This window comes from Prionailurus bengalensis, chromosome X (genome assembly GCF_016509475.1).
Source record: "Prionailurus bengalensis isolate Pbe53 chromosome X, Fcat_Pben_1.1_paternal_pri, whole genome shotgun sequence".
NCBI classification, from domain to species: domain Eukaryota; kingdom Metazoa; phylum Chordata; class Mammalia; order Carnivora; family Felidae; genus Prionailurus; species Prionailurus bengalensis.
Window position 1 is genome coordinate 45,346,709 of NC_057361.1, and position 72,089 is coordinate 45,418,797.

Here is a 72,089-nt window from a genome sequence, read left to right on the forward strand (position 1 = left end):
CTTCAATACTACTACCATTCTTCCCTTTCATTCATCCATTCAATAATGTATTCAACATCAAACAAGTCTTTATTGAGCACCCTCTAGGAGATAAGGTATATTTCAGGTTTTCAGTATCCACCAATCAATGGGATAGCCATAGTTCCTACACTGTCTCTTCTACCTATTATTTTGTAACAGTATAGTGCTAGTAGTTGTTTGTGTTTATTTCCCCAACAGTTTCTAAGGCCTTGAAATCCAGGATTGTGTCTTATTCTTCCTCAGATGGGCACTATCAGGAACAGAACCTTACACTGAATGGTTGTTCAGAATCTGCTGGTTGAATGAGAAATTTGAGTTAAAATGTTGAAATGAACTATAAAAAATACCAGCAAAAGTAAGGACCTGTTTGCCGCTGATCACATTTTGGTTATTTATTCATTCAACAAACATTGATAATCACCTATTTTACGGTAGGTTCTTTCTTATGTTTAAAATGTCACCTTTAGCCCTTACACTGTGGGTTCCTACTGTAATGTCAGTGGGTGTACCATAGTATTTGGGACATGGTGGATGCTCACTATATAATTGTGGATTGACTGAAAATAACCACAAAAGAGGAGAACTGGAGTACAGGTTTGGGGCCCAGAAGAGATTTCTGGAGGTAGTGGCAATAGGTGATTCAACATTGAACTTAAAAAAAAATATATGTTTATTTTTGAGAGACAGAGAGAGACAGAGCATGAGCAGGGGAGGGGCGGAGGGGGGAGTCTATGCAGAATCTGAAGCAGGCTCCAGGCTCTGAGCTGTCAGCACAGAGCCCGACTTGGGGCTTGAACTCAGGAACTGTGAGATCATGACCTGAGCGGAAGTCAGATGCTCAACTGGCTGAGCCACCCAGGAGCCCTGAGAACTTTTAACCAGAGTGAGGATTATTTTATTACTGAAACTTTTTGTCAGTTGTCATTTTCTTCGTTTTCTTGGGGTGGTGGTGTATAAGCATACAAGAATTCTTTCTAAATGAGTTTACCTTTATTTGTTTTGAAATTTGAATACAGCATGTAACTCTTTGGATACAATTCCGAGACAAAAATGATTCATATTTAAGATTTTTTTAATCTTGAAATCAAAGTATGCCACTAATAAAAATAAACTTTTTTTTTCAACATGGTATGCCAGAAAAACAGTAAACCAGTATAGCAAATATGTAACTATTGACATGCAAGAGTTAAGGGACTAAGGGTTAGGAATGCGAGATGACAAATTGGATAAGTGGGGTTTGACTGAAATACTGCAGTTCCTGGGATGACTAGAACTAGGATTTGTAAAAAGTTACCTAGTCCCCTCCCAGCCGGTTTACAATACTACCCAGTTTCTGATTTGACAAGAGAGCCATAGCGATAAAGTATTCCAAGAACTTGCTAGAGAGGCACGGGAAGTTGCTTGAGTAAAGGGGGCGTGGTGTCGGAAGTTAAATCTTCAGCTCAACGAAAGAAAATAACACTTCCGGTCACGCCGTCGTTGCGTCGCGGTTTTCTTCACCAAGGTGAGTGTAAAGAAAGACTGATAATTTTCGCAAGTGAATCCTTAAACACCCCGGGGAAGCTTTCCTCCTTCCTACAACATGGGATGGAACGAAGAATTCATCCCGAGTACATTCTGTGAAAGATGTTTCTGACGAGTATGGCGCTGCTCGCCAATCTTTTCTCCCTTACTCCGAAGATGGCCGGCTGTCATCCCCTCCCCTTTCTGACTCTTGTAGTCCTTTTTTCCCTGGTCATTCTTCACCTCTCTTCATTATTCCAGATCGTCTTCCTGATTTTTCTGAGCCTGAGTCATTCCCTCTACCACAGATTCTTATCCTACCTCTTACTGCCACCTTCTTCCCCGCCCCCCTTTAGCCTCAAAACTTTTGCAACCCAGTTCTCCCACTCTTAATCTACATTCTTCCTTTTCCTTCATCCCCAGTACTTTACTCCCCTCCTTGCTGCACAAGGCTTCTGATCCATTCTGTCTCCCTTCTGCAGAGGCCATTAAACTATATACTTTCCAAAACCAGGTGTGGCTTCAGTTTCAAGGTCAACGCTGTTTTTGTTCTTAAAAATAAACAGTGGCAGAAATTTTAGAGTCTTAAGAGACATAGGGTCTTGTTCAAATTATTATTATTGTGTTTATTTTTACTCTAAACAAAATTACACATCAGATACTGCACTGATTTTTAACCGTCTATTCGTGACATTAAAAAAAATTTTGGCATAGAACTGAATCCCCACATTTTTGTCATCTCTTGAGGGTGGAAGCTTTTCCATCTCCTTTAGAACTTGTCATAGATCAGAAATCATTGAAACATATGACATCCAATCACAAATTTATTTTTTCATTTGAGTTATGCTTATTATGCAAATCCTTTCCGTCTCTGATAGCAACATTGAACAGCGAACTGGCAGATTTTTCAGTTTTCCTGGGAACTTTGCAAGTATTATCTATTTGGTGCAAGGTCAAATGTATTTTTCTGTTACATTTATCGTGTTTGTCTTGGGAGAACATTAGTTAATCACAATCTATTATTTCAATTTTTTTACCCGAGAGAGGGGGAATGATCATTAAACTTATAATGAGGGTCAAGGTTTTTCAGGCTCTAAAGAGGAATTTAACCAAGGATCTCCTTGAACAAGTAATTTATTCCTCCCTTCTCCTGTAGCTACTGTGTTACACTTGCCAAAATAAGTGTAAGAATAAGTAATTCTTTTTTCTAGGCCAGGAATAGTTTTCAGTTCTTTTATAAAAAGATGAGGCAGAGATGTTGTGATACCAAAACACTTAGGAACTTTTGGGAAGGGTATTGCTGATGTCTCTATATTCTCTATTCAAATCATAATTACACAGCATTTAAATGTCACATGGCTTCAACCCACTGTGCAACCATTATTCATGCAAGACTTTTTTATTGAATAACTTTTATGTGTCAGACAGTGTTAAACACTGAGAATACAAGTGGAAAATAAAAAGTTTTAAAAACTATAATTGAGAGACGATAAATGATTAAAATAAATATGAATAGGTTGTGATAGGGAGGGGATGTACTATTTTAAATTGGATGGTTAGGAAGACCTCCCTGGTAAGGCAGCATTTTGACTACAAACCTAAAGGAGGTGCGAGCACAAACTATATAGATATTAGTGGGAAAAACAGGATGTATCTATGTCAGTGTCTGCATTTGTTGTTCATTTGGCTCCCCCCCCACACACTTTGTGGTCACTTTTCTGCACAGCTTTAATGCAGCACTCTGCACACTCAAATGACCTAATCCAGTCACATAAATTTCTTGTTCTTTTTCTCCTGGCTAGCTTCTTGCTATCCAGTTAGGTATATTGTCAGTTACCAGCCCCTCTAGGAAGATATCTCTATATCTATCCTCACATCTTCCTCAATCTGTTTGTTTGTGGTGCACTGTGTGGTATCCTACAGCATATTTGCTTACCTTTCTCAGTGCTCTTATTGCTGTGTGTTCATGATATTTTACCCACAAATGTTTGATATGTTAAATTGGAATGAATTTAATACTTGTCTGTCTGTACAGGCAAACTTTTCAATATAGTTGGCCCCCAAATTTCAGAACCACCCTATAAGGTCAGTACTATCATTGTCATTTTACTGTTGATAAAACCAAGACTCAGAGGTGGATAGTAACCTGCTATTGGTGGTGGAATTCATGGAGGTAAGGTCTGTGAGACACTCAGTCCTGGCCTGGTTTTCTTTGTCTTTTGTTTGTGTCTCTTTAGCTGTTTATTAATGAGAAGTACAAAATATATGGACTATTTTATTATTTTATAAGACATAATCTGGGTATAGAAATTTCATTTTAAAAAATTTCCTTTAATAAATCAGATTATATCAGGAGCTTGAATTACTTCATAACTATAAATATTAAGAGCTGAGAGGTGTAGTGACTCTTTTTACTTGAACATTTTTTAATTAATTTAAACAAGCATAAATTGAAAGAAGAGTACAATGAATACTTTTATACTCTAAACCTAGATTCAATAGTTGTTAACTTTTGCCATATTAGCTCACTTGTTCACTCACTTGCTCACTCTTAACCATCCATTCATCCATTTATTTAAAAAAAATTTTTTTTTGCATTTATTTATTTTTGAGAGACAGAGACAGCATGAGCAGGGGAGGAGCAGAGAGAGAGGGAGACACAGAATCAGAAGCAGGCTCCAGGCTCTAAGCTGTCAGCACAGAGCCCAATGTGGGGCTCCAACCCACGAACCGTGAGATCATGACCTGAGCTGAAGTTGGCTACTTAACCGACTGAGCCACCCAGGCGCCCCTCCATCCATTCATTTTTAAAATTAAAGCATAATTGTTTATCTATTTTCTGATCTATGTATTTTGGTTGAACCATTTGAGATTTGCAGGCTTTATTATTTTTTATTTATTATTTTTTAATTTACATCCAAGTTAGTTAGCATATAGTGCAACCATGATTTCAGGAGTAGATTTCTTAATGCCCCTTACCCATTTAGCCCATCCCCCCTCCCACAACCCCTCCAGCAACCCTCTGTTCTCTGTATTTAAGACTATTATGTTTTGTCTCCCTCCCTGTTTTTATGTTATTTTTGCTTCCCTTCCCTTATATTCATCTGTTTTGTATCTTAAATTCCTCATAGGAGTGCAGACTTTATTTTTAAATAAACTTAAATATACACAAAAAGGTGCATGTATCAAAAGTGTATGGCTCAAGGCATTTTCAATGTAAACACACATGTGTAACCAGCATCCAAATTAAGAAATAGAACATGATTAGCATCTGAAGCCCCTTGAATGTATTCCCTTCCAGTCACATCTAAACTCCCAATTAGCCACAATCCTTGCTTCTATCACTGTATAATAATTTTGCCTGTTTTTGAACTTTATAAAAATATGGTAGTAAATCATTATTTTTTTGATGCCTGACCTCTTTGGCTTAAGATTTTGTTTTTGAGATTCATCCATATTATTGGGTGCAGTAGTATGTTTTTGAGATGCATTCATATTATTGGGTATAGTGGTAATTCCTTCATTCTCATTGCTATGTATTCCATTGTTTGAACGTATCATAATAGATGGACATTTTGTATATTTATATTTTTGGCTTGTAAACATTTGTGGACATTATAGTATATGACTTTTGGTGATATATGTACATATTTCTGTTGAGCATATACCTAAGAGAAGAATTGCTGAATTAAGTTATGTATATGATTAGCTTTAGTAGAGACTGTCAACTAATTTTCCACAATGGTTGTACAGGCATACCTTGTTTTATTGCATTTTGCTTTATTGCACTTTGCAGATACTGTTTTTTACAAATTGAAAGTTTGTGGCAATCCTGAGTCAAACAAGTCTTTCGGCATCATTTTTTAACAACATTTGCTCACTTCATGTCTCTGTGTTACATTTTGGTAATTCTTGAAATATTTCAAACTTTTTCATTATTATTATATTTGTTAAAGGTGATTTGTGATTAGTGATTATGACTTTCTGAAAGTCAGATGATGGTTAGCATTTTTTAGCAATAAAGTATTTTTTCATTACAGTATATACGTTTTTAGACATAATGTTATTACATACTTAATAGACTAAAGTGTAGTGTAAACATAACTTTTATATGCACTGGCAAACCAAAACGTTCATTTTACTTGCTTTATTGTGATATTCACTTTATTGTGGTGGTCTAGAACCGAATCTACAAGTTCTCTGAGGTATGCCTGTACTATAAAACTCTCAGTACAAATCTTTAAGAGTTCCACTTTCTCTAGAATATTGTCAACACTTGTCATTGTCTTTACTTTTTAAGGAAAAAAGTAGCCATTATAGTGGTTATGAATGGTATCTTATTAGTTTAATTTGCAGATCTGATGATAAATTTACATCTGTCCATGTTTGTTGGCCTGGATATCTTTTTATGAGATACCTTTTCAATCTTTGACCACTTTTTCTCCTGGACTATCTTACTGATTTGTCGAAATCTTTTTAATTAAGGATGTTAATATTTTGTTATATTCATTGCAGATCTCAGTTGCTTGCATTTTCAGTTTCTTAATGGTGTCTTTTGATGAACTCTCCCAATTTTAGTATTGTTGTTCAATTTCATAATGTTCCCATTTATGGCTAGTGCTTGTTTTGTTAAAAAGTCTTTGCCTTTTTCAAGGCCATGAAGACATTTTTCTGTGTTGTGTTATTGTTTAATCTCTCATTTGTATTCACAATTTATTTTTAATTGATTTTTGTGTATGTTTTCGGTATAAGTTATGGGTATGAGTAAAGGTCCCCTCCCTTTTTTGTATGTCAAAATGGACATCCAATCAACCCAGTATCACTTACTGAAAAGATCATTCTTTCCCTTCTATAGCATCATATTTTTGATAAATCAAATGGTTAGGTTATATATGTGGGTTTGTTTCTGAATTCTGTTCTGTTTGGGTTACTTCTCTATAATTGTATAAGTACCACTGTCATAATTAATGTCATTTTATAATATACCTTATATACAGTCATTTAGTTCTACAGTTTTGTTCTTTTTCTTCAATAATGCCAAATTGGTTTTTTGAATTTCCATTTGCATTTTAGAATCAGCTTGTCAGTTTCCACAAAAATTCTTCTTGGCATTTTGATTGAGATACCACTTAATATCATGGCATTTTACACCTAAATATCTCAGCGTTCATCTCCTAATATTAGGGACACAATAATTTCCTAATATCACCTAACACTTAATCCATTTTCAAATTTCTTTTTTTCCTCAATGACCCTTTTATAGCTGGTATTTCTTTAAAAAATACACAAGCAGTGTTTACTGAGGTTCTGTTTTTTATCAGGCAATATATACATATTATTTAATTTAATCAAAACCAGAAAAAGAGTAATGATATACATATTCTTTCATTTTACAGGAAAGGAAAGGAATCATACTTGGTTAAGAAACTTGTTCAATCATAAAGCTTCAAAGACCATTCACATTCAAATGCATAGTTCTATAATATGAAATCCCTTGCTCTTATCACTGTATCATATCAAATACAAAAGAATAAAAGTAAAACTCAAATCATAAAGAGATAGGGAGAGGAAGAAATTCTGCTGAGGGATCTATTAATTATAAAATGCAGAATATAGTTCTTATGGCTGGTATTCAAAAGCATCACCCAACCTAGATTAATGTATATTTATAGTTTTTGAGATTTTTTTGTTGTCATTTTCCCTGTTTTGTTGAACTTGTGGATATTTTTATATTTGGTACTTTTCAATCCATTGCAGTCATTATTTCTTCTGTTGCTCAAACTTTCCAGTTTAGAATGAACCAGTTGGAGCCTCTGATATTGGTTTCTTTTTTCCTTTATTACTGAAATTTTCAAATATATTTAAAGTAGGATATAGCATGTATCCATTCTCAGCTTCAACAATTAATACCATTTTGCTGATTTTGTTTGATCTTTTCTCCTCACCCACTTTTTCACTGGGGTATTTAAAAAATTTTTTTAAGTTTATTTTGAGAGAGAGACAGCATGAGTGGGGGAGGGGGAGAGAAGGAGGGAGAGAGGAAGAGAGAGAGAGAATCCCAAGCAGGCTCCACACTGTCAGGGAGCCCAACGCAGGACTCGAACTCACAAAACTGTGAGATCATGACCTGAGCTGAAACCGAGCGTGGGACACTTAACTGACTGAGCCACCCAGGCGCCCCTTCACTGGAGTATTTTAAAGCAATCCCAGACATTATGTCATTACACAGGTAAATAATTCACTATACATCTCTAACTCTTAAGTGCATTATATTAGTAACCAATAAGCCATTACACTTAATAAGATTAACAGTAATTCTCATACTATGTAATACCCAGTTCATATTCAAATTTCTATGATTTTCTTAAAGATGTCTTTGTATAGTTTCTTTGTTAAATCTATATCTAAACAAGGGCCACAAGATATTTTTGTCTTCAGTCTGTTTTCCTGTTAAAACCTTGTATAGCCAACCCCTCCTCCACATTTTAAAGACCATTGGTTTGTTAGAGAAACTAAGTCATTTATTGTGTCGACAAATGGATTTAGATGATTGCTTCCTTCAGGTGGTATTCATTTTGTTTTCCCATCTGCATGTTTCTGTTCACTGGCATTTAGAACTAGAAGATTTATTAGGTTCACTTTCAATTATTATATTTTGTATTTTGTTTTGCTTTAAAAAAAATTTTTTTTAGTTTTTTATTCTCATGTTAGTTAACATACAGTGTAGTCTTGGCTTCAGGAATAGAACCCAGTGATTCATCTCTTACATATGGCACCCAGTGCTCATCCTGAAAAGTACCCTCCTTAATGCCTAGCACCCATTTAACCCATCCCCCCACCCCTATCAACCCTCAGTTTGTTCTGTGTATTTAAGAGTCTGTTTTTATCTTATTTTTCCTTCCCTTACCCTATGTTCATCTGTTGTTTCTCAAATTCCACATAAGAGTGAAATCATATGATATCCATCTTTCTCTGACTGACTTATTTTTTAAGGGAAAAAATCATTTCAAGTAGTGATATGCACTTTCTATTGCATTTTATCATATCTGGTTTAAATTTTTAACTGATTCTGGGGTTCATTTGTGTTTTCAGGTGTTGTCAGCCTGATCTCCATTTTTTTTTAATTTTTAAAAATGTTTATTTATTTTTGAGAGAGAGCACACGTGTGCACACGCACGCACTCATGAGCCGGGCAAGGGCAGAGAGAGAGAGATACATAATTCGAAGCAGGCTCCAGGCTCCAAGCTGTCAGCATGGAGCCCAAAGCAGGGCTCAAACTCACAAACTGAGGTCATGACCTGATCCAAAGTCAGATGCTTAATCTGATGCAGCCACCCAGGCATCCCAACTCCATTGTAGCATCTCCTACCAACCTTTCTCCTGTTTAGCAGCCATTGAAGATAATTGTCTAAATTCATTATTTTACTAATAGTTTAAAAAGAGTGGTCTAATTTTATCAATCCTTCTGCATTTATTAGCTGGAATTATTTCAGAAAAAAGACCTCTTTATCAGCTTTTTTTGGGGGGGGTCCCCAAATGTATTCTATAAAAAGAAAGTCAGGATAAATGCTTTTTTTTTTTTCATTTATCAGAGTAATGGGTTCGTTCCCTAGAGAATTTCATTGTTTTCTTTAATATTATTAGGAATTCATGGATTTTTATGTATTTTAGGTACCCATTGTGGTTTATTTTTGATGCCCAAACTGTGTCATTTTAGAAATTAGGAGACTTTTCCTATATTCTTTACATGATCTCATTAGATCTTGGCTTCCTTGTTTTCTGACATAAGATATTTTAGGCTCATTCCCTGCCCCAGTCTTGACATCAGCCATTTTGCAAGGAGCCATGTATTCCTTCAATAGGGATTGGTACTTAGAAACCAAGATGTGAGTGCTCAGGGGATTATTACTATTTTTTTAGTAATGCTATGTGGCCTTTTGTTGTGACCGTTTTCCTTACTATTTTGAATATAAGTGAATGATTCCACCAGCATTAAATTGATAATTAGCTAAGCATGGCTTTCATTTGTTTATGTAGGCATTCATTCAGTAAAAATTTATAGACCACACTACCATGTATTTGATCTTATGCTGGGTACAGGGGATGTAAAGGTAAATCTGACATGTTTCCTGTCCTTGATGAAGATTCATTATAGTGGGGGTACGAGTAAATGAACAGACAGTGTCTAAAGAGTATGATAAGTACTGTAGTGGGCATAGTACACAGTGGGGGCAAGTGATAAGCTGTGGGGTAGCACAGAAGGGGCATCTGAAAATGCTTTGGAAAGGAAAATAATGCTTGATACTGGGTGAATAGAGGAAGTATGAAGGTAGAAGCGCTATGAAGGGTATTCCAGTCAGAGGAAACTGGAAAGAGGTGGGGGAGATCTTGATATATTCAGAGAAAAGCATATGTGTGGTTGGTTATAACTGGAATGTAAGTTTCATGTAGAGGAAGAAAAATGAAACTAGAGACATAGATAAGGGCCAGGATGTTGAGCGCCCCAAAAGTCAAGTCAGAGAACGAGGATTTCACTCTGAAGCCTGTGAGGAAGAAGCAATAAAATTGTCTTAAGCAGATGAGATACACAGTTCTTTTTGTAATGTACTGATGATGCACTGGGTGAATGGGTGGAAGTGAGACAGTAGGAGACTGATAAGGGGGGGGGAGAGGTGTAGTGGTCCAGGAGAGAGATAATGTCATGTTACACTGCATTCTGCACTCTGTGTGTGTGTGTAGTGTATGGGAAAGTCATGTGTGTATGTATTACATATACTATAATCTATTATAATCCATAATATACATATACACACATTTGTGGGGTGCAGTGTAACATGACATTTTTTGTATATGATAATATAATATAGGCGACATATATGTATATAAAATAGATCTGTGCATACACATGTACATAGCTATATGTGCATATATATCCAGGGGCTGTCCCATTACAACAGGTCTAAAAGAGAGTATATTTCAGTGAAGAAGTATTGCCCAAGGACAACTGAAAAGTGGAAAAGGGCTAATAAGCACTCCCTCCTTGACCAAATGTGAGTCATGCCCCTCGGAGCCCTCTTTTCAACTAGATCTCATCCTTGGGCATTGTCTTTGGCCTGTCTGGTCTAGTTTTAGAAAGTATCCTGCTGAATAAATTTAATGAGACTCCCCCCCCCAACATTTGATATGTGATCATCCTGGTTTGCCTTCAGCAAGAATTCTCAGTCTGTTTAGCAAGAATTCCCCTATCCTTATGTCTCCTCTTAATTTTCTGTCTACTGACCTCCTGCCCCCTCCAAATCTATTCCTTGGCTATAGATTTCCAGGTGTCCTTACTTAATTCAAAGTAGAGTCTATTTTCTCTTCCCTTTTACAATAGTCTTGATACTTCTCAAAATAGTTCTTATAATCTTACCATTTTAACAAGTGTCAGGATAATTTTTTTTTCTTTTAACAGGCCACATGAGAATTTTGTTTATTGTGGTCTTCCTCTTCAAAGCTCCACTAGTTGGCACTGCGTCCCAGTTGTGTATCCTTGAGTAATCTGAGAATTCTACTTCCTCCTCTTCTTCCTGGGATTTAAGGGTATGAGGAGGAGATGATTGCTCAGTTTCTCCCAGAGGTTGGAATGTAGCCCTAACAGTTATCTCTGGCGGAGTGGAATGGTAATGAAGATACTCATCTCCTTTTATGTGTTTCTGTGTGCCAAGCACTGTTGTATACTAATGAACATGTATTGCGTTTGTCTTTTAAGACTACTATCTTTGGGGCGCCTGGGTGGCGCAGTCGGTTAAGCGTCCGACTTCAGCCAGGTCACGATCTCGCGGTCCGTGAGTTCGAGCCCCGCGTCGGGCTCTGGGCTGATGGCTCAGAGCCTGGAGCCTGTTTCCGATTCTGTGTCTCCCTCTCTCTCTGCCCCTCCCCCGTTCATGCTCTGTCTCTCTCTGTCCCAAAAATAAATAAACGTTGAAAAAAAAAATTAAAAAAAAAAAGACTACTATCTTAAACCTTTTTTAATATAAAACATGAAATTTCTTTACATGGTTATATAAGGTGTAGATTCAGAGGTTTCTGTTAGATTAGGGATTTAGGGGAAATGAGGGCAGTGAGTATGTATGGATTAGAGTTAGTGAAGGCTAATGTGCAGAGGACTAATAATGTAAATGGTGAAAGTGTTGATCAAATGAGTGTAGACTTTGGTGTCAAAGATCCTGTCTATGAAAAATATAATAAATAAGAGGTGGTACATGTATATTTTTAAGATGAGAGATTTGAACAGGTTTATATGTTCTACAGGGGAGGAGCTGATAAAACCAGAGGTTAGAAATAATATGAGAGAGAGGGGATAACTGGAGAAGCAAAATGTGGAAAAGATGTGTTGAGAACATGTGAAGTACCAGTCATGAACATGAGAAGGGACATCACTTCTGACTTTGGAGTTACAGAGAATCAGAAGGGGATGTTTTTGAAGTTTTGGAAAGGCAAGAAACAGGAGGAGTTTCTTTCTTGGTGTCCCTATATTCTCTGTGAATAAGGTAGCGAGGGCATTCTGGAGTGTGAGAGGGGATGGCCAGGGCCAGAGGAAAGAGGAGAAGGTTACAACCTTCTTTACTGAATGAAAAAAGATTGATGGGCAATAATGAATACCTATCTAGGTTGGAAATTAAGTGTGTTTAGTTTAGTTTTTTTTTTCCAGATATATTCAGCTGCCAAGAAGTAGGAGCAAGGAAGGCAAACATTGGGCTTGATTTTAGACTTGTAAATGTGCTGGTGATAACTGAGGGGCTAAATAAGTAAGTTGTTGAGGTTACTGATGAGATTTGTTCAGGTTATAGGCCATGGGATCTAATCTCATCAGGGAAGAGTATATTCTCAGGAAGATTCATTCTGTGGATCCAGAGAAAGAGAAGCTGTGTGAATATATGGTTGGGTGTGGGAGAAGTTGTATAGAAATTTCAAAGCTCAAAGAGTAGAAGTTAACAAGGTGATATGGCAGACAAGAAATTGTGGTCAAAGTAGGTTATTGGAGCTTAAGATTTCAGAGGAAAGGTAGTTCTGGATGATGACAAGGTTTAGTGGGTGGGTGAGTTGGAATAGAAGAGGTCAAAGAACTGTGAAGCTGGAGTGATGGACAGGTTAGCCATGAGATCATCAAAGATACTGGGGAAGAAAAAGTTTAAGGGTTGAGAGGAAGACAAGGGAGATGCTATATTTTGTGGAAGGGGTGAGTATAGATGAGAGACAGATGTCATGGTAATCAAAGGAACAGAGATTTTCACAGCAGGGAGGAAGATTTAGGGAATGCGAGCAGCAATGGCTAGCATGAGTTGTTGCCCTTAACCAGTTTAGCAATAGATCCCTTGGATGGCCCTGGCTTTATTTGTTACATTTTTGTCTTTGTCTCTGCCTTTTTATGGGGGGGGGAGGGGGCAATTACCAGGGTTAGATGCCAGGAAAGGACTGGTAGTAAAATCTTGAATGTAAGGGGAGCGAAGATATCCCTCCATATTGATTTCTATTCTTGGAGGGACTTGAACAACTGCCCTTAGCAACTTTAAGGGAAATAATACTGCTGGTAGGACCCTGGCTTGCCCAGGTGTGTGTTTCCAAAAATCCCATTGCAAGTGAATATGGATAGCCAATTCCATAGCTTTTACAGAAAGAGGTGGATGCTTTTTATATAATATTCCTCATGTCAGAAAGGTTGAGAACATATGCTTTAAAGGAGTTCCATAGGAAGGCCCTGGATTCTTCCTTTTAAAAAAATATTTCTTGGGGTGCCTGGGTGGCTCAGTTGGTTGAGCGTCTGACTTCAGCTCAGGTCGTGATCTCACAGTCGGTGAGTTCAAGCCCCACGTCGGGCTCTGTGCTGACAGCTCAGAGCCTGGAGCCTGCTTCAGATTCTCTCTCTCTCTCTCTCTCTCTCTCTCTCTCTCTCTCTCTGCCCCTCCCCCACTCGTGTTCTATCTCTATCTCTCAAAAATAAATAAACGTTAAAAAATATTTCTTAAATTGTGCAGTATAACAAAAATACTGAAAGTTGCATAAACTGTAAATGTACGCTAAAGTGAATAATTATAGGGGCACCTGGGTGACTCAGTCAGTTGAACATCCAACTTCAGCATAGTTCATGGTCTCACGGTTTGTGGGTTCGAGCCCCACACTGAGCTCGCTGCTGTCAGCCTGTCAATGCAGACCCCACTTTGGTTCTTCTGTCCCTCTCTCTCTGCCCCTCTCTTACTTGTGCTCTCTCAAAAATAAATAAACATTTAAAAAATAACAAAGTGAATAAATATAAACACCGATAAAAGAACCTTCCAAAACCAAAATAGAACATTGCAGGTTATCCAGAAGCCTCCATTCTTAATTCTGTCTCTCTCCCAGAGGTAACCATTTATCCTGACTTGACTTTTATGGTAATCACTTCTTTGCCTGCTTTGCCTGTGTGTATAGACATGTGTGCACATAAATACCTATTTATACATTTTACTGTTTATGAAAATTTGGATTGCCTTCTTTTTTTGGTTGTTGTGAATAGTGTTGCTAAGAACATTTTTGTACACATCTGTTGCACATGTACATGTGTTTCTCTAAGATATATATCTGGCAGACAGATTACTTGGTAATAGTTTGTGCATCCCTTCAACTTCATTAGATAATGGAAAACTGATTTCCAAAAGGATTGCACCAGTTCTGACTTTGAGATATATGTGGATTTATACTTTGGTATTTTCTCCCCCACAGTTTTGAGGCCAGAAAACTGTGGCTTGGAGTTGATCAGGGTAGCCAGGACCTGTGATTTACTGTGGATATGGGGGACTTGGTTACTGTTTCACATTTCTCCTGGAACAGTTACACTTAGCTGCATCAGAGGGCTTCCATAGGAGAACCTTGGTTTGGTCTTATCTTTCCCAGGATCTTAAGGGCCAAGAATTGGGCCCCAGAATTGAGTGTGTTTGCCCAGCCTCTGAGGCCATTTGAGAATGAAGGAGGCTTGATTATTATCCTGCAATGCTCCTCCTTCTTGGGAGGTCCAAACAGTTGATCTTAGCAATTAGCCAAGGGTTGTGTAGGGGGACTCTGAGTCAGTTGCCTCTTCTTCAGACTCCAGAGTCAAGAATCAAAACCAGGAAGTTATTAGAGATAACCAGCATCTGTGGATGGCAGAATATAAAGACTGGTTTAGTGGCTTAGATGACCCTGTGTCTTTGGAGGGTCCTTGAACAACTATCTTTAGCCATTTAGCCAACTCCCTCCTTGTTCTTTTTGTCTCAGAGTCTATCTGTTAGGGAGCCTTTTCCTTAGGGAGGGCCCTGGCTTGTTTATTTCCTTCCCAGAGTTTCACGGTTTGGTAGAAGTGCTTGTAGTGATTAAAAATTATGAGTTTATCAACTTTCAGAAAACTGACAAAATGTTCTATGTGAAGATGTGAAATATTATATGTATGTATTATTGATTTTTTTATTTTGAAATAAATAATGGAATAACAAATAATTCTAAACTTTAATTACAATTAGTATTTAATGTACTTCTTGGGCCTGACTGTATTTTTTAGTTATTTCACAAAAAATAACATATTAGCATATTTACCATTAGGAGATGCTTATTTTATATTTTATTTCACTGTTTCTTTACTTTTTACTACTGTTATTATTTTTGCTTTCTTCATGTTGAGAATTTGAATTTTCAAGATAATGTCATTGAAAACAGTGGCATGTTTGTTGTAGCTCTTCACTTGATATCCTTTCATCCTTTGGCTGCTATTTGTGTCAAGTGGTTTAATGCCTTGACTACAGTCCCTCACATATTCGCAAGGGAAATATATTCTAGAAAACATGTCATCTTTTTTTATTATTATCATCAGTTGGGCACTATACAAGCCTTATTACCTTTTACATGTTGTGCTCTGCTCTGTATCACATGGCAGCCTACCTGAGGATGTCCATCTCACAGATACTGCTTAAATAGTGTGTTACTAACAAGTTTGGAATACTAGTGTGCTGTGGTTTACCAGTTGGGAATGTTGACACCAGGGGTGTGGGAGAATCAGCAGGCTTATGAGAGCACTATCTCATCTATGGCTAGGTGAAGGGGGTGTTCTAAAAATCACTGAAGGATATAGGTAAGCTTCTTTTTCAAGGAGAGAGATTCTACAGGTCACAAAGGAAGGATTCCAGGTGGGAAGGAGAACAGGAAGCGATCGCTTCCAGGGGAAATAGGCATAGCTCACTACTTTTCATGCCTTCTGTTTGCCTTCTTGGCTATCAGGAAAATATTTTTCCAGGGCCTTGGTAGACAAGAAGTGTGCATGAATAAAGGGGGATGTCATATAAAGTGAGAGGGGAAAGGTACACAGTCTGAGAATGTCAGAAGTGCTAGGACACTAGTGGGAAATATAGAGTAGCCTTAAAAAAATAGATACACCATTAATTAATTAATCAATTAAGTAAGCAAAAATGTAGTGATCTAGACTCTCCTGGATACTGAGGACATAGTTAAATTAGATGTATTTTCTACTGAATCTAGTGGGTGAGATAGGCACAGACATTGCAACAGGGAGTGCTATGATGGAGGGGAGACCAGGATGTGGTACTTTCAGTAGAAACATGAAGGAGGAGGGTCCTCCAATGCATTTTAGAGGCTGGGAGAAGGTCTCCTGGAAGGCACCAGGTTAAGAAATTAATTTTGCATGCAAGTAGCCATTAATCTGGCAGTGGATGAGAATCGTCTGAGTGTGGGGACCAGAGAGCAAGTGGTCATTAGACTATGTATAGTAGCTGCCTGGGTATGCCATCTAGCCTTGAGCTTGGGAAGTACCTGAAGAAATGGGCCGTTGAGAGGCCACTCTGATATAATAGAGCTAAGGAAAAGACTTCAAGTAGGAATGAATATTTTCACAAATGGTTACATTTAGATGTAATATTGATAACCTTAACCCTCAGGAAAGAGCAGTCTCTTCCACTTTCCTCAGTATGCCATGAAATTATCATTTTCTACATATGCCATGTTTTCACCTTGTTTAAGGAATTCTTTCTTACCTTGATTTCCTAAAGGTATTCTAGTATATTCCCCTGTAAAACTTTTATAATTTGGTTTTCACAATTTTATGATCCACTTGGAATTTTATTTTTGTATATTGTATGATAAGGAGAACGCACTTAAATTTTTTTTCTGAATAATTTATCAGTGGTTTCAGGATTATTTACTTAAATTTATTCTTTCTCCACATATTTACAATGCTGTGTCTGACATATACCAAATTGTAATAGATGTATGGGTGTGCTTTTAGGCTTTCCATTCTGTTTCATCGGTCTATTTGTCTATATTTATACTAGTTCTACACTGTTAATTACTATAGCTTTGCAATGCATGTTAATATGTGATAGGGAAAGACCCTTTTCCTTATTCCTCTTCCTCAAAACTATACTTTTTGCTCTTTACTTCTCCATATGACTTTTAAGGTAAGCTTAACATGGTCTTTAAGAAACATGGAAATTTTTATAAGAACTTCTTTCTATATATCGATATGTAGATTTGGTTGCATCTTTACAACAATGAAGGTGGTTCATCTCCTTTTATCTAGGTATTTTTAATGTCTTTGAAAGAAAGTTTTATAGTTTTCTCGATAAGGGTCTCATGCATATTTTGTTAGACATATTTCTGTGTCCCTGATAAGCTTTTGTTCCTCTCACTGATATTTTTAAATTACATTTTGTAATTGATTGTGACTGGTGTATGGGAGTGCTTGATTCTGGTGTATCGTTCTTAGATCCATTGTGCTTACCTCTTTCTCAGGTCCAATTGTTGTTTATAGGTTTTGTTGAGTTTTTATATAAATTTTATATAAAATATACTTAAAAGTATGTAAATCATAAGTGTACAGCTCAATGAATTATCACAAAGTGGTTTTGGCTTGTTAATGTGATTTGTGAATAATTGTAATTTTTCCCCCTTTCAATCCTTGTATCTCCAAAGATTGATATCATTATGTATAAAATAAAATAGAATTTCTTTTCTGAAACAGTTTTTACTGAAGCATCTCTGAGGATTCATACTCTAAATAGTGGTGTTTTATGTATAAATACTGTTGAAGTTATCAAAGAAAGGAAATTACCTTTATTTGGAAATTCCAACAGAACTTAATAGAAGAGCCTTTAGGGTGGTGATATTTCAGTTAATTAACTGCAGTTCAGGATTTGGTGAAATGCTGAAATGAAACTTGGTGATAGACAAATATATACAAATTAATGTACTGAGACTAAAATAGATATAGAAAGAAAAATACACCCATCCTACACTAATACATACTTTCTAGTGACCAGAACACTCAGGTCCTCTCTCCAGGGCATGTCAGTTCCAATATTAGGATACTTGGGAAGTCAAACTAAGAAAACAGCTTGTTGCTTACTACGAACATTGAATTAAAGCAAAGAAGGCAGAGAATCTCGCAAACATGGGGTCTTTGTGTCACTGTGGATCATTTGAGGAATACATTTGAATGCGTTGCCCTCTCCATCACACTCCAAGGAGTTTGAGGGACAGCAAGATGTAGTGGAAAAATATTGGATTTTGTTGACATTGAGAGGGACTTGAATCCTAGGTCTTTACACATTATTCTTAGGTAAGTTACTTCTCAGAGTTTCATTTTTCTCACTGGTGAAACAGAAGTCATGACACTGTTAATTTAAAAGAAATATATTCTTTCAAATTATTTGTTATATAGTGAGTCCTGCAGAGTTGGGGGTTTATATTTGTTTATCCATGTCTGTGGGTGAAGAAGAAAGTGCCATTGATCCTTTCTAATTTGTCAGAATGATCTTAGCAGTATTAATCTGTTTCCAAATATAGAGATTGCAATTACAACTTTATCACCAGGTAATATTAGCTTCCTATTGCTGCTGTCATAAATTGCGACAAACATAAATAGTAAACAAATTTACTATCTTAACAGTTCTGGAGGTCAGTAGACCTAAAATCAAGGTTGTTGGCAAGGTTGAGCTCCCTCAAGTGGCTTTCAGGGAGAATATATTTCCTTGCTTTTTTCAGCTTCTAGAGGCCACCTGAGTTCCTTTCTTCATGGTCCTTTTCTCTCTCTTCAGATCCAACAGTATAGCATCTTCAACTTCTCTGACTTTGACTTTCTACTTCCACTATTCTGTCTCTTTCTCTGACTTTGATCCTCCTGCTTCTTGTAAAGACTCTTATACTTACGTTGAACCCACCAGAATAATCTAGGATAACTTTTCCTCTTAAGATCCTTGATCACTTAATGCAAAGTCCCATTTGCCATATAAGGTAGAATATTCATAGGGTCAGAACATCTTGGAAAGGCTGCTATTCTGTCTACTACACCTGGTCAATGAGTTAACAAGTAAGATACCTAGTTAAAATTACACATTTCTTTTGTGGGTTATTTTCATTGAACAAAGCATTCATTTCTAAAGTTGTGGGAGTCCTACAAAATGTCTTTAAATAGTACTTCCACAGAATATTTGTATTAACAGAGAATATAACTAGTTGGTAGCAGTTATGATTATTCAAAAGTCTCCATATTGTAAAAGAGAGCTAGATTAACATTCTTGTTAAAATTCTCAATTTAATCTCTTTTAAATTTAGATTATTTGAAATAAGTGTGAAGCAAGATGGTTTCCACCCCTCCACACCTCCAGGAAAGAGAGTACAGAGCCTTCATGTCTCTTTGAGTTTCCTTTTGGTGATTGCAAAGATTTGTATTTGTAAAGTTAGGCTCTGGAATTCCATTAACTAATTTTAAGTCAAAAGCAGATCTGGAGCCCAATTTTGCTTGTGAGAGTAGAGAAAGGGCTGAAAAAAATTTATTTGTTTTCAATGAAATTGTATGTTTTGTGCCTTATAAAGTAATTAAGATTCAGTGTGATCACTTTCACAAGTCCCTGACACCTATTTAGTGAATGAGAGCAGTTTGAGTCTTTAATACTCTTTTCTGTACCTTTTTCTCATTTTGTACTGTAATAATTTTCACAAATTATTTTCTTAATCTGTTGAGTAAAGCTATTCCTTGGGTTTTTCATTTGACGCACTGTGTTTTTCTTCAAAAAGTTTGATTAGTTTTAATTGTGATATACCACTTGTTATAGTTTCCTGATGTTTGGAAATATTTTCAAGTTTGTTATTTACTTCTTTGTAGGAAAATAGGTATCTTATAGTTTGTGTTTGCTAACCCCAGTGTTTAAGTTTTTTCTATCATCAGTTCATCTTGCTGTTTGGCTTCTTTATCAAATTCAAGGCTCAAGGATCCCCAGGGCAAGTCATGTAATTTAGTCTAAGCTTCAAAATGACCTGCTTCCATTCATCCACCCCTTGGGAACGTAGGCCTTTTGAGGATCCCGCTTATTGTAGGAAGAGTCTCCTGTTAGTTTTCTTCTCTGTGTAGTTCTGGACTTTAATCTGTCTCCTTTGTCTTTGAAACAACTAAAATGAAAGTTAAATTTTTTTTGAAATGGAAAAATGCCTTCAGGACAGAAATTGCCTCCCTGCATATCTATTTCTCTAGATTCCCCTTTCCCTCTGCTGTTGTCCTGATGTTTCCATATTTTTATTGCCCTGTATTTTTATTGTTTTTAAGTAGATGTTGGTTTTTCATTAATATTTTGTTTTGTTTTGTTTTCAGCTTGAGGGTTTGTCCAAACTACCTCATGGGCAATTACCAGAATTAGGAAAATTTCCTACAACTTTTTCCTACATTTTCTTTGAGATTAGGTTTAGGCTCAGAACTTCTCGTTAGCTTGTGGGTTTTCTTTTCTTTATTTTGTAGAGGAAACATCCAGTACTCAGAAAAGTAAAGATACTTGCCTAAGGTCACATAGCAAGTAAGTAGTAATATTGGAATATGAGCCCAGCTCTGTTCAACCCTGAAGCCTGTGTGCTTGACCCATTCAATGTACTGCATCCTTTGGATTCCATTGTTTTGTTCCTGGAATATGGGACATTTTTCTTCTAGGAGGAGAGTAAATGTCTCAGTGTGTTTTTCTTACTCGTTTTTTAATCCCTCAAGATCAGCACCCTCTCTCTTGCTCCTGGGGAACACTGCATTTCTATGTCTTTTTCAGAGATCCATGCCTATTTCTGAGACATCCTAATATATAAGAGACCCTCTTCTACCACCTACCCTGTGCCTTTCAGAACTGAATTTAGGGACAGTCAGTACCCCAGCTTTAACCACAAAGTTTTATTTCCTTTTCAACTGTGGGATTTTCCACAGTTGATCAAAATGCATTCCCAGCTGAATTTGGAAAGAGCTAAGGAAAAAGGGATCCAGGAAGAAATTCTCTTAGGTGAGCAAAGAAGGGAGAATGAGACAGGTACAAGCTTCAGAACTTATAGTTTTGTTAGATAGTGTTAGGGTAGTTTTGGAATTTTGGTTGGTTGAATGCCCACAAGACACCTTGACATGGCAGAAAACACAGGAGCTTTGGAGTCAGACACACTTGAATTGACACTCAGTTCCCCTATTTAGTAACTCTAAAATATTGGGTAAGTCAGTTCTCCTCTTTGACATCAGTTTCTTCATGTATACAATTTGAATAATAATACTTACCTCTGTCTCAAGGTTTCCATGTGAAATATAGGTAATATATTTTGGTGAAGTGTATGTAGTTGGTATGTACTTGGTAGATAGTTGCAGTAATTATTATCATTATTGTTGTAACTGTAGGGGCAGAAAAGTGTCCCTTTTTTTCTAGGTGGGCTATTTCATGTATTTATTATCTTTTTGCATTTTTTTTGTGAATGGTTCACTCATGTTCTTTGCTTATTTCTGTATATGAGCCTATCTATCATTTAGTTGATGAGATTTTGATGAAGAATAGTATGTAGTTCAAAGAGGGAAATTTCAGAAAAAGTTGAAATTCTTGGATGGAACTGGAAGATATTATGCTGAGTGAAATGTCAGAGGACAGATATTATATGTTTTCACTCATATGTGGATCTTGAGAAACTTAACAGAAGACCACGGGGGAAGGGAAGGGGAAGAAAACAGTTACAGAGAGGGAGGGAGGCAAACCACAAGAGACTCTTAAATACAGAGAACAAACTGAGGGGGGATGGGGGGTGGGGGGTGGGGGAGAGGGGAAAATGGGTAATGGGAATTGAGGAGGGTACTTGTTGGGATGAGCACTGGGTGTTGTATGTAAGCCAATTTGACAATAAATTATATTCATAAAAATTTTAAATCAAACAGCAAAAAAAGAGAAAGAAAGAAAGAAAGAAATCCTAAAGAATGTTATAGATCCAGAATCCAAGGCCAGTTCGTCAGTCTCTTCTGTGGAGATTTGGCATGTGATGACATAGGCTGCAAGAAAGTTTGGCAGGCAAGAACAGAACATATTCATTTTTTTTCTGGGGAAATATGTTGCGGGTACAGTACTGCCACTTATAAAAGTAATCCTACCGAAGAGAAAGACTTTGAGTGCATTGACTGAGGAAAGACTGAGCTAGGTGTTTCTATATGAGGAAAACCCCTGGGAGAAAGATCATAGAGGTATGGTTTATAGGACCACAACTGCAAAGGTTTTAGAATTTGTGAGACACTGGAAACTTTCCAATGGGGAGAAGCCCTACGGGTATGATTAATGTCTAAAAGCCTTTTTGTCAGTGTTCAAGGTCAATGCCTCAGAGTGCCCATAGTAGAGAGAAACCCTGTGAAGGTAATGAGTATAGACATTTTTTGTCATGATGTCAAGCTTATTTGACATATGAGGATTCACACCTGAGAATTTATTCATATGGCTATGAAAACATGAGGAGACGACCTTCAGGCATGATTTAATTCTCTTTCAACACCAGAGATTTCGTAGGGTAGGAAGACTTTCCCAATGTGAGAGAAATGGCAGTGGGTAATAAGGTGTTTTCAATTATATGAAAGTGCATAGTGGAGAGAAACCCTGTGAATGTAATGACTATAGGAAAGACTTTAGGACAAGCTCAGACTTTTTTAAACCTAGGAGAGTTCATAGGGGAGAAGAACTTTATGCTTGCAATGCCTGTGGGAAGGCTTGGAGATCAAGGTCAGACCTTACAAAGCATAAAAGAATGGACAGTGCAAAGAAACCTTATGGTATGTAATGAATGTAGGAAAAAGATTTTGGTGATATCAGTGCTTATTGAACATCAGAAAATTTGTAATGGAGGTGGAAGGAGACCTTTGTTTATCACTGTAAATTCATAGTAAAGAGAAACTATATTGTAATGAATAAGTCTTCAATTAGAGGGTAAGTCTTAGCTATTGTCAAATGATTGATAAAGGCAAGATCTCCTGTGTACATTAAAAATGTGAGTATGCTTTCAGTATGATTTAATCTTATTTGACATCAGTGGGTCCATAGTGAATAAGAATCTTTCAGGTGCAGTGAATGTAGAAAGGCCTTCAGTTTGAACTGTAATCTTACTCAGCGTTAGACAGTACAGGCTTCTTAGTAATGTAATGATGTGGGAAGGTCTTTGTGAGAAAATCAGATCATGCTAAAAATAAAGAAAAGATTCATAATAAAAGTTGACTAAAATACTTTACGCTTATTCCATATAATTATACACCTACCATGTTCCAAGCAGTATAAGAACTTTATGTAGTTTGTTTCATCATTTAACTCTTGCAACTGTCATGTAACGTAGGGACTCTCATCCTTGTTTTACATGTGAAGAAACTGAAGAAATGAAATGGAAGAATTTTCCCAAGGTCACATAGCTATCGCTGGAAGAACCAGGATTTGAATCCTAGATAATTTAATTGTTCTAGGTTTATAATGATAATGGCAATGTGTAAATCTTCAGAGATGTGTTAGCCTTTATTCATCATTAAGGAATTCATTCCAGAAATTGGAATTAACTCTTCAGTGCAATGAGTTTTGGAAGCCTCTAGTCAGTTTTGGAATCTGATAGATACTCCCAGAAACTCCACATTGGGCTCCATAAAATGGAGTAAAGATTATAAAGAGTTTATCCTGTAACTCCCTTTGAATAGGGATTACCGCTAATCTTGGAAGATTTTATTAATAACAAAATTATGCTCTCAGATGCCCATCCTAACCATTTCTTATGGCTTAGGCAATTTGGTGTAGTATAGAGAACACAGAGTCTGGGGTTGGCTAGGACAGTTCATCATCAGGAAGTAAGGAAGAGCGGTCTAATTCTAAAAATGACTGAGTAGGAATGGAAGACAGACAGATGTGCTGACAGCCTTAGAAACAGAGCCAGATCATTTTAGTTATTGTAACTAGACAAGCCAAAATAAACAGACTCTAGTCCACAAGAAGTAGAGACTAGGGTATATGCTATGATTTTCTCCTTGGATGGGTATAGATACAGGTTGCTTGTCTATCACCCAGTATTCAGAAGAACTGCTACTTGAAATTGCCACAGGAATAGTCATTGTCCTAGCATTCAAAGATTGGTGTGACTTCCAGAAACTCAAGGTACAAAAAATGATAGCAAATTGATTTTTATATCCTCTCACTCTGAGGAGGCAGCATGGTACAGCAGAAAGTATCCAGGTTCTAGAACCAGATATACCTAGGTTTAATTCCCAACTTGACCACTTTCAGCTGTGTGGCCCAGGTTACATTAATAATCTCTCTGAGTCTCAGGTTGTTTATTTTTTAGGTCAGGATATTAATACCACATGAAGTTGTAAAGATTCAAAGGATTATAAGGGATATAAAGTGTCTAGTACATTGTCTGCCACATAGCACACACTTAGTGAATGTTTGCTATTATTTTTGTTAGTTCTGCCAGGGCTTCAACCCTCTACAATACAGACCTCCCTCACCCCAGTGCTTTACAGCTGTGTTGAAATATTAATCACTTTGGACCATGGGGCTTCTGCTAACTTATGTGGTACCTTTGTGTAAATTGGAAGATGGTACCACTTTTTAAAAACACTTTATTACTACCTGTTAGAAAAAAACGTCATAATCAATACAAGTATCTATTGATGTGTGTAGTGTGAATGATATTCTGCAGAATCATATGATGCAACATTAGCACAATCTGCATTTGGTATGCTAAATAATGGACCTCCAAAAATGTCTGCCTCTTAATCCCCAGAGCCTGAATATGAACCTGATGTATCTGATGTGTACCTGAAATGGTAAAAGGGACTTTGCAGATAGATTAAGTGAAGGATTTTGTGATGCAGAGATTATTCTGGATTGTTAGGGTGGCCCAATGCAATCACAAGGATCCTTATAAGAAAGAGGCAAGAGGGTCAGGGTTCTAGAGAGAAGATGTGATGAGGACAGAAGCAGAGGTGAGAGAGGAAGGAAGATGCTAAGTTGCTGGCTTTGATGATGAAGAAAGGGGCCATGAACCAAGAAATGTAGACACTTGCTAGAAATTAGGAAAAGCAAGGAAATGGATTCTTCTTTAGAGCTACCAGAAGGAATCTAGCTTTGTGAACCCATTTTAGACTTCTGACTTCAAGAACTGTAATAAAGTAAGTTCATACTGCTTTAAGCCACTAAGTTTGTGGTAATTTGTTGTGGGAATAAGAAACGAATTCACTGCGCAGGCAGCCCAGTTTGCCTGGAACTTCCAGGCAAGTTATTTCTGGTCATGAACAATCTTATGCAGTATACCCCATGTGCTCTATACAAATAATCATTGTATTTATATATTATGGATTTTGGTACTTGGAAAAGTGCCCCTGATAGATTGTTTTTCATTTGAGAAAGAGGTTTTTAGTCTCTTCTATACTTTCCTGGAGGGTCTGGATGCAGAAGGAATGAAGACGATAAATTGATCCATTGTTTCTCCCAAGTGTGATAGGCCTGTTACCTGGTTTCGCAGATGTAGCACTTTGCTTATTAGGTTTCTGATCCATAAAGATGAATATTTTCTGAATGAGTTGATAAAACTGAAGTATTAATCAGAATACCAATATGTGGGGTGTTTGTCTCCTCTTATGACACAATGTCTCTTCAGTGGACATTGCTGGATGCACATGGACAGAATTTACCTCCCAATACCAATTTTTGCTACAACATTCCTTTGTTATTTGTGCCATTGCTATAGTTATACTGTTCCGAAGGTTGTTTAGAAGATACTGTACCTAATCCCATGTTAATTCTCTTAGATCAAGTCTGATTATTATTGAGGCATGCCATTGTGGCAGCTTACACTCCAGCAAGAGAAATAAATTTTATATCTGTGCCAATTCCAGCACATTGAAGTAGGTTTTCATAGTATGCTGTCTTGAGAATGATTCTGAGGTGCAGGGGGACAATACTGTGGTTGATTACTAATGTCTGCCATAGATGTGAGAATGACGTCAGACTAGCCTCATACATTACATCCTCATGATGACTCTTAGTCATCAGAAACATTTATTTGTTAAGCATCTTCTCTATACGAGGCACTGTAATAGATATTTTGAATAGAGATATGAATAAGACATGCTTCTGGTCCCAAAGGAGCTGATATTAGTAGAAGAGACATGTAAACAAATTATATTACACGTTTGATAAAAAAAAAAAAAAACAAAACAAAACAAATAGAATGTGTTAGAGACACAAAGGAGGAAACAGTTAATTCCAGTGAGGGAGAATGCTCCAGAAAGAAATTAATGCTTAGGTTAAATATTGAAAGGTGTGTTCATGTTGTCCATTTTACCTGCTGGGGTTGAGGAATAGAAGAGAGTCAGTCATTCCAAGCAATGATGGTAGGAGCAAAGAAACATTATATGAAACAACTCTGTTGTTTACAGTATGTTTACGGTATGTTTAAGAAGCTAAGTATAGTTGGAACATAGAAAGTGAGAGAGGATGTAATGAAAAGGAGCTCATGGTTAGATCAGGGAGATCCTTGAATGCTATACTAAGAACAGTGGGGAGATATTTGGAGATTTTAATCAAGGGATTAACAGGATCAGATTTGCATTTTAGAAATATCCAGTGGAGGGGCGCCTGGGTGGCTCAGTTGGTTAAGCGTCCGACTTCGGCTCAGGTCATGATTTCATGGTTCATGAGTTCGGGCCCCGCGTTGGCTCTGTGTTGACAGCTCAGAGCCTAGAGCCTGCATTGGAACCTGTGACTTCTTTCTCTCCCCTCTCCTGTTCACACTCTGTCTTTCTCTGTCTCTCAAAAAATAAATAAATGTTAAAAAAATTTTAAACAAACAAAAAAGAAATATCCAGTGGATGAGAATGTAATGGATAGACTGGAAAAGACAGAACTGGGTACAGGGAGACTAAATCAGAGGCTATTACAGAAGAGGAGAGGTGTTGAAGCCTGAATTAAGGCAATGTGTATACATATGAGAAATTAAGAACTCAGGATATAGAGGGGTCAGTGGAGAAGAAGGAATCTAGGATGATCCTAAATTTTCTTTCTACCTTAGTTGAGAAGATGTAAAAGCCATTCCATGAGCTGGAGAACTTAGAATGAGGAGCAGATTTGGGGGGCAGAAGGTGGGATGATGAGCTTAATTTTGAACACACAAAGTCTCGAGCACCTTCAATGTGTCCATGAGGAATTATCCAGTAGGCAGTCAGAAATTTATTCTACTGCTGTGTGGCAAGTGAGATTACAGACAGACTTGGAGGTCATCAAGCATAGAGGTGGTAGTTTTAAGGTATGAATGAGATTGCTTCAGGGAAGTTTGTGGAGTGAGGGGAAAAAAGGAGAAGGAGGGTGGGGGAGTAGTGCAGAATCCCAGAAACAGGCATTTTAAGGGAGTGTAATCCTAGCTGAAAAAGATGTGGGAAAGGTAGGAGGGGAACCAGAGAAACTATTGCATTCTAGTGTGCCCTCTTGTGGTGGTCTGAGGTTTTTTTTCCCCCAGAATAAATATCCCCTTTGCTCTCTTCAGTTTCCAGTCTTCCCTGTCCCTGACTAATTTGGATTCATAATTCCCAGCCTTACTCTACCTGTAAAACTGGGGCTACCAGGTTCTCTGGCAGTCACTTCCAAAGTGTAAAACACCCCATTAACTGCTACAATGTAAGAGCGATTTGGAACACCCCCCTGCAAAAGAGCAAACATTGGAGGGTTCCTCAGTTTCTACATTTATATGATACCCACCTCTTTTGTCTGTTCTACTGGCCATATTAATTTCAGTAAATCCAAGTTCTCATTACATCCCCTTCCTTTACAATTAAATAGCTCCCTTTATAACTAAAATGTATTTATTTTATTATTTTTAGTATAGAAGGTATATATTCTATATTATAGTAAGACCTATATATGGTTTAAAAACCAAATAGTAACAAAAAATTATAGTGTTCAGCTTCACCTTTTCCCACCAGCCAGGCTCAAATACCTGAAGTAGCCAGTTTTGAAATATATTAGCTATTTATTTTTCTTTTTTTAAATCTCAATAATGCTAAACAATATGGCTATACCGGCATGGCTTGGAGATACTGAGGGTTCAGTTCCAGACAACTGCGACACAGTGAATATTTTAATAAAGTGAGTCAAATGAATTTTTTTTTGTTTTCCCAATGCATGTAAAAGTTATGTTTACACTATACTGTAGTCCATTAAGTGTACAATAACATGTCTACAAAAACAATGTACAGACCTTAATTGAAAAATACTTTATTGCTAAAAATGCGGACCATCATCTGAGCTTTGAGTGAGTTGTAATCACAGATCACCACAATAAATATAATAATAATAAAGTTTGAAATACTGTGAGAATTACCAAAATGTAACACAGAGACACACAGCAAATGCTGTTGGAAAAATGGTGCCAACAGAATTGATCGATGCAGAGTTGCCACAATTCTTCAGCTTGTAAAAAATGCAACTCTCTGTGAAACTCAATAAAGCAAAGTGCAGTAAAACAAAATATGCTATATAGTGTTTATTGAGTTATTTCAGATATTAGCTGTTGATTTCCCATTATGATAGATGAAGATTAAACTCTCACTCTTTCTCTTCCACTTCTCTTTTTCATCCTTCTAATATAGTTATAGCATGTATTTTGGTTAATGATAATGTTTATATTGTGATTGTGCAAACACTGTACACTAAAGAGACAAGTAGTTAATTGTGGTTACATTTCTCTTGTACACTTTTTCGTCATTTCTAGAGATAATAACTGCTTTTCACTTCCATATTTTAATATATTCCTATCTTTTCCATCATATCTATCATGTCTGGGTTTTTTTTTTTTTTCAACATGCTCAAGTAAGTTAGCTTATCTAAAAAATGCTTTTCTGGAAATCCCCTTTTTAGAGCTTTATGTTCTGCTCCAATCTTCTGGACTATTTCCATTCCTGGTTCCTAGAAGCTTTTAGGCTTTCCACTTTATCATCGATATTCTGAAATTTCATAGTGATGTGCAGACTTTGTATCCTATTGTGCTGGACACACAGTAGACTCTCAGGCTCTAGAAATTTTTATTATTTCTTTTTATAATTTCTGAGCTCCATAAGGACAGTGATTTTTATCTATTTTATTTATTTCCGTGTCCCCAGCACCTGAATAATAACAATGCCTGATTCATGATAGGCACATATAATTTTTTGAGTTAATTAATTGCTATTTACATTTAAAATAATATAAAGTAATACCAATAAATCCCCTAGCCAGGGCAAGTAATAGAATATTAGTGGTACCTTAGTGCCCCCCTCCCCAGCATATGCCTTTCTCCAGTCATACACCTATCTGCCTCCACCTAGAGGTAGCAACTACTCTGGCTGTTGTATTAATAACCCTCTTGGTTTTCTTGTAGTTTTATCACCTATATGTGTTATAGATGATATTATAAATTACATATTGTTCAGTTTTTAGAAATTGAAAAGCAAGCACAAATCTAGTTGCATGAGGAAAAGATAATATTGCCCCTATTAAAGTCTTCCAGGAAAACAGGTTTTGGGTCAAAAACTGACTTCAGCTTCTCTGAGAATTTAATAAAGCCATTTCTGGGAAAATGAGTGAATTATATCATGAAGTTTGGTGTTACTGATGAAAATCCTATGGTCCATCTAATTTACTTTTTCTGTTGTAAGTAATTTTTTCTTTCTATCTGTTAGTTTGTAAAATGCTTTCTTTATTCTTTATTTAGTTCAGGAATTTGATCAGGGTATGCCTAAGTGTTTCTTAGAATATAAGCTCCGTGAAGGTAGGGATTTTTGTCTGTTTTGTTCACTGATATATCTAAAATGCCTAGAACAGTGCCAGACACATAAATAATAGATCCTTGTTAAATGTATTGATTAAATTAATATGTGGAAGCATAAATTAATAGATGTATGGGTGAATGGATAAATAAATCAATCTTGTCTGCAATTCAGAGGGCCCTTTCTTTAGCTTAGGGAAATTTTCTTCTCTCATTTTCTTAATATGACTTCTCTTCCCAAGTCTTTTTTCTCACTCCACAATCCACCCACCCATATTCACATGGTAGGTCCCTAAATATCTTGTCCCTCATTGACTCTGTTCCTTTATTATTATTATTATTATTATTATTATTATTATTTTATCATTATTTCAGTGATTTGGTATAAATCTTGCATTTAATTTTCTAGTCCAATAATTCAGAGCTCATTAGTGACCCATCATTTTTCATTTTATTATTTATTTAAAACATTTAAAAATTTTTTTTTCTTTTTTCAACGTTTTATTTATTTTTGGGACAGAGAGAGACAGAGCATGAACGGGGGAGGGGCAGAGAGAGAGGGAGACACAGAGTCGGAAACAGGCTCCAGGCTCTGAGCCATCAGCCCAGAGCCCGACGCGGGGCTCGAACTCACAGACCGCGAGATCGTGACCCGGCTGAAGTCGGACGCTTAACTGACTGCGCCACCCAGGCGCCCCTATTTAAAACATTTTAAAACTTTGAGCTTTCAGAAAGTTTTTGATATGTGTGTGCCGTACTTGACTTTCTTTAGGTGGTTTTTATTACCCTTTAGTCAGGTCTTCACATATCTTGTCTAATAGTTTTATTTCCCTTTGACTGCTAAGATATAATTTTGTTTATATGTTTGTTTTTATGAATGATAACTTTGTAAGCCCTGATGTAGATTGAAAAAGGCGTATTTAGGTCAGTACCGCTAGAACACCAACTGTATGTAAGTATGAAAAGTGTTCTATACAAAAGATATCACATATGAATTTTAAACCTCACACCATTGTATTTCCAGAGAACAGTTGGCATTTCTTTACAACACTGATTGTCCCAGTGTAGAACTGAAAATTCCAAGATTTGGGCCTAGTCACCTTGGACACAAATTGTACTCTGAAATGCTGTTCTTTAACTGAGAGCAGACAAGCACAATATTTAAGTTTGTATGCAAGGGCTCAAAAGCTAGCGCAAAGCTAACAAGCAAAAAAGAAAGAATTGAAATGACTGTTAGATCTAAATTTTCAGAGAACCTGTTAACATGAGTATCCTATCAAACTAAATTCCAGTTTTTTATTAAAAGATTTTTAACCCCGGGGCACATGGGTGGCTCAGTTGGTTGAGCATCTGACTCTTGATGTAGGCTGAGGTCATGATCTTATAGTTCATGGGTTTGAGCCCTGTGTTGGGCTTTGCGCTGTCAGCACAGAGCCTGCTTGGTATTCTCTGTCTCCCTCTCTTTCTGCCCCTGTCTTGCTAGCTCCCCCTCTCTCAAAAATAAATAAACATTTAAAAAAATAAAAGGTTTTTTACGCCTTAAGAAATGGTTCACATTGATCTTTCTTTAATAAGGCTTCCATACATCTGGATGAATATCTAAATCCCGATATTCCATATAAAGATTTGCTGTCCCATCCCATGACAGAGCTCTTGGCTTCACCCTCCTAGGACTTAACAGTATGGCCAAGGAAGATAAGTCCAGTTGGTGCCTGTTCCCCACCATCCTGATTAATTAGGTAGCACCTACTGTACAATGGTAACTACTTCACATTCTGGACTCCCTAATCCAGAGGAATTGGGAGCCTCCAGGTGGTGGACATACAGTTTCCTTGCTTAGACCTAATCTTAATTGCTGCCAAGTGTTTGTCTAAGTGCTAATCAAAAACAAACTTCACTTGGAAACTCCTCTGTGTTAAAACCTGGATAAAGCCAGTAAAGAGAATTTCCATGATTTCAATGGTCCACATTGTGTGGGAATTATAAAGGACCAATAAAAAAACACTTGTCTTCCCTTCCTAGGTTCAGAACCAATTGAAATATAAATTTAAGAATCAGATAGATGGAGACCGAAGTATCATCTTCATTACTAATAAAGATGGTTGGAGAAGATGGTTTTAGTGTGGACTCTCTAATGCTGGACTCCAGAATTAGGCAGACTTACCTAGGCAATTACAAGCAATGCTGAAAAACAGAGACTCCAGGCCAAAAGTAGGCCCCTTATTGCATGGCAAGGAGCTGATCAGAATGCATGTTCTCTATAGGCATTCAGACTCCTGGGAGAAAAGCAGAGAGCAAGGGCCTGAGCCAAGTACATTCAGATATTTCTCTCAAACATACTAATCTTACAACTCATTCTTCCTCACTTGGGCAGAAAAGAAGGAGTGCTAATCTACTTGAAGTTCTTCCACATGGAAACATGAGAAGTAAAGATTAAGTGTTCCCTCTAACACAGCTCAGTGATAAATTCAGTATTGCCATTTGCTTGAAGCTGTCTGTCTCTTCAGGACCAAAAATATCACAATTTTGCTATAACAAAAAAAGCTATTAGGATATTTTAGGAAGACTTAAGTACAGTGCAGAGAGCTTAATTGCATAGATCATAATTAAAGATACATCAGCGAAGTATTTAAAAAAGCCTCATCTAAATGCTGTAACAAAATATGAATAAATTCTGCTTAAAGGCAAATGTACCAAAAAGAATCCATTCACAACTATTTGCCAAGTAGGAATACTAAATATTGTACCTTTTGAGCATGATATGTGCCTCTACTTACTAGAGTTCTGAAATGAGGCTTCAGGTTAGAAATTTCTCTATATTATCTGAGTTCATGTAATATCCACATGTTGGGGACAATGGAAGGGAGAAAAGAGAAAATGAGGAGTTTTCAGGGATGGGCACAATGTGTAAAATTGTAGATGATCTGGGCCATGTGTTTGATGCAGAGATAGGGAGAGTATTGAATGACAGTGGGATAGTGGGAGTGATGTGAGCAAGGTATGTGTGATAGTCATGGCATTGGGGACAGTGTGAATAATGGGGGAGAATAGTATGAAGTCACTTTGAAAATGAAAGGGGAGCAATGTGAATAATAGTGACAGGACAAGATCAGAATGTATGTGATAATGGGTAGTTATGGTCACAGTGTTGTGTGTCATACTGTGGAAGATGAGAATTGTGTGTGTGTGTGTGTGTGTGTGTGTATGTGTGTGTGTGTGCTTGTGTGAGAATGTGAGGAGGGAGAGAGAATAGTGGGAAAGGACACAATGAGAGAGTGGGATTATTGTGTTTAAAAATTGATGGGGTATTTCAGGTAGTAATAGGAGGATTTATAAAGACAGTGGGTGGAATGGGGAAAGTTTATGGGTTGGTAGAAGACAGATATATAGTGGAAGTGATAGGGTTAGTGTTTGTGTGTGTGATGCTGGGAAAAATGAGAAGTGTATCTACTTTTGGGAGCAGATAGGTGCAGTGAGTATGAGTGATAAGGGGAAATGGAAAAGCGTTGTGATAATTTGGAATGTGGACATCATGAGTGTCTGGGGTTGTTGAATAAAGTATATGATGGGAAAATGCAGAGTTTCGTATGTCAGTGAGGAACAGGAAGAGTATGTGTGTGACAGTAGAGGTGACATGGGTATTGGTTGTGAGTGTGTATGATAGGGAGATGGCATGAGCATGTGGGAAAAATTTGGTAGATGATGAAGGTTTTATAGTGGGGATATGGACTATGTATGATAGTGGGTGTGGTTAGAAACTGTTAGTGTAGGGATTGAGTGATTGTAGGTGTGATTGTGAATGATGTTGGTATGTGTGACAGTGGGGGGATGATTAGAACTAGTTGTATTTGACAGTGAGAGTCATGGTACTGTATAGACATTGTGTATGTGATAGTACAGGATAGGACTGTACATACAAAAATGAAAGTAATAGAGATAGTGTGCATGCTCGTGGGATAGTTTGGGGAATTGGGACAGTGTAGAGAGATCATAAGTCATAAATCATAGTCATTATAAGTCATAGAGGGAATCATGTGTGAATAAAATAGTTAAAGACCGTGTGTGTGAGAGTGAATGAGAGAGACAGAAATTTTTCATGTTTTGTGATGGGCATTTGGAATTGCATTTGGATATATAAGTAACAAATCTGAAAATGAATTGTTTAAAATGATTAGGGGATATTTTATCTTATCTAAAAACCAGTGAATTGAAGTCCAGGGCCTCCATGATTTCATCAATGTCTCAGGCCTCTCACACATGGTTTCATGATCTTTAGCATGTGGCTCCCATCTTTCAGGTGCCTCATGGTTGTAGGATGCCTTCTACAACTCCATCCGTCATTTCTGTGTTCCAGATAGGATAAGGAAGAGGAGAGGACAAAATACCTTGTCAGTAGAATTAGTCTCCTTTATATGGAGCTTTCCAAAAAATCTTACCCAACAATTTCCACTTATATCCATTGGACAGAAATGTCACATATGGCCACCACTGTCTGCAAGGTGTCTGGGAAATGTAAGTTTATGGCTGAGAATGTTGTCACCTATAATAAAAATCAAGGTTTATTTCGTAAGAAAGAATGTTGGGTAGGATGCAGCCAGTAGAAAAGGAGAATGTTTGCAAATATGGGAGACAATGTACAATTAAAAGATCAGAATCCCATGGGTAACAGATAAAGGCAGGATTCAGGGTATAGGGGCACTATAAGACTGGCACAGTTTCCGATGCTGGTGATACCATGGTAAACAAAAATAACCATGTTTTCTCTGCCCTCATGGAGCTTACTGTCTTGTTATTAAAGACAGACATTAATCACAGACCCAAACATTTGTGAGGCTGACATTGTCAGAAGTGTTGTGAAGTATATGGTTCTGTGAATAGATTTAAAGAGGGTTTGACCTACCCTGGAAGGCCAGTGATGGAGGAAGTGACAATTGAACAGAGACCAGAAGGCAGATTCAGAATTAACTGGTGGAAGGATTGATGGATGGTTGGGATGGAGGAAGAATATCCCCAGAAGAGGAAATGGCATTTAAAAAAGCACTCATATGCTCTATTTGTTTTTAAAATGTATTTTATTTTTATTTCATTTAGAATATTTGCTGTTGTTATGTGTTCTTCAAGTTCACTAATCTTTACTAGTTAATTCCATCCAGAGAATTTTTCATTTTGAATATTATGGTTTTTATTATTAGACATGATTTGCACCTTATTAAATATGTCTCATTTCTCTACCTAACATGACCATTCTTCTAGTTTTTTGCATATAAGGAACACAGTTGTAGTAACTTTTTAAATGAGTTTGTCTGCTAAATATAACCTCTATGTAAGTTGTGGATCAGTTTGGATTTATTTATTTATTTATTTATTTATTTATCTATTTTCCTTACGATGGGTCACATTTTTCTGTTTCGTCACATGCCTGGTTATTTATTTACTTATTTATTTTTGAATGCCAGCCATTATGAACTTTACCTTTTGAATTTTACATTTTGGTGAAATTTTGGTAAATTTTTTACCTTTTGGTGCTAGATATTTTTGTATTATACATCGTCTTGAGGTTTATTATGTGATGTAATTATTTGGTAGCAGTTAAATCTTTTTTGAGTCTTGCTTTTAAGATTTGTTAGGCAGGGCCACAGCAGTGTTTTGCATAAAGCTAATTATTCCAGACTACTGAGGCAAGGCCCTTTTCAATACCCCATACCTCATGAATTATGAGTTTTTCTGTGCTGGATGGTGGGAACAGGTGGGAATAGGCATGATCCCCAGACCTGTTTGATCTTCTGACACTTGTTTCCTCTAATCTTTTCAGGTGGTTCTTTCCCCAGTATTGGATAATTTCCTTATATGTATTAAGTGATCAGTTTTCTGCTGAATACTTGATAGCAATCTTTCAAAATTCTCCAGAATTCTCCTTAAGTGCAGCTCTCTGCTTTTTGGTATTCTGTTCTCTGAACTCTAGCCACCTTGGTCTTTCGGATCTCATCTCTGTCACTTCAACAAAGGAAACCCTCTGGGTTCTGATTGCATTCTCCTTCATTGCACCACAAACTGGAAACTCTCCCAAGTTGTAAAGGCTCACCTCATCTCCCGCCCCCTTCATCTCTCAGGAATCACTATTTTTCACTGACTGATGTCCTATGTCTTAAAAACAATGGTTTCATATCTTTGTCCCTTTGTCCCTTTGTCCCTTTTTTAGTGTTTTTGTCATGTTGGAGGGTAAATCCAGTCCCTAGCTTGCCTCTTAGGAAGATATGTGGTGGAAACTTGTTAGATAATCCTTTCCTTTTCTTTTTCTTTTCCTTTTATCTCCTCCTCCTGTCTTTTCCCTTGAGCTTGCAGATATAAGTGACAGTTTTACTTCTAAAAATTTCATTATCAAGATGAGGAGGAAGAGTGTGAACAAGACAAGAAACATTCAAAATCAGGGATTTGGAGAAGATTTTGGATCACAGGGAGTATGAACACATATTCCAAGGGTAACTCTTCATGACTTCATACTTAAGAAACTTCTGAATATAAAAATAAAGTTAAAGAGGAGATTAACCTCCTTTCAAAGGATGGATGTTTAAGGCTTGCAATAGATACAGGACTTGGCTCCAAGCCAGGGAGCTTCCAAGACTAATAGTAAGTGTTAGGGTAATTGTGCTCTAATCTCCGACAATGTCCTACATGAGAATGAACCCATACATAGGACAGGCAGCCCATGGTGTGGATCACAGGCTTATAGCTTTACCCAATTTCAGAGATTATAAATCACTAAAAAGGTTATGATGGTGAGAAAACATGTATAAAGAACAAAAAGAGCTTTAGCCAGGCTTCATATTTTGTTAACATCAGAAAATTCATCAGTAGAGATAAACCCTACAAATGTAGTGATCGTGGGTCTTTGAACCAGAGTTCAAATGTTAATTCAATATAGTTGAATAAATGGTGAAGGGAACCTATAGGAATGCAGTCAATGTAGAAAAGCCTTTAGGAGCAAGTGAGACTTGAGTTTAAAAGTCACATTCAATATCCTGCTAAATTTGTATTGTTTCTTCATGCTGCAATGACAGAAATAGACTTCTGCCATTGTTTAAACATCAGAACAATTTAGATTTGCATAATTCCCCACTAAGAACAAAATCTTCATAGGTAAGTTACTGAGGAAGCATAGATTATTTTAGGCACTAAGTATGCATTTATGAATTACTTTCCATAAAAATGAATATTTATTTGGCTTTTGAATAGGTAAGGACACCCCTAGCATTTTTTAAAGAATGGAGTAAATGACAGTGGAAAAGAAAGTAATAGTTTGCATGTGTTCCTTGATCAAGAATTCATGAACAAAATTAAGAGGCAAGCCACAACCTAAAATAATGTATTTGCAACAAATATGATAGACGGAAGGTTAATATCTTTAATATTTAAAGAACTCTCACAGAAATAGAAATGACTAAAGAACATTGTAAGTGTGTTCCCCTTCATTAATCATAAAATACAGTTTAAATCAATTAAATATTTTGCCTATCAAATCAGAAAATATTTTTTTTATTTATTTAAAACATTTTTTAACATTTATTTATTTTTGAGAGACGGAGAGAGACAGAGCATGAGCGGGTGAGGGGCAGAGAGAGAGGGAGACACAGAATCCGAAGCAGGCTCCAGGTTCTGAGCTGTCAGCACAGAGCCTGACGTGGGGCTCAAACCCATGAACTGTGAGATCATGACATGAGCTGAAGTCAGACGCTTAACCAACTGAGCCACCCAGGTGCCCCAGGAAAGATATTTTTAAAACATATTTAATATGATCAAGGGTACATGTGAACTCATATGCATTACTAGTGTTGATAAAACTTTCTGGAAAGCATTTTGGTATTGAATAACAGCCTTAAAATAGTTTATACCCCTTTGACCTAGTAATTCCATTTCTAATAATATGCTATAAGGAAATAATTGGAGATATGCACAGAGCTTTGTGTGGAAAAAAATCACCACAGTGATAATCTAACGAACAAAAATAAATGGAAGCAACACCCTGTTAATCAGCTGAGTAGGTAAATTTATATAATGGGATATTATATAATTATAAAGAAGTTTGCAAAGGCTTTTTAATGTCTTGGGAAATCTTATGTCTGAATAATTGTTATGTAACATTATCCGCTAAAAACAATCTCAGGTGCAGCATATTAATTATCATTGTCCATGTGGAGAGGTGTGTGTGCAATGTTGGAATTGGTATGGACCATTTTCCCAGTGTTTTTCAGTTGATCCTCGTTTCATAAAATGAAATCAGAAAATGCCATAAGCTGAAGTGTGTGATGACTTAAGTCCAGCTCCCTACCTGTTACAGTTGTTGGTAATGTTTCATGATTCTCAATTTAGGTTGTTTATAAATTTTATATTGATGGTGAGCATTGAAGATACATATGGAGCTAAGTCATAACCTAGGTATCTAAGAACATTCAGATATACCTGTGGATTTTCCAGTGCACATGACAGAGGGCCTCTAAGTCACAAGATAACAAAGGCTCATATGGTAAGATTTGAAATATCAAACACCCTCAAACTGCATGGAGGTTCTACTTGCAGGCTTCCTCCTCTTGTCTCTTCTGATAATCTTCTGCTTTTTAATGGAATGTTAATTGCTATAGGTTATGGGAGTGAGGAATTAACTGGAAGGGAACAAGGAATTGTTCATTGTGATGGAAGATGTAACCTATTTAAGTTTATGCCAAGATAATTTGATGTAATCTTGAGATGGTACTTTCCCTGCTCTCATGTTGCAAATTGGCATCGAAAACTCAATGAAGTATCTTAAACTTGTGCAAGTCTAACTGGACTCAGTTTTGTTTCCATTTGACTGAGATGCATTAGTCCTTGAAAATAAGTAATGCACGTGTTTTTGCTCATCATTGTTTCCCCAGAATTTATCACAATGCATAGCCACTTAGTAGGCATACTTTAAAATTTCTTTTAAAATTCTTACACATATACAAATAAAGGAGATTATTTAATAATAATTATTTAATAATAATAAAATTTAATAAAGTTAAGTTAGCTCCCACCCAGAAAACGTGAAAGAAGGATTTAAGAATTCTGTAGTGCTCACTTTGAACCACCATAATGTTTTTGTAATTTAATTTTTTTTTCATTTTAATTCCAGTATAGTTAACATACAGTGTAATATTAGTTTCAGGTGTACAATATAGTGATTCAATAATTCTATACATTGTCTGTGCTCATCATAAGTATTTTCTTTAATCATTATCACCTATTTCACCCATTCCCCCACCTACCTCCTCTCTGGTAACCATCAGTTTGTTCTGTATAGCATAAATATATAATATATATATATATATTTTATATATATATATATATATATATATATATATATATATATATATACACACTGCATCTTCTTTATCCATTCATGTATTGATGGACACGTGGGCTGTTGCTTTCATAATTTGGATATCTGCAATAAGCATAGGGGTGCATATATCCCTTTGAATTAGTGTTTTTGTATTTTTTTGATAGATACCCAGTAGGAAGCACCATAATGTTTTATGTTTGGGTCTCAATGTATATAGTACCTATGCAGAAGTTTCAAGAAGGACCCATTATTTCATAGGATTATTCTATCATTGACTTAGAAAAGGGTGTTGTAGTCTCATGCTATGATTTTGGTTTTATTATTTCTTCTTGCATATCTGTTAAATTATGATTTGTATATTATTTATATTATCCAGTGAACTTTTCATCTAAAGTAATGTTTTGGCTTAAAGTATTATGTCTGCTCTTAATACATCATCTTTTGTTTATTGTATGCCATAACTTATTCCATCCTTTTGTTTTTATCCTTGATATATGTTTATGCTTGAGATACTTCTCTTTTGTATTGCATCCAATGGAAAAATGTATTGCATAAATTTCCTTTGATTAAAGCACCACAGAATATCGGTAATTGCAGTTTTGATTTCCTCTTCGAAGGAAAGCTTCATTTATTCCCTCTCCAATGTGCTTCCTGTAAGCTTCATTTATTCCCTTTCCAATGTGCTTCCTGTCTATGTAGTTCCAAGTTTCTGCCCTATACCATTTTCATTCTGTCCCAAGAAAATCTTTTAACATTTCTAGTAGGGTAGATCTACTGGTGGTGAATTCCTTCCGTTTTTGTTTGTCTGAGAAAATATTTCTCCTTCACTTTTAAAGGATACTTCGCTAGATATAGAAATGTAGGGGCACATGGGTGCCTCAGTCAGTTAAGCATCCGACTCTTGATTTCAGCTCAGGTCATAATCCCATGTGGTTTGTGATCAAGTCTCACATCAGGCTCTGTGTGCTGACAGTGTGGAGCCTACTTGAGATTCTCTCTCTCTCTGCCTCTTCCCCACTCATGAGGCTCTTCTCTTTCTCTCTCTCTTTCAAGATAAATAAATAAACTTAAAAAAAGAAGTGTGCATCAGTGTGTTTTTTCTTTAATGTTTTAAAATATTTCCTTCCACTCTCCTTGCTTACATGATTTCTGATGAAAAGCCTTCAGTAATTCTTATCCATGTTTCATTATAAGTAAGATACTTTTTTCTTCTAGTTTCTTTCAAGATTTTCTTTGTCATTGGTCTTCTACAGTTTGAATATGATGTGCCTCAGTGTAAATCTTTTAGTATTTACCTATTTGGTGTTATTTGAGTTTCCTGGATCTATGATTTGTTGCCTTCATTAATTTTGGAAAATTCTTAGCTATTATTATTTGCAGTATTTCTTCTGCCCCATTTTTCTCCCTCTGCATTCCATATATGCATATGTTGCATCTTTTGAAATTATCCCATAGTTCTTAAATGTTCTATTTTTTAAAGTTATTTTTCCTTTTTAACTTTCAGTTTGGGAATTATCTCTTAATCTACCTTTAAGCTTTCCTCAGTTGTGTCATCTACTAATGAGTCCACCAAAGGCATTCTACACTTGTTATGATTTTTTTTCTAGAATTTCCTTTTGATTCTTAGAATTTCCATCACTCTGCTTACTTTACCCATATCCTTGCATGTTTGCTTTTTTATTATTAGATCCTTTAACATATTAATTACAGTGTGTTAAATTCCCTGTCTGATAATTCAAACAGCTCTGTCATATTTGAATCTAATGCTTCCTTTGTCTTTTCAGAATTTTTCTTCTTGCTTTTTGGCGTGCGTTCTAATTTTTTGTTGAAAGCTGGACGTGATGTATTAGGTAATAGGAACTGAGATAGATTGGTCTCTAGTGTCAATCTTGCTAGCAGCTGGGCTTTGTTTAAAGTTTCTTTTAGTATTAGGTGCCAGAGGTTCCATATTCTTCTTGGATCCTTCATTTTGTTTCCTTTCCTGAGTTTGGACTTCCTTAGAGAGTCTTTGTCTTGCAGCTCATTCAGCTATAACCCACTGTTAATACACTTAAGCCCCGTTGGTGTGGTGGTATGGTATAAAAGGGAGTGTTTTATAATATTCCAATTAAGTCTCAGAGTTCTAGTGGGCCTGTGACCTTTACAGGTATTTTTCTTGTGTAGTCCCCCTCTCTGTGCCCCTACCTTAGGTGAGATAGGAAAGCTAGAGGGGGCTGGAGTGAGAAGGATGTCCTTCCTACATGACTCTGGAACAAGGCTCTGGTGGTCCTTTGTCCTGGGAAGTAGGCCTTTGTTATGGAAAAGGCTTTGGGCATACTTCATAAGGATATTCAAAAGGACTCTTTCCCTCTTCCTGCCAGGGCCACAAGGGTGTCTTTTTTGGATCTGCACTGTGAGAACCTGGTGAGATTCCTGGAAATAAACCCCGTGAAAGTGTGTTTGCCCCTAAGACTAGCACTCCCGAGAGTTTCTCACTTTCACTCTAGTCCACATTCAGCCTCCAGCACCTTGTCAAAATTATCAGTTAGGTGTCCCTACAAGTTTATAGCTCTAGTGGCTTCTGTTTCAGGTAAGCATATCTCATTTGTGACTCTGGATTTGCCTATCCCTCATGATTTCAGGACGGTGGTTTGTTCTGAAACCTCATTTCCCTGTTGGGTCCAAGAAAAGTCATTGATATTTAGTTTGTTTAGCTTTTTGTTGTTTTAGTACTTCTTTTCAAGGCTGTTCTTCACATTGATTGTATTGAGAAGAAAAGCAGAGATGAAACAAGGAGTCAGTAGATATTGTGGATTCCTGAAAACCAGAGAAACCTAGGCCCTGTATTTCAGGGGTGGGAAGAAACCCCAGGTAGGTTTGCCAAGATCTTCTAGCAATGTGGCCTTGTGCTTCACTTCCTGGGTAAGGCCAGGAGAGATCAAGACTACAAAATAAAAATAGTTGTGTGGTGTCTATAAGGATTTTGAGCTTTAGGCCTCCCCGCATAGTGTCTCTCAGCTCAGGGTATCATAGGAGTATAAGAATATGTTAGACAAAGACAACATCACAGAGATAAAGAGTCCCCAGCATATGATAGGAGCTGCAGAATATTTCCCATGTATACGAATGGTATATGACACTCTCAGAGAGTAAGACCCCAAGAGGGTTTTGTAGTAATGAATGACGCTTAACTCAACAGCTACCTGGTTGGACAGACATTGGTAAACCAGAGATGACATGAATGCCAGAATGGATATAGTATACTCAACAGTTATCACCCATTCTGATGTTTTGACACTAAGGTCCCATAACTTAAGACACAACCCCAAAGAAAGGGTCGTAAGGAGAACTCCATACTGCTTAAGATTGAGTTTTAACCACTCAAAGGGTCATAAGGAGAACTCCATACTGCTGAAGATTGAGTTTTAACCACTCAATGGATTGGGAAGTTGAAATAGAATTTATAAATTGAGTTACAGAGAAAAACAAAACATATTTCCTGTATACCTGAATTCATCAGATAATATCCATACCTGATGAACGACCAGCAGCAGAGAGTACGTGATAAATGCTGAGTATTCCAAACAAATATATCTATTCAAAACATGGGACACATGGCTCTTACTAATTGAAAACCACAGTGGTCTTACCTCAAGGCAAGAGTGACATCATGTGAGAAATGACTTCTGGCACTTTGATGGGTATCAGATATAAAGAGAACTGGGTATTTGAGGAGAAAAAAGAGGAACTCCTTACATTCAACATTCTTCTCTCTGCAGAATGAAATCTGCCACTAATGAGGTGTCATTCCACATCATTTCTTTTTCTTATCTCTGTCCCTCTTATTCAAACACTTCTCTTTTCTCCCTTATTGTTTATTTCCACTACTCCCTTCTTCCTTATTTTCTTCCTTCTCCTTTCTTATGTTCCTTTCTTCATCTACTTATTAACCTATTTCCTTCCACCTCCCTCTCATGCTCTTCCATCCTATGTCTCTTCTTCCTTCTACATTCTACTTCCTTATTCTCTTTCCTCCTACTTTTTCTATTTCAACTTAATATCTATTCTTTGTCTACTCTCTTATTTCTCCATATCTTCATTATTCCATTTACTTGCAACTACTATTTTCATTCATCTTTTCTCTTATCCCTGTTTTCTTCTTTCCTTCTTCCATCTATTCCTCTTCCTCCCCTCTTTTCAACTTTTCTTTCTCCATTTCTTCCTCTTTTCATGCTCCCTTCTAACAATATGATTGTAGAAAAGAGTGGAATTAAAGTATACTTAAAATGGTAGAGTCAACAGGAGTAGGTGATAGATTAGATTTGTGAATGAGGGAGAGGAAACATTATGAATAACTAAGTAAAATATAAACAGAAACTACTAAATAAGATTTTAAAAACTACTTATAAAAAAGCAATAAACATTCTTAATGGTGAAATGGTAATCATTTCAGGAAAAAGGAAAGGATGTTCCTTATTGAGATTATTACCCAAAATTGTTCCTTGTGTTTTAGCAAATCATATAAGACAATAAGTGCTGTATATATTGTAAAATAAGAGATCAAGTTATCTTTCTTACAGTGTGATTGTACATTAGAAATTCCAATAGTTGTACTTTTTTAAAAACACCAGAATTGAGGACTTCTACTTCCAGCAGGAAGGGGTAAATGGCATAGATGTACTTTCCCCTGGGCATTATATATAAACCAAACACGAGAAGACCTTGAAAGTTATAGATAAGATGGCATACTCTCCAGGGAACTTGCATTCCAAGGAATAACATAGTGGTGAGTTCCCTGGGTTTTCTTTTGGCCTCATATAGCCCAGATCACCTCCTGAAGAAGCTTGCAAACTGGAAACACCAAAGGACATAGACCAAAAAAAAAGAAAACCTCAACATACCTCTGTTCTTTCCATATCTAAAAGACAAAGACAGCACAAGAAGACAAAAAAAAAATAGACAATAACTGCTCTACTCTAGCTAAATATTAGAGGGAGAACTGTGGCCCTATCCCTGCCAGCAAAATCCAATATACAGACCCTATACTTCCACCCTTGCCAGCCTGTAATGGGGTCTCTAATCTTCTGACAGAGTGTCAGAGAAGGGCAAATGGGGAGTGGGAATAGCCCAGTCACCACAATGCCAGAAACCATGTGGGGAGCTTCGATCTCCATCCCTAAAGATGATAATGAGATGCTTCTGCCCCTAGCCAATGAAGTCATGTCAAAAAAAAAAAAAAAAAGGCCTAGTGGAAAATCACCACCCAGCACTAAAAATGATAGACATTTACCATGTAATTAGGTACCCAGGCCTCTTGCAGTCAGACTGATACTAGTAAAACTTTAATATGGAGCTGGTACTTAGCCCTCAATAACAAAGAGCCCCTTGCTCTCAGGTGTCAGTGGAGGCTGAGTGGGAATGTGGACTTCCACCCACATGTGATAAAAGAGAATATTTAAACAAAATTCAGATCCTTATAGCATACTATGCAAAATATCTAGATTCAATTGAAAATGACTCGTTATATTTTTTTTTTTAAATTTTTTTAACGTTTATTTATTTTTGAGACAGTGAGAGACAGAGCATGAACGAGGGAGGGGCAGAGAGAGAGGGAGGCACAGAATTGGAAGCAGGCTCCAGGCTCTGAGCCATCAGCCCAGAGCCTGATGCGGGACTCGAACTCATGGACCGCGAGATCGTGACCTGAGCTGAAGTCGGACGCTTAACCGACTGAGCCACCCAGGCGCCCCATGACTCGTTATATTAAGAACTATGATAATCACAACTTGAATGAGAAAAGACAGTCAATACACACCAACACCAAGAGGACACAGAAATTAGAATCATCTAAAAAGGATTTTAAATAGCCATCCTAAAAGTGTTTCAATGTGCAGTTTGAGCATTCTTAGAACTAAAGGAAAAATAGAAACTCTTTAACAAAGAAACAAAATCTTCCAGGGTGCCTGGGTGGCTCAGTCGGTTAAGCATCCGACTTCGGCTCAGGTCATGATCTCATGGTTCGTGAATTTGAACCCCGTGTCAGGCTCTGTACTGACAGCTCAGAGCCTGGAGCCTGCTTTGGATTCTGTGTCACCCTCTCTCTCTGCCCCTCCACTACTCACGCTCTCTCTCTCTCTCTCTCTCTCTCTGTCAAAAATAAATAAAAATGTTTAATAATTTTAAAACAAAGGAAACAAAATCTTCCAAAGAAATAGAAGATATAATGAAGAATAAAAAAGAAATTTAAGAACTGAAAAATCCTGGGCGCCTGGGTGACTCAGTTAAATGTCTGACTTTGGCTCAGGTCATGATCTCACTGCTCATGGGTTTGAGCGCCATATCAGTCTCTGTGCTCACAGCTCAGAGTCTGGAGCCTGCTTCAAATTCTGTGTCTCCCTCTGTCTCTGTTACTCCCCCACTCATGCTTGCTTTCTCTCTCAAAAATAAATAAACATAAAAAAGAACTGAAAAATCCAATAAATGAACTTTTTAAAAACCTCAGTAGATTACTTCAACAGCAGAACAATATGATGTAAGAATGAATCAATGAACTCTAAGATAGAGCACATTAATGGCTGCTAAGGGTTAAGGATAGTGGAGGGAAGGATGATGAGTGTGAGTGTAAAGGCGTAGTACAGGGAAATCTGTGGGAGTGGAATAGTTCTGTATCTTGACTGCTGTGGTGATTACTATAGAAACCTCCACATGTGATAGAATTAGACATGTATATCATACCAATGCCAATTTCTTGAATTTGATATTGTATTATAGTTATAACTGTGCACATTGGGGAAAGTGGCTGAAGGGGTACTCTTTACTATCTTTGCAATTTCTTGTGAATCTATCATTATTTCAAAAAGTTAAAAAAAATAGAGTAGAATTGATAAAATAATTTGTTAAGAGCATCTGACCCAGCCGTATTTCAAAAATCATGCCATGATTATTAGGGGTGGCTCCCATTACTGCTACCACTGACACTGGATACTAGATGCTTCCCTTGACCCTGCTACCAATGCCGCTCCTAGAAACTGGATTTTCTTGTGGCTACAGATATGGCATTGAATTCCATCATTGCATCTTTGAATCACTCCTTACAGACTGTTAGGTTGGAGTTGTGACTATTTATGCAGTAAAAGAATTGACTCCACAGGTGTGTGGGGTATACAAACCCTGGCATTCCAAAACAAAATTGTCTGTACATTCCAAATAAAGGTCTGGCTCTTGACAAGCTCCTGGGGCATAAACCTCTAATTTTGTAATATCCTGCCTGATTAGACTTTTTGTTCACCTGGGGCTTGGGCCACACCAGATAGTTTACGTTAACAATGTAATTTATAGTGGGCCTTGGTCCTTGTGGTATTATATATTGGCTTGTGACCTTGTGGTACCTCTGCACAGGCTGGAGACCGAGTAACTAAGGTCAGCCACACAAGTGTCCCATGCCTACCTGACCCCCGCCCCCTTAAAATCCCAGCTCAGGCAAACTTCCCTGGTTGCCACATACCTCACTGGGAGATTTGAGCATGGGCCATACAACTCCACTGAGAAAAGACAACGGAATCTTATGCCTGGTTTCTCATGGAGTCTTTCCTGTGCACTTTTTAGTTTTGTTGATTTAAAATCAGTATCCTTTCACTGTAATAAATAAATAAAAATTTCAAGACCCTACCACAGTGGTAAATCCTACACCACGTTCTCTTGGCTGTTGAGAGAATGTGAAAAAGTGAATATCTGGCCTTTATGTCGAACTGTTATGTAATATAAATTATATACATAGTATTTCCTTACTAAAATGTGAAAAAATAATTGAAATATATCTAGTCCTAAGGGTTTTCAATAAGCATCTGTAAGGCTGTATAAAGAAGTCCAAAAAATAAGACAGACAATACAAAATAAATAGGTAAAAGACTTGCACAGTTACTTTACAAAAGAAATCTAATCAGTCCACTAATATATGAATATGTGTTTCACTGCTTACATGAGAAATGTAAATTAAAACCAGAGGAGATACCAATAAAATACACATCACATTGGCAAAAAGTTGGAAAAGTCTTCATATTACCAAGCACTGTAGAGTATGCCAGTCTTTCTCCCAGGCATCTGGTCACAGGAATGAAAAACATTAAACATAAAATACAAGAATATATGTAACAAATATCTAATTGCAATGTTTGTATGTATGTGCCCCTGAAACTAGAATGACCATCAGTGGGGAAATGGTTGACTACATTGGAGTACATCCCTGTCATGGAATATTATGCAGCAATGTAAAAGAATGAATTTGGTAGATTAGCATTAACTAATAAAATAACTCTGATGCATTTAAAGTGTATATGATCTTAATTTTGTAAAACAGTAAAAAATGACTTTTTGACCATGGAAAAATATAAAAATGGCTGTTAAAATGTATGTTTGGCAGATGAAGGTAGAGGTGAAAGGAATGGGAGGCAATAAGCAAAAGAATGCAATTTAAAACATTTATAGCATACATATAATCCCATTTATGTAAATATATACGCATGGAGTGTTACATGAAAAGGTAGCATCAAAATCTTAATAGCAGTTATCTCAGGGTGGTGCCATTGGGAGTGATGTTTACTTAATTTCTAAAATATTTGAGTAATGTTTAAATTTTTAATGAAAAATATGCATTATTTGTATAATGAGGAAAAGTAAGTGAATTCATCACAGGAAAGAAAAAAAAAAATGCCTCTCAGGTTTCTTGCTTGAGCAACAGGGTGGATGGTGGGATTTATTCATTCATTAACAAACATTTTTTAGCATACAAAATATACCAGTTATCATTGTAGATACAGGGGATACAGCAACGAATAAAACAAAAATTCATCTCCCTAAAAGGCTTTTATTCTAATTGGGGGAGTGGCATGACTAAAGGAGAAACACACTGTGTTTGAGGAAGAGGATATATGCAAAGGAATCAGTTTGAGACCTGTTCAATTTGAAAATATTAAGGGTTATCCAATTGCAGAAGTGAGGCAGACAGTTGGATTATGGATCTAGAATTCATAGGCCAAGTCAAGACTGGAGATACAGATACAGAAGCAGATAGCATTCAAAATGGTGTTTCAGACCTTCTTTCCTGAGTCTGATCACGTACCACTGCAGACACTTTACAGAGGAAGTGCTGAGAAAAAACAGGCAGCTGACAGGGGAGGTTGCTATGCAACAGATGAGGAAAGTCATCCAGCCAGGCAGAATTGATGTTGGCCTTTGGGGACCAAATGCTGCCATCCTTTCTAGCATTAGCTTTCTTTCATATGCAGACTCCTGGCTGGAGCTGATGCCAGAACAAATGTGAAATGTACAAAGATCTGCCTTGGATTTTTGGAAAGTTATCAGTTCAATTTGAGTCATTTCACATCTGTATATGATTTTCTGACTCTCCAGTCATCTGGAAGCATAGCAGCGTGTGTGTCCTTGGGTCGGACTCTAGTCAGTGCTATTTGTGCTTCCCATTTTGCATGTTGAGAAGCTGGCTCAGAGAAGTGGAATGACCTGAGCAGGCTCACACAGCTATGGATAGAATGGCACAGCAGTCCATCCCAGGAATTGAGGACCCAAGCCTGGAAGGAACCAGGGTAAACATTTACTCTGAATCCAGGCTTGCCATGGGTCAGGCACACAAATGCCTGATTGTCCTGGCCGCTCCAGTGGGCACCAGCAAGGCCTCATGGGCAGTGTGTTTGTGCCACTCACAGGGAGAGGCCTGACAGAGTAGGGAGTGAATCCTGAAGAACAATCCCCACACCTGGATGGAACCACATAGAGGGGGTGGGGACTAAGGGCCTCTACCTGTGTTCTGTGTGCAGAGCATAAGCTTAAGTCTTGGAGAACACAAACCTTGCTTCTTTGGGGCAGGTGTTGACAGGGCAGGGAGTGTGTGTGTGTGTGTGTGTGTGTGAAAGAGAGAGAGAGAGAGAGAGAGAAATCTGTCACTCAACCTGAAGAGGGGAGGGTGCCTCAGTTCCCAGGCCAAAACTAGTGGAACGTGGGTTTTGGAGTCAAGAAGGCCCTGGCCCGCATTTTACATTTTCTGTTTATTGGCTCTATAGCCTTGTCTAGTTTATACAGTGTATCTGTGCTTTAACTTCCTGACCTATAAAATAGGGATGCTGACACCCACCTTCCAGGGCTGCTGTGAGAAGACAAGCCCCAGCACAGACTGTGCTGTGATGTTGAAGCTGTGCCCTTCCCTCCCCATCTCACTAGCACACAAGATAAGCGCATGGTTGGAGCTGCACAAAGTGCTGGAAGGAATCCAATGTTTAGGAGTCTGGGATCTGTTGAGGGGGATCATATAGATTTGTGTGTCAGGTGCAGACTTGTTCTATCTCCAACAGTGTATTCTCTCTGTCTGTTCCTTTTCCTGGGTCCCAAAGTAGGTAAGCTTAGCAGGAGCCTAGCACTTGTTGCAGTTAGAGACCCCACACAGACACCTCCTTAACAGTGACCTAAGTGGTGCTAGGCAAGGGGGTGGCGATGCATGCCGACCCGACGGGAGGGGCCATAAGAGGGAAGGGATAGAATGGAGACGCATTGCGGAAAAGGTTGGGGGCCGGTGTGGGGCAAGGGGTGGGACCTAAAGGCGCCGCGCATCTGTTTGGGGGAGGGGATATTGAGGAAAGAGGTGGGACCCTGCTATACTGTCGACCTGGTTGGTGGTGGGGTGATGTGTTGGCAAAGGGGCGGGATTCCTTGCCACTGCACATGCGCACCGTGATGTTCAGGACGAAGCTTTTGTTGGGGAAGCGGGCGGGACTTTTATTTGCTCGGTCAGTTCTTGCGCATGCGCACAACTATCTGAGGCGGTGGGTGGTATATTAGGCGGAGAGGCGGGGTCTTCTTAGCTGCCGCGCTGGCATTTTCTCCTGGACAAGGAGAGGGTGCGGCTGCCGAGAGCCGATCACTGCAATCCCGATCCTCTGAGTCGTGAAGAAGGGAGGCAACGAGGGGGTTGGGGTTGGGGCCTGAGGCAAGGTGAGAATTAGCCCCCAGACAGGGCATCTGCCCCCTGGTGCGGGCCCCCCATTTTTCATTTCGATCCCTTTACCCCGGATTCTGATTCCCCTTCCACTCCCCGAACCCCGATTCACACCCCTTACCCGACCCTCCTTTACTCAGAACCTCTGTTTGCTCTCCGAACCCCTCCCATCGTTAAAAATCTCCACAGATTTCTGGACCTCAATCTGTACTGTCATACGATTCCTCCTGATTCGAAATCTCCATTCAATTTTACCATATGCGAGTCCTAACCCATTCCCCTTGGATTCTGAACTGTTACTGGTTTTCCGAACCCTGATTTGAAGCTTCTTTCCGGCAGTAGCTTCTCAGGATTCAGAACCACCATCCTGACACCCATTCACTTTTCCCACCCCGATCCAGCCCGTTTCCCTCACATTCAGCGCCTCATTCACCCCCACAGTCAACCCCCAGACACCCCCCCCCCCCCAGTTCGGTCCTTCGTATTTGCCCTCTGTAGTATAACGCCCAGCTCCCCCCCCCCCCCCCCCGCCCAGGCTCTGCTCTTGCCAGAGGGACAGGAGCCATGGCTCAGAAAATGGACTGTGGTGCGGGCCTCCTCGGCTTCCAGGTGAGATCTCCACTCCCCACCCCACCATTTCCCTAGCCGACAGTTCCCTGGGCCCCTTTGGCTGGATCTGATTTTTACCTCTTCGTGCCTAGACTCCGTCGTCTTTCAAATTCCCATGGTTTATTGAGGGGGGGAGGGGCATCCCTTTTCAGCCCTCAGTCCCTGCTTAGAGAAAGGGGAGACCCTGTTAGTAGTCAGGGCAATCTGCCCAGAGAATGCGGGTTGGGTAAGGAACCATTTTTTTTCCACAGTCCTGACGCTTGTAGAGCAGTCTGCCACCCCCTCCCCCAACCTCCTGACGCCACCCTCCGTCTGTCTTGCTTTACCCATCCCTGCGACCGACCCCCCTTATTCTCCTCAACTCCTGGAGGCGGCACCCTTGCTCTGCCTCACCTCTTGTCCTGAGCTGCTCCTGAGCTGCCGCACACCGCATTGCTCTGCTGTAACCTCCTCCATCACCCCCCACCGCCCCCTTCATTCCATTTCGACCCCACTCCTCATTCTGCCCCACCCCTCATTTAGTCCGTGCCCCACTCCATCCCTGCCACACGTTTTGTTACCACTCCGCCTCCCATCGCCCCTTGCTGGTGGTCTGGATCTGTGCCTCCCCCTTTTTGCACCATCCTCCTGCCTGCGCCTCCCCTGCATTGCTCCCCCTACCCTCCCGCTTCAAATTTAATTTTTCCCCCTGTATTTGCAGGGTGAGGCCTCCGTAGAAGACAGCACCTTGCTTATGCAGACCCTGATGGAGGCCATCCAGATTTCAGAGGCTCCACCTACCAACCAGGCCACAGCAGCTGGGCCGAATGCTAGTCCCCAGAGTTCACAGCCCCCAACAGCCAGTGAGATGGCTGACATTCAGGTTTTAGCGGCTGCCGCTAGGCCCAAAACAGCCTTTAAGGCTCAGAATGCCACCACAAAAGGCCCAAATGGTGCCTATGATTTCTCTCAGGCTCTTAATGCCAAGGACATGCCCAATGCACCGACTAAGGCAGCCTTTAAGTCCCAGAATGCTGCTCCTAAGGGCCCAAATGCTGCCTATGATTTTTCCCAGGCAGCAACCACCAGTGAGTTAACTGCTAACAAGTCTGAGATGGCCTTTAAGGCCCAGAGTGCCACTACTAAAGTGGGGCAAAATACCACCTACAGTTTCTCTCAGTCTCTCAGTGCCAGTGAGGTGGCCAACACTCAGCCTAAGACAGCCTTTAAGGCTTGGAATGACACCACTAAGGCCCCAACGGTTGATACCCAGATCCAGAATATTAACCAAGCCAAGATGGCCACTTCCCAGACTGAGGTAGAGACCAACCCAGGTATCCCTGAATCTGATGGTGCAGCTGCACAGACATCAGCAGATGGTTCCCAGGCTCAGAATCTGGAGTCCAGGACTATAATTCGGGGCAAGAGGACCCGCAAGGTGAGATCCCTCCTAGCTCCACTTTGCTTTGGGCTCTCTCCTTTCTTCTCTGAGGTTGTTCATTTGTTCTAAACAAAACAAAACATATGTATATAATGGCCTGTATTCAGCTAGGTTGTAGGGGATAACAAGATAAATGTGATCATTTCTGCTCTCTGAATATCCACAGACTGATAGGGAGATGAGACATGGACACATAATATAAGCACCCCGCATGTAATTCAGCTTAACACTTTTCATAGTAGCCACCATGTGTTAGGGTTGAGCTGGGCACATTCACACAGGTTATCTCATTAAATCTTCAAGATAATACCAGGTAGGGATCATAGTCTCAGTTTTACAGAGAAGGAAACTAAGTCCCAGAGAGGTGAAGTGACTTGAGTGATTTGTCCAGGGTGGTACAAGCAGAGCCAGTGGTGGACATAGGAAGAGGAGAAGCCTCAGGCCCCACCCTTGGGTTGCTCCTGGCCTGGTTCAGAGATGAAACTCCTGCCTGGAAGACAGTGAAAGACAAGCCCAGGACTCAGGGTGACCATTGGCTAGTGGGTCAGGCTGTCACTACAGGTGAGGGTTTTAGGAGGCCTTCCTGGAATAGATAGGGTGAGGCCACAGAAACAGCTGGTGACCCTGGACTTTCCTTCTCTCTGATGATGCAGATTAATAACTTGAATGTGGATGAGAACAGCAGTGGGGATCAGAGACGGGCCCCACTGACTGCAGGGACATGGAGGTCTGCACCGGTTCCAGTTACCACTCAGAACCCACCTGGCGCACCCCCCAATGTGCTCTGGCAGACCCCATTGGCCTGGCAGAACCCTTCAGGCTGGCAAAACCAGCCAGCCCGGCAGACCCCACCAGCACGTCAGAGCCCCCCAGCTAGGCAGACCCCACCAGCCTGGCAAAACCCAGTTGCTTGGCAGAACCCAGTGATCTGGCCGAACCCAGTGATCTGGCAGAACCCAGTGATCTGGCCAAACCCCATTGTCTGGCCTGGTCCGGTTGTCTGGCCGAACCCACTAGCCTGGCAGAATCCACCTGGGTGGCAGACCCCACCTGGATGGCAGACCCCACCAGGTTGGCAGGGTCCTCCAGATTGGCAAGGCCCTCCTGACTGGCCGCTACCACCTGACTGGCCTCTACCACCTGATTGGCCACTTCCCACTGACTGGCCACTCCCACCTGACTGGATCCCCACTGATTGGCCAGTCCCACCTGACTGGCAGAACCTACGACCCTCACCAAACCTGCGACCCTCTCCCAACTCACGTGCCTCACAGAACCTGGGTGCCTCACAGCCCCGAGATGTGGCCCTTCTTCAGGAAAGAGTAAGAACTATTATCCCTAGTCACTTTTCCCTCTCTTCCTCTTGTCTTTGTCATCCATCTGTAATGTAATCAAGTTTTCTATAAATATCTTAGTAACTTTAATGATTTCCTTTTCCCCTCCCAGGCAAATAAGTTGGTCAAGTACCTGATGCTTAAAGATTATACCAAGGTGCCCATCAAGCGCTCAGGTAGGCACCCAGTGCCCTTCCCCGGCACCCTGCCCTTCCCCTCACCGCATGCTCTGTGGACATCCCTTTGCTTATAGTCCCCTTCCCTTGAATCCCCTCTTTCCATCGCTGATTCTTCTTGTTTCATCCTTGAGGGCCCTGATTATTTTCCCTTTGGTAGGGCTGGCAAAGGGGTTGTAGCTCTGTGGCGCCTGCTCAGCTCAGGTACTCTCTTCTCCTACAGAAATGTTGAGGGATATCATCCGTGAATACACTGATGTTTATCCAGAAATCATTGAACGTGCATGCTTTGTCCTGGAGAAGGTGAGAAGGCAGCCCTGAGGAATAGGAATAATGAGGGAAGGTCTTGATATCAAAGACTCGTGGGATTCCTACTGGGCATTTAGGGCTGAAGTATCACAGGGAGGTGAGCAAGTGTGTATGGGTAGCTTATGCTAAATTTTGTAATTTCATAGTCTGTTTTCTTGTCCCTGTAGAAATTTGGGATTCAGCTGAAGGAGATTGACAAAGAAGAACACCTGTATATTCTCATCAGTACCCCGGAGTCCTTGGCTGGCATACTGGGAACGTAAGATGGGAAGGGAGATGGAACATTGCCTTTATCAGTGCTTTTTTCCTGGGAGTGTCAAGTAGGTCAGGGTCCAAGATTCAGGGTCACATACCAGGTCATGGTCAGAACTGGGGTAGAATTATCCCCTTGCTGAGGAATGCTGGGTAAGCTATATGGTTAAGCTACCTGGGGTGTCTCATACAGATGGCTGCTGAAAATATAACTTTCTGTACTCTGTTAGGACCAAAGACACACCCAAGCTGGGTCTCCTCTTGGTGATATTGGGCGTCATCTTCATGAATGGCAACCGTGCCAGTGAAGGTGAGTGGCTGGATCTGCAGCTGGGGGTTGGCTACAGCCTGATTTTCATGCTCATTTTCCGTCCCTTGTCTCCCCTTGCCTCCCATTGCAGCTGTCCTCTGGGAGGCACTACGCAAGATGGGACTGCGTCCTGGGTATGATTGGGCTCTCTCATCTCTTGCCTGTTTATATCATCCTTTGGCAACAGAGGATGGTCCCAGGATTGCATCAGCCTAGTGGTCTAGGGGGATTGGTTTGGGGAGGTACAGAGCCCAAGGATGTGACCTGGGTGGATGGGGAAATCGTCCTGAACTCTATGCTTCTTCTCTCATCTCTGACCTCTGTGCTTGAAAGCTCTTTTCTTTTCTTTGGGCAATCTCGTAGTCTCTGATTATGGGTTTCTTTTTTATATTATCAGGGTGAGACATCCTCTCCTTGGAGATCTGAGGAAACTTCTTACTTACGAGTTTGTAAAGCAAAAGTAAGTGATGTCTAAGGGCCTTTGTTTGGTCCTCATGAGTTCTGTGTGCTGGTCAGCCTCAGACAGTCCTTCCTGTGCTCATTTCTTACACTATACCTATACATATACATAGAAAAACACACATGTACTTGGAAGTGTTGATTGAGTGGACTGCTCATGGTTGGATTTTTCTGCAGTATAATTATCTTGCATGTGAAACCTGTCCAGTATACCCACAGTAGACATTTCCAAGGCTGAGGTTTACACCCCACTGTAATCATTGCAATGGGCCAACTATGACTTAATAACAATATTACAAGAATGTGGAGCTAGAGCTGTGATGGAAAAGGTGAGATTAAGCATTGTCCTTTCTATGACCCTATATAAGCCACCCTGAAGTTCTAGGTGATTACTTAATGTAGAAGCACTGGTACAGGAATTTGAAGGTCTGACTATTAGAATATAATTATGCTAGGTTTAGGAATGAGTCTGGGGGGACTTGCTACCTGAAATTGGGGGTGTCAAAATATAGTATCATTCATTGTTGGACTACCATTCTTGCCCGGGTGGAAACAAAGACCTTTCTGCTCTAAGGTACCTGGATTACAGACGAGTGCCCAACAGCAACCCTCCTGAGTATGAGTTCCTCTGGGGCCTCCGTTCCTACCATGAAACTAGCAAGATGAAAGTGCTGAGATTCATTGCAGAGGTAATAGAGGAATTGCTCTAGAGCTGATAGGTCAAGGGATGAGGTATGACTGGCTGGGAAGGGTCCAGAGCAGGAATGAGACCTTAGATATCACACATGGTAGTGCTGCATTACTGGTGGCATTTATTGTCGTTGTTATGTAAACAGCAGCACAAAGTAGGGCACTGAATAAATAGTAGATACTTCATAAATATTAACTCATACAATTAGGGATTTTTTAATTTATTTTCTGTTCCTCATCTCAGGTTCAAAAGAGAGATCCTCGTGACTGGACTGCACAGTTCATGGAGGCTGCAGATGAGGCATTGGATGCTCTAGATGCTGCTGCAGCTGAGGCTGAGGCCCGGGCTGAGGCGAGAACCCGCATGGGGATTGGAGATGAGGCCGTATCTGGGCCCTGGAGCTGGGATGACATTGAGTTTGAGCTGCTGACCTGGGATGAGGAAGGAGATTTTGGCGATCCCTGGTCTAGAATCCCATTTACCTTCTGGGCCAGATACCATCAGAATGCCCGCTCCAGATTTCCTCAGACCTTCGCTGGCCCCATTATTGGCCCTAGTGGTACAGCCAGTGCCAACTTCGCTGCCAACTTTGGTGCCATTGGTTTCTTCTGGGTTGAGTGAGATGTTGGGTAGGTAAATCACTTTGTATTGGGCAGTTAGGGTCATTGGTAGATACAGGATCCATGGGAATGTATTTATGTATACCATCTGGGAATCTTAGGAAACCCATGGTGGGAAGATGAAGAAAGTATAGGGAAACACTATTTGGTGTTTATATTACTACTTGATATATATCATTGATTTTATTTTTTTTTCTTTCTTATGTCCACAGATATTGCTAATCAGTTGCAATAGTCTTTCCCCTGAGTGAGGCTGAAGCCTCAGATTCCTTCTAAACACAGCTATCTAGAGAGCCACATCCTGTTGACTGAAAGTGGCATGCAAGATAAATTTATTTGCTGTTCCTTGTCTGTTGCTTTTATCCCCCTTGTGTGCTGTCAAGTTTTGGTATCAGAAATAAACATTGAAACTGCAAAATGAATGAGATGTGCTCTCTGTTTTTCCCATGTTTGAGGAGTGATCAACTTGTTTATATGGGAGAGATAGGGCCTCAGTGCTAGCCTCAGGGGCAGATTAGCTTTCAACTGATAAAAATATGGGTAGACTCTGCTTATGGATTAGGAAACAAAGGATGGAGTAATGAACACAGTGTTAATCAAGAACTACTGTGGTCTACTTTATAAGTAATACTTAAGTGAATTATATGTGATAGACATGCTGCTAGGTGTCCTGGGGTGACATTAAAAGAGATGAAATAATGGGAGAGGGTGTAGGTGGTCAGACAGTTGCAATTAAGAAGACAAAAGAGGTAGAACTCCAGGTAATGACAAGGTCCAGAGAGGGTGGTTGAAGGGGAGGGAAAATAACTGTTCTTGGAGATGATGTTCCTGGGATTCCAGGTTGTTGGTTGTATTAACCATGTGGAAAGTGAAATAGCTCCAGGATGGGGGCAGGAGTAGGAGCAGAGAACACTGTGATCCAGGTACCTGAGTTCTCCTATGTGAGTAGGAAGATATCATACCCTTAGCCACATTGCCTATAAAGAGGTGGATTCATAAGGCACCCCCTCCTCATCTCTGGATATGCTTCCCAGGAACCTGTCGCTCTAGAAAGTCCTCCCAGTCTCCCATCTCCAAAGGATCAGGGCCTCATCACAGAGACAAGTTCTTATGGATAATAATGGAGGCCTCACATTGGCCTCTTCTCCCCTCCTGCAGGGAGAAAGAGGAAACTTTGTTGCTTAGAGAATAAGAATTGAGAAAGACAAGGCCTTGTGAGAGCTAGCCTTCCTTTTGGTGTGACTGTGAACAAGAACCTGGCTTGAGCTGCTGAGGTCTTTGCTGGAAGCAGAGCTCTCAGTGAGGGTGAAATTAGGCCTCGGCCATAACTTCCTCAGAGGCCTGGTGGTACCTACGCATGTGGGCAAGGGCAGAAACGGGAGCTATCAGGGTAGAAAACAAGAGCAAAGGCAATTTAGCCTCCTGGGAAGGGCTCAGTAGTGGGTAGGGACAGTGTCCAGGGCTTCCTCAGGTTCTCCGGAGATGTCCACATTCTGGGGAGAGCCCAGGATTAATAGGAAGGAGCCAACACTATGGAGACCCAGCATCTTCCCTGCCTCTTGTCCTCACTGCCAGGCTCCACTCAGCCAGGCCTGGATCCTGACCCTTTTCTCAGGCAATACTCGGGAATTTCAGCATAAGGTCTTTTGGGTAAGGGTTGCTCTAGCCCTGTATCTCTATGTCACCTCAGGCCTGGGCCACGGTTCCTACATTTTTGGGTGCTGGTTATTCTACCCGTTGATATGAAACACCCAAACTCTGTGGGATTGAGGAGGCATTTCTGCGCAGGTGGGTGATTTCACCACGTGCCAGCATATGCCATGGAATCCCTCACCTACCTCAGGTTTTTCCCATTGTGTGTTTACAGTTTCCATATTCAGGTAGATGGAATCCACTTTGCAGCCTCAGAAAAGAACCAATCCATCCACAAGCCCCCAAGGTAGGCACAGGTCTTTCCTGAGGTGTCATTCACTCCCATACCCATCACCACCCATACCCCAGCTCCACGCTGTGTGCAGATTGTGACTGGGCTGTAGGGAGGGGAATGTAGACCAGCTGTGTAATGTGTGGGGAAGACATCAGGTCTAAGAAGAGCCAGTTGGTGTCCTCCCACCTGCCCCTAGTAGTTTCAAAGTTCTCTGAGCCTCAGTTGCTCAACTGGGAATGGGAAGGACATGAGAACAGGTGATCTCTGGAGCCTCCCCCAACTCTTGTGATTTGTGAGGCAGCAATCTAATCTATACAATAATGATGGAGCCCTGTGGATCTTCTAAGCTGTGTTAAGTGCTGAGTGGTGGAAGAGTCTTGGGACAATCAGTCCCAGGTAAAGTTTAGGGAACAATGTGGTTATGGCAACACTAGAGGTGTGGAAGGTCACAAGGAAATTCTGGAAGCCTGAAGAGAGGAAGGGTTGGATCATTGGAGCCTGGGGATAGCAGAAGAGACCCAATATCTGTGGAAACCCCCTTAGCTCCATCCCTGTGGATTACACACCCTACTCGGGGCTTCAGAGCACTGTCTGCCCTGTTCACACCACAGAAGAGATTTCTGTCCCTCCCCTGCTCATGAAATTTTGGTACAATTTGGACAGTTGACAAAATCTACTGAATAATGTCTCCAAATTAAATAACAGTATTATATCAATGTTAGTGGTCTGATTTTGATTATTGTACTGTTTTCTGAAAGAGAATACCTTTGTAACTTACACTCAAAATATTTTAAAAAGTGTGTGTGGGGGGGGGGGGAGACAGAGAGAGAGAGAGAGGATAAGACATACAATAAAATGTCAACATTTTATTGAATCTAGGTTAAGTGTATACAGGAACTATTCCCCATTATATCATGGAGAAGTTAGTTGGCTTTATGATTTCTCTGGAATAAGTGAGTATTTTAGATATGGAATTGCCTTTTCTGCCTACAAATACTTCTGTCTGCACCATAACATGTGATCTTACAAAGAATTCTTCACAGTTTTGAATTTTATGCAACATTGCTTCTGATCAAGGGACTCACTTTAAAACTCAAAGTGTGGTGATTGGCTTATTCCCATAGAATTCACTGGTTTTATCATGCACTGCACCACTTAGGAAAAAGTTGTTCTTATACAATGGAATAATGACTGTATTGAAGAAAGACAGTTATGCCACCAGTTGAGAGACAACACTCAATGTGTTAGAGGTGCTGTCCTACAATATATAGTATATAGTATACATTGTGTGTGTAATAAAAATATATAATAATAATATATAGCATATATTCTAAACTAGTCACCAATATATTTAATGCCATCTAGTCAACCAGAATTCCTAGATTTAAGAACTAAGTGATGGAACTTAAAGTTGTCCTTGTGACTTTGGGCTCTACCAGTTTAGAGATTTTAATACCCAAGCAAGGCATGTTTCTACCAGGTTACTCAACAATGATTCCATTGATTTGGAAGTTGAGATCTCCACCTGGCAGTTTTGTAATAGTCATGCCAATGGACAAATAAGTAAAAAAAATGAAGCGTTTGTACTGGCTAAGATGATTGATTTCAATTTTCAGGAGTAAATAGCATTGCTGCTACATAATGGGGGCAGAATGGGGGGTGTCTTGGGACTAGGAGATCTTCTAGGGTGACTTTATCACATCCCAAAGTGGTTAAAATTCTTAGGCTACTACCGCAATCCCATGCGGGCAAGGCTAACAACTCCTCAGACTACACATAAACAAATATTTGAATCATTTCTCTAGGTAAAGAACCCATCTGACTGAGATGGTGACAGACTGATGATAGAAAAATGACATGGGGAGTAAAGAAAATGTTTATATCAACTTTGACCTGGTAACCAGTTTTAAAAATGAAGACTAGGAGGACTTTCTGAGGGGAGAAAAGATGGAAAAAAAAATATATATATATATGAAAAGCAACAAAAGACTAGAAAGGACCAGAGAACATCGCCAGAAACTCCAACTCTACAAGCATCATAATGGCAATAAATTCATATCTTTCAGTACTCACTCTAAATGTCAATGGACCGAATGCTCCAATCAAAAGACATAGGGTAACAGAATGGATAAGAAAACAAGATGCATCTATATGCTGTTTACAAGAGACCCACTTTAGACCTAAAGACACCTTCAGATTGAAAATAAGGGGATGGAGAACCATCTATCATGCTAATGGTCAACAAAAGAAAGCCTGAGCACCATACTTATATCAGACAATCTAGACTTTTAAATAAAGACTGTATCAAGGGATGCAGAAGGGCATTATATCATAATTAAGAGGTCTATAGACCAAGAAGACCTAACAATTGTAAACATTTATGCGCCAAATGTGGAAACACTCAAATATAGAAATCAATTAATCACAAACATAAAGAAAGTCATCAATAGTAATACCTTAATAGTAGGACACTTCAACACCCCACTGACAGCAATGGACAGATCATCTAATCAAAAAACCAACAAGGAAACAATGGCTTTGAATGACACACTGGACCAGATGGACTTAACAGATATATTCAGAACATTTCATCCTAAAGCAGCAGAATACACATTCTTCTCCAGTGCACATGGAATATTCTCCAGAATAGACCACATGGTGGGACACAAATCAGCCCTAAGTACAAGAAGATTGAGACCATACCATGCATATTTTCAGGCCACAACGCTATGAAAATTGAAATCAACCACAAGAAAAACATTGGAAAAGTAACAAATACTTGGAGACTGAAGACATCCTACTAAAGAATGAATGGGCTAACCAAGCAGTTAAAGCAGAAATTAAAAAGTATATGGAAGCCAATGAAAATGATAACACCACAACCCAAAACCTCTGGGATGCAGCAAAGGTGGTCACAAGAGGAAAGTATCTAGTAATCCAGGCCTTCCTAAAGAAGGAAGAAAGAGGAGCTCGAGGGAAGATGGCGGCGTAGGAGGATGCTGGGCTCACTGCGCGTCCTGCTGATCACTTAGACTCCACCTACGCCTGCCTAAATAACCCAGAAAACCACCAGAGGATTAGCAGAACGGAGTCACCAGACCCAAGCGCAGAGGAGAGGACCACAGAAGAGGGGCCCCTCCTGAAGTGGATCACCTAAGGAGAAGTGAGCCAAGCCTTCCCCCCCTGCCGCCGTGCACCTTGCCTACCCACCCCAGCTAATACGCCAGATCCCCAGCATCACAAGCCTGGCAGTGTGCAAGTAGCCCAGACGGGCCACGCCACCCCACAGTGAATCCCGCCCCTAGGAGAGGGGAAGAGAAGGCACACACCAGTCTGACTGTGGCCCCAGCGGTGGGCTGGGGGCAGACATCAGGTCTGACTGTGGCCCCGCCCGCCATGTCCAGTTATACACCACAGCACAGGGGAAGTGCCCTGCAGGTCCTCACCACACCAGGGACTATCCAAAATGACCAAGCGGAAGAATTCCCCTCAGAAGAATCTCCAGGAAATAACAACAGCTAATGAGCTGATCAAAAAGGATTTAAATAATATAACAGAAAGTGAATTTAGAATAACACTCATAAAATTAATCGCTGGGCTTGAAAACAGTATAGAGGACAGCAGAGAATCTCTTGCTACAGAGATCAAGGGACTAAGGAACAGTCACGAGGAGCTGAAAAACGCTTTAAATGAAATGCGAAACAAAATGGAAACCACCATGGCTAGGATGGAAGAGGCAGAGGAGAGAATAGGTGAACTAGAAGATAAAGTTATGGAAAAAGAGGAAGCTGAGAAAAAGAGAGATAAAAAAATCCAGGAGTATGAGGGGAAAATTAGAGAACTAAGTGATACACTAAAAAGAAATAATATACGCATAATTGGTATCCCAGAGGAGGAAGAGAGAGGGAAAGGTGCTAAAGGGGTACTTGAAGAAATAATAGCTGAGAACTTCCCTGAACTGGGGAAGGAAAAAAGCATTGAAATCCAAGAGGCACAGAGAACTCCCTTCAGACGTAACTTGAATCGATCTTCTGCATGACGTATCATAGTGAAACTGGCAAAATACAAGGATAAAGAGAAAATTCTGAAAGCAGCAAGGGGTAAACGTGCCCTCACATATAAAGGGAGACCTATAAGACTCGTGACTGATCTCTCTTTTGAAACTTGGCAGGCCAAAAAGAATTGGCACGAGATTTTCAGGGTGCTAGACAGAAAAAATATGCAGCCAAGAATCCTTTATCCAGCAAGTCTGTCATTTAGAATAGAAGGAGAGATAAAGGTCTTCCCAAACAAACAAAAACTGAAGGAATTTGTCACCACTAAACCAGCCCTACAAGAGATCCTAAGGGGGGCCCTGTGAGACAAAGTACCAGAGACATCACTACAAGCATAAAACATACAGACATCACAATGACTCTAAACCCGTATCTTTCTATAATAACACTGAATGTAAATGGATTAAATGCGCCAACCAAAAGACATAGGGTATCAGAATGGATTCAAAAACAAGACCCATCTATTTGCTGTCTACAAGAGACTCATTTTAGACCTGAGGACACCTTTAGATTGAGAGTGAGGGGATGGAGAACTATCTATCATGCTACTGGAAGCCAAAAGAAAGCTGGAGTAGCCATACTTATATCAGACAAACTACACTTTAAATTAAAGGCTGTAACAAGAGATGAAGAAGGACATTATATAATAGTTACAGGGTCTATCCATCAGGAAGAGCTAACAATTATAAATGTCTATGCACCGAACACCGGAGCCCCCAAATATATAAAACAATTACTCATAAACATAAGCAACCTTATCGATAAGAATGTGGTAATTGCAGGGGACTTTAACACCCCACTTACAGAAATGGATAGATCATCTAGACACACGGTCAATAAAGAAACAAGGGCCCTGAATGACACATTGGATCAGATGGACTTGACAGATATATTTAGAACTCTGCATCCCAAAGCAACAGAATATACTTTCTTCTCGAGTGCACATGGAACATTCTCCAAGATAGATCATATACAGGGTGACAAAACAGCCCTTCATAAGTTTACAAGAATTGAAATTATACCATGCTTACTTTCAGACCACAATGCTATGAAGCTTGAATTCAACCACAGAAAAAAGTCTGGAAAACCTCCAAAAGCATGGAGGTTAAAGAACACCCTGCTAACGAATGAGTGGGTCAACCAGGCAATTAGAGAAGAAATTAAAAAATATATGGAAACAAATGAAAATGAAAATACAACAATCCAAACTCTTTGGGACACAGCAAAGGCAGTCCTGAGAGGAAAATACATTGCAATCCAGGCCTATCTCAAGAAACAAGAAAAATCCCAAATACAAAATCTAACAGCACACCTAAAGGAACTAGAAGCAGAACAGCAAAGGCAGCCTAAGCCAGCAGAAGAAGAGAAATAATAAAGATCAGAGCAGAAATAAACAATATAGAATCTAAAAAAACTGTAGAGCAGATCAACAAAACCAAGAGTTGGTTTTTCGAAAAAATAAACAAAATTGACAAACCTCTAGCCAGGATTCTCAAAAAGAAAGGGAGATGACCCAAATAGATAAAATCATGAATGAAAATGGACTTATTACAACCGATCCCTCAGAGATACAAACAATTATCAGGGAATACTATGAAAAATTATATGCCAACAAATTGGACAACCTGGAAGAAATGGACAAATTCCTGAACACCCACACGCTTCCAAAACTCAATCAGGAGGAAATAGAAAGCTTGAACAGACCCATAACCAGCGAAGAAATTGAATTGGTTATCAAAAATCTCCCAACAAATAAGAGTCCAGGACCAGATGGCTTCCCAGGGGAGTTCTACCAGACGTTTAAAGCAGAGATAATACCTATCCTTCTCAAGCTATTCCAAGAAACAGAAAGGGAAGGAAAACTTCCAGACTCATTCTATGAAGCCAGTATTACTTTGATTCCTAAACCAGACAGAGACCCAGTAAAAAAAGAGAACGACAGGCCAATATCCCTGATGAATATGGATGCAAAAATTCTCAATAAGATACTAGCAAATCGAATTCAACGGCATATAAAAAGAATGATTCACCATGATCAAGTGGGATTCATTCCTGGGATGCAGGGCTGGTTCAACATTTGCAAATCAATCAACATGATACATCACATTAACGAAAAAAAAGAGAAGAACCATATGATCCTGTCAATCGATTCAGAAAAGGCCTTTGACAAAATCCAGCACCCTGTCTTAATAAAAACCCTTGAGAAAGTCGGGATAGAAGGAACATACTTAAACATCATAAAAGCCATTTATGAAAAGCCCACAGCTAACATCATCCTCAATGGGGAAAAACTGAGAGCTTTTTCCCTGAGATCAGGAACACGACAGGGATGCCCACTCTCACCGCTGTTGTTTGACATAGTGTTGGAAGTTCTAGCATCAGCAATCAGATAACAAAAGGAAATCAAAGGCATCAAAATTGGCAAAGATGAAGTCAAGCTTTCGCTTTTTGCAGATGACATGATATTATACATGGAAAATCCAATATACTCCACCAAAAGTCTGCTAGAACTGATACATGAATTCAGCAAAGTTGCAGGATACAAAATCAATGTACAGAAATCAGTTGCATTCTTATACACTAACAATGAAGCAACAGAAAGACAAATAAAGAAACTGATCCCATTCACAATTGCACCAAGAAGCATAAAATACCTAGGAATAAATCTAACCAAAGATGTAAAGGATCTGTATGCTGAAAACTATAGAAAGCTTATGAAGGTAATTGAAGAAGATTTAAAGAAATGGAAAGACATTCCCTGCTCATGGATTGGAAAAATAAATATTGTCAAAATGTCAACACTACCCAAAGCTATCTACACATTCAATGCAATCCCAATCAAAATTGCACCAGCATTCTTCTCGAAACTAGAACAAGCATTCCTAAAATTCATATGGAACCACAAAAGGCCCCGAATAGCCAAAGTAATTTTGAAGAAGAAGACCAAAGTAGGAGGCATCACAATCCCAGACGTTAGCCTATACTACAAAGCTGTCATCATCAAGACAGCATGGTATTGGCACAAAAACAGACACACAGACCAATGGAATAGAATAGAAACCCCAGAACTAGACCCACAAACGTATGGCCAACTCCTCTTTGACAAAGTAGGAGAGAACATCCAATGGAAAAAAGACAGCCTCTTTAACAAATGGTGCTGGGAGAACTGGACAGCAACATGCAGAAGGTTGAAACTAGACCACTTTCTCACACCATTCACAAAAATAAACTCAAAATGGATAAAGGACCTGAATGTGAGACAGGAAACCATCAAAACCTTAGAGGAGAAAGCAGGAAAAGACCTCTCTGACCTCAGCCGTAGCAATCTCTTACTCGACACATCCCCAAAGGCAAGGGAAGTAAAAGCAAAAGTGAATTACTGGGACCTTATGAAGATAAAAAGCTTCTGCACAGCAAAGGAAACAACCAACAAAACTAAAAGGCAACCAATGGAATGGGAAAAGATATTTGCAAATGACATATCGGACAAAGGGCTAGTCTCCAAAATCTATAAAGAGCTCACCAAACTCCACACCCGAAAAACAAATAACCCAGTGAAGAAATGGGCAGAAAACATGAATAGACACTTCTCTAAAGAAGACATCCGGATGGCCAACAAGCACATGAAAAGATGTTCAGCGTCGCTCCTTATCAGGGAAATACAAATCAAAACCACACTCAGGTATCACCTCACGCCAGTCAGAGTGGCCAAAATGAACAAATCAGGAGACTATAGATGCTGGAGAGGATGTGGAGAAACGGGAACCCTCTTGCACTGTTGGTGGGAATGCAAATTGGTGCGGCCGCTCTGGAAAGCAGTGTGGAGTTTCCTCAGAAAATTAAAAATAGACCTACCCTATGACCCAGCAATAGCACTGCTAGGAATTTATCCAAGGGATACAGGAGTACTGATGCATAGGGCCAATTGTACCCCAATGTTCATAGCAGCACTCTCAACAATAGCCAAATTATGGAAAGAGCCTAAATGTCCACCAACTGATGAATGGATAAAGAAATTGTGGTTTATATACACAATGGAATACTAGGTGGCAATGAGAAAGAATGAAATATGGCCTTTTGTAGCAACGTGGACGGAACTGGAGAGTGTGATGCTAAGTGAAATAAGCCATACAGAGAAATACAGATACCATATGTTTTCACTCTTATGTGGATCCTGAGAAACTTAACAAGAACCCATGGGGGAGGGGAAGGAAAAAATAAAAAAAGAGGTTAGAGTGGTAGAGATCCAAAGCATAAGAGACTGTTAAAAACTGAGAACAAACTGAGAGTTGATGGGGGGTGGGAGGGAGGGGAGGGTGGGTGATGGGTATTGAGGAGGGCACCCTTTGGGATGAGCACTGGGTGTTGTATGAAAACCAATTTGTCAATAAATTTCATATATATAAAAAGAAAAGAAGGAAGAAAGATCTCAGATACATAACCTAACCTTACGCCCTAAGGAGCTGGAAAAAAAACAGCAAATAAAACCCAAAAACAGCAGAAGACAGGAAATAATAAAGATTAGAGCAGAAATTAATGCTATCAAAACAAAAACAAAAACAAAAACAAAAAAACAGTAGAACAGATCAATGAAACCAGAAGATGGTTCTTTGAAAGAATTTACAAAATTGATAAACCACTAGCCAGTTTGATCAAGAAGAAAAAGGAAAGGACCCAAATAAATAAAATCAAGAATGAAAGAGGAGAGATCACAACCAACATAGAAGAAATAAAAACAACAATAAGAGAATATTATGAGCAATTATACGCCAATAAAATGGGCAATCTGGAAGAAATGGACAAATTCCTAGAAACATATCCACTACCAAAACTGAAACAGGAAGAAATAGAAAATTGGAACAGACCCGTAACCAGTAAGGAAATCGAATTAGTAATCAAAAATCTGCCAAAAAAACAAGAGTCCAGGACCAGATGGCTTTCCAGAGGAATTCTACCAAACATTTAAGGAAGAGTTAACACCTATTCTCTTGAAGGTGTTCCAAAAAATAGAAATGGAAGGAAAACTTCCAAACTTTTTCTATGAAGCCAGCATTACCTTGATTCCAAAACCAGACAGAGATCCCAGTAAAAAGGAGAACTATGGACCAATTTCCCTGATGAACATGGATGCAAAAATCCTCAGCAAGATATTAGCCAACCAGATCCAACAATACATTAGAAAAACTATTCACCACGACCAAGTGGGATTTATACCTGGGATGCAGGGCTGGTTCAGTATCTGCAAAACAATTAATGTGATTCATCACATGAATAAAGAAAGGACAAGAACCATATGATCTTCTTAATAGATGCAGAGAAAGCATTTGACAAAATACAGCATCCTTTCTTGATAGAAACCCTCAAGAAAGTAGGGATAGAAAGAGCATACCTCGAGATGATAAAAGCCATATATGAATGACACAATGCTAATATCATCCTCAATGGGGAAAAAGTGAGAGCTTTCCCCCTAAGGTCAGGAACAAGACAGCGATGTCCACTCTTGCCACTGTTATTCAACATAGTATTGGAAGTCTTAGCCTCTGCAATCAGACAACACAAAGAAATAAAAGGCATCCAAATTGGCCAGGAGGAGGGCAAACTTTCACTCTTCACAGATGACATGATACTGTATATGGAAAACCCAGAGACTCCACCAAAAAACTCGAATTGATTCATGAATTCAGCAAAGTTTCAGGATATAAAATGAATGCATAGAAATTGGTTGCATTCCTATACACCAACAATGAAGTGACAGAAAGAGAAATCAAGGAATCAATTCCATTTACAGTTGCACAAAAAACCATAAAATACCTAGGAATAAATCTAACCAAAGAGGTGAAAAATCTATACACTGAAAACTATAGAAAGCTTATGAAAGAAACTGAAGAAGGCAAAAAAAAAAAAAAAAAAGGAAAAAGATTCCATGCTCTGGATAGGAAGAACAAATATTGTTAAAATGTCAATACTACCCAAAGCAATCTACATATTCAATGCAATCCCTATCAAAAGAACACCAGCATTCTTCACAGAGCTAGAACAAATAATCCTAAAATTTCTTTGGAACCAGAAAAGACCCCGAATAGACAAAGCAATCTTGAAAAAGAAAACCAAAGTGGGAGGCATCACAATCCCAGACTTCAAGCTATACTACAAATCTGTAATCATCAAGACAGTATGGAACTGGCACAAGAACAGACACTCAGATCAATGGAACAGGATAGAGATCCCATAAATGGACACACAAACGTATGGCCAACTAATCTTTGACAAAGCAGGAAAGAATACCCAATGGAATAAAGACAGTCTCTTCAGCAAGTGGTACTGGGAAAACTGGACAGCGACATGCAGAAGAATGAACCTGGACCACTTTCTTATGCCATACACAAAAATAAACTCGAAATGGATGAAAGACCTCAATGTAAGACAGGAAGCCATCAAAATCCTCGAGGAGAAAGCAGGCAAAATCCTCTTTGATCTTGCCCTCAGCAACTTCTTACTCAACACGTCTCCAGAGGCAAGAGAAACAAAGGCAAAAATGAACTACTGGGACCTCATCAATATAAAAGCTTCTGCACAGCAAAGGAAACAATCAGCAAAACTGAAAGGCAACCTACAGAATGGGAGAAGATATTTGCAAATGACATATCAGACAAAGGGTTAGTATCCAAAATCTATAAAGAACTTATCAAACTCAACACCCAAAAAACAAATAATCCAGTGAAGAAATGGGCAAAAGACATGGATAGACACTTCTCCAAGGAAGACATCCAGATGGGCAAGTGACACATGAAACAATGCTCAACATCACTCATCATCCTGGAATTACTAATGGAAACCACAATGTGATACCGCCTTACACCTGTCAGAATGGCTAACATTAACAACCTAGGCAACAACAGATGTTGGCGAGGATGGGGAGAAAGAGGATCTCTTTTGCATTGTTGGTGGGAATGCAAGCTGGTGCAGCCCCTCTTGAAAACATTATGAAGATCCCTCAAAACTCTAAAAATAGAACTACCCTATGACCCAGCAATTGCACTACTAGGCATTTATCCAAGGTACACAGGTGTGCTGTTTTGAAGGGACACATGCACCCCTATGTTTATAGCAGCACTATCAACAATAGCCAAAGTTTGGAAAGAGCCCAAATGTCCATCGATGGATGAATGGATAAAGAAAATGTGGTGTATATATATACACACACACACACACACACACACACACACACACACAATGGAGTATTACTTGGCAATCAAAACGATTGAAATCTTGCCATTTGCAACTACACGGATGGAACTGGAGGGTATTATACTAAGTGAAATTAGTCAGAAAAAGACAAAAATCATATGACTTCACTCATATGAGGACTTTAAGAGACAAAACAGATGAACATAAGGGAAGGGAAACAGAAATAATATAAAAACAGGGAGGGGGACAAAACAGAAGAGACTCATAAATACGGAGAACAAACTGAGGGTTGCTGGAGGGGTTGTGGGAAGGGGGATGGGCTAAATGGGTAGGGGTATTAAGGAATCTACTCCTGAAATCATTGTTTCACTATATGCTAACTAATTTGGATGTAAATTTTGTTTAAAAAGTTCATTCACACTGCTAAGGCAAATGCAAATTAAGATAACAAGGTATTATTTTCACCCATCACATTTGCAAAATTAAAGTTAAATAACAGTAATGGCTGATATTATCCACTGTTGAATAGTGTGAAATTAATGCCATGTATGTTCTTCAGGGGAGTGTAAAGTAGTATAGAAATGTGGGGAGAAAAAAATTGTGTCAATATCTGTCTCAGAAAGTTAACTTTCAGGCCTCTGTCCCTTACAAATAATAAATGTTTATGGAACTATGAACAAAATTCAAAATTCAACATTGTTTATTGCAGCATTATTTGTAATAGTAATAAAATAATTCATGATCTAAAAAAAAATAGGGGCGCCTGGGTGGCGCAGTCGGTTAAGCGTCCGACTTCAGCCAGGTCACGATCTCGCGCTCCGTGAGTTCGAGCCCCGCGTCAGGCTCTGGGCTGATGGCTCGGAGCCTGGAGCCTATTTCCAATTCTGTGTCTTCCTCTCTCTCTGCCCCTCCCCCGTTCATGCTCTGTCTCTCTCTGTCCCAAAAATAAATAAACGTTGAAAAAAAATTTAAAAAAAAATAAATAAAATAAACTGCATCAAGAGAATAGACCTAGAAAGTTCATTTAATCCATTCTAAATGGCTTCTGGTAGAGCAATGATTCTTGACGCTGACTACATATGAAAGATATAGGGGGGGCTTCTAAAAGGTACCAATTTCCAGATCTCATTCCCACAGATTTTTTTTTCCAAAAAAAAAAATCTTTCTTTGTGATGAGAACTTTTAGTATCTCTCGGCAACTTCCAAGTATACAATACAGTATTATTAACTATAGTCGCCATGCAGTATATTACGTCTCCAGGACTGATTTATTTTATAACTGGAGGTTTGTACCTGATTCAATGATATGTAGTGGGGCCCCTGATATCAGTAATGTTTTGAAGTTTCTCCAGGTGATTACTATAACATGCAGTCCAGATTTGAGAAATAGTCTTCACTAGGATCATCTGAGGCACTTTTTATTATTTATTTATTTATTAACTTTTTTTTATTTTTTAAATTTACATCCAAATTAGTTAGCATATAGTGCAGCAATGTATTCAGGAGTAGATTCCTTAATACCCCTACCCATTTAGCCCATCCCCCCTCACACAACACCTCCAGCAACCCTCAGTTTGTTCTCCATATTAATGAGTCTCTTCTGTTTTGTCCCCCTCCCTGTTTTTATTTTTGTTTCCCTTCCCTTATGTTCATCTGTTTTGTCTCTTAAAGTCCTCATATGAGTGAAGTCATATGATTTTTGTCTTTTTCTGACTAATTTCACTTAGCATAATACCCTCCAGTTCCATCCACGTCATTGCAAATGGCAAGATTTCATTCTTTTTGATTGCTGAGGCACTTTTAAATGCCAATACCTAGAGGCGCCTGGGTGGCTCAGTTGGCTAGGTGTCTGACTCTTAATTTTGGCTCAGGTCATGATCCCATGGTTTGTAAGATTGAGCCCCACGTCGGGCTCTGCACTGGCAGCACAAAGCTGACTCAGGATTCTCTCTGCCCCTACCCACTGTGCTCTCTTTCAAAAAGCAAACAAACAAAAAATATCAATACCTGCATCCAACTCCCAAAGGATTCTCATTTAACTGTTTTGGGGTGGATCCCAGGCCTTTGTAGATTCAAAAGCTCTCCAAATGATTTTTATGTAAAACCAGCTTGAGAATCAATGAGCTGATCAAAGGCTCTCAAACATCAGAATCCTTTGGAGAGGTTGTTAACACAGAGATTGCTGGATCCCATACCCAGAGACTGACTCAGTAGGTGTGAGTGGGTCAGAGACTGTACCTGTCTAATTAAGGTTCTAGGTTAGGTTGCTACTCCTCTTGTCTGTAGACCACACTTTGAGAACCACTGAGGTAAAAATCATTCCTGTTAAAAATATCTCCAAGCAGTTAACAAGGGGTAGGTTGGGGGAGGTGGTGTTAAATAGGTGATGGGGATTAAGGAATGCACTTGTGATGAACACTGAGTGTTGTATGGAATTGTTGAATCACTATATTGTATACCTGAAACTAATATTATGCTATATATTAACTAAGTGGAATTTAAATAAAAACTTAAAAAATATATTAAAAAATGAAGAATATACTACAGTAGTTACTCATATTTTGTTTTTTATAATAAGTATATGTTTATATATTTTAATGTTCCCATTTTATTTCTCCTTTACCTACTATTTTATATGTGATAAACTGGTGACAGTTGTGTCTTTTATTTACTTACTTTATTACAGTATATTGATATAGCATTCATTTGAACTAAAGGAAGAATGGATGACATCTGAAGACCCTAAATTTGAACCCGGAAGCTATGGTTGATACGACTTTAGGT

General features: G+C 39.1%; 1 protein-coding gene across 5 annotated transcripts; it reads left to right on the forward strand.

Moving 5' to 3' along the window:
* Nucleotides 1-1,454: 1,454 nt before the first annotated feature.
* Nucleotides 1,455-56,557, forward strand: MAGED1 (MAGE family member D1). 5 transcript variants are annotated; one of them, XM_043570713.1, is made up of 13 exons: nucleotides 1,455-1,525; nucleotides 50,491-50,564; nucleotides 51,265-51,981; nucleotides 52,638-53,306; nucleotides 53,431-53,494; nucleotides 53,718-53,797; nucleotides 53,971-54,062; nucleotides 54,286-54,365; nucleotides 54,457-54,499; nucleotides 54,763-54,825; nucleotides 55,399-55,513; nucleotides 55,759-56,144; nucleotides 56,348-56,557. In XM_043570713.1, the coding sequence occupies exons 2-12, from the start codon at nucleotides 50,520-50,522 to the stop codon at nucleotides 56,134-56,136; spliced, it is 2,346 nt and encodes a 781-aa protein (XP_043426648.1). In that variant the 5' UTR covers nucleotides 1,455-1,525; nucleotides 50,491-50,519; the 3' UTR covers nucleotides 56,137-56,144; nucleotides 56,348-56,557. The 5 variants fall into 5 exon arrangements, with proteins under 5 accessions (XP_043426648.1, XP_043426649.1, XP_043426651.1 ...); XM_043570716.1 differs by lacking the exons at nucleotides 1,455-1,525; nucleotides 50,491-50,564 and adding exons at nucleotides 34,731-34,736; nucleotides 48,636-48,639; XM_043570712.1 differs by lacking the exon at nucleotides 1,455-1,525 and adding an exon at nucleotides 49,837-49,951.
* Nucleotides 56,558-72,089: the final 15,532 nt, after the last annotated feature.

Excerpts from the sequence above, each read along its gene's own strand:
- MAGED1 (XM_043570713.1), top strand. The coding sequence starts at position 50,520 with ATGGCTCAGAAAATGGACTGTGGTGCGGGCCTCCTCGGCTTCCAG. Across the intron at positions 50,565-51,264 it reads CGGGCCTCCTCGGCTTCCAG|GGTGAGGCCTCCGTAGAAGA; the intron begins GTGAGATCTCCA and ends CTGTATTTGCAG. Across the intron at positions 54,063-54,285 it reads TTGGCTGGCATACTGGGAAC|GACCAAAGACACACCCAAGC; the intron begins GTAAGATGGGAA and ends GTACTCTGTTAG.